Source organism: Arachis ipaensis, chromosome B1 (assembly GCF_059453495.1).
Source record: "Arachis ipaensis isolate K30076 ecotype BB chromosome B1, ASM5945349v1, whole genome shotgun sequence".
NCBI lineage: Eukaryota > Viridiplantae > Streptophyta > Magnoliopsida > Fabales > Fabaceae > Arachis > Arachis ipaensis.
Window position 1 is genome coordinate 58,081,791 of NC_142436.1, and position 72,089 is coordinate 58,153,879.

At 37.4% G+C, this 72,089-nt stretch overlaps 1 non-coding gene across 1 annotated transcript; it reads left to right on the forward strand.

The window, feature by feature from the left end:
* The first annotated feature begins 36,508 nt into the window (after nt 1–36,508).
* LOC148576697 (small nucleolar RNA R71) lies at nt 36,509–36,612 on the forward strand. Its single transcript, XR_015904232.1, has one exon. It is a non-coding gene; the product is annotated as a small nucleolar RNA R71 (small nucleolar RNA).
* The last annotated feature ends 35,477 nt before the right edge of the window (nt 36,613–72,089 follow it).

Sequence of the window (72,089 nt, forward strand, 5' to 3'; positions counted from 1 at the left end):
TAACACTATATGAATTCTAAGTTCCTATAGATGCCAATCATTCTGAACTTCAATGGATAAAGTGAGATGCCAAAACTATTCAAGAGGCAAAAAGCTACAAGTCCCGCTCATCTGATTGGAGCTAAGTTTCATTGATATTTTGGAATTTATAGTATATTTTCTTCTTTTTATCTTATTTGATTTTCAGTTGCTTAGGGATAAGCAACAATTTAAGTTTGGTGTTGTGATGAGCGGATAATTTATACGCTTTTTGGCATTGTTTTTACATAGTTTTCAGTATAATTTAATTAGTTTTTAGTATATTTTTATTAGTTTTTAATTAAAATCTATATTTCTGGACTTTACTAGGAGTTTGTGTGTTTTTCTGTGATTTTAGATATTTTCTGGCTGAAATTGAGAGACTTGAGCAAAAATCAGATTCAGAGGTTGAAGAAGGACTGCAGATGCGGTTGGATTCTGACCTCCCTGCACTCAAAGTAGATTTTCTGGAGCTACAGAACTCCAAATGGCACGCTCTCAATTGCGTTGGAAAGTAGACATCCAGGGCTTTCCAGCAATATATAATAGTTCATACTTTGCCCGAGTTTAGATGACGCAAACTGGCGTTCAACGCCAGTTCCATGCTGCATTCTGGAGTTAAACGCCAGAAACAGGTTGCAAAGTGGAGTTAAATGCCAGAAACAGGTTACAAACTGGCGTTCAACTCCAAGAGAAGCCTCTACACGTGTAAAGCTCAATACTCAGCCCAAGCACACACCAAGTGGGCCCCAGAAGTGGATTTCTTCATCATTTACTCATTTTTGTAAACCCTAGTAACTTGTTTAGTATAAATAGGACTTTTTACTATTGTATTTACATCTTCAGATCAGATCTTTATCAGCTTTTATACTATCTTAGACCTTTATGGGGGCTGGCCATTCGGCCATGCTTGGACCTTCATCACTTATGTATTTTCAACGGTAGAGTTTCTACACACCATAGATTAAGGTGTGGGAGCTCTACTGTTCCTCATGAATTAATGCAAAGTACTATTGTTTTTCTATTCAATTCAAGCTTATTCCTATTCTAAGATATCCATTCGCACCTAAGAACATGATGAATGTGATGATTATGTGACGCTCATCATCATTCTCACTTATGAACGCGTGCCTGACAAACACTTCCGTTCTACATGCAAACAAGCTAAAATGAATATCTCTTAGATATCTAATACAGAGGACCGAGTCCGAGATATTAGAATCTTCGTGGTATAAGTTAGAACCCATGGATGGCCATTCCTGAGATCCAAAAACTCTAAACCTTGTCTGTGGTATTCTGAGTAGGATCTGGGAGGGGATGACTGTGACGAGCTTCAAACTCGCGAGTGCTGGGCATAGTGACAGACACAAAAGGATCAATGGATCCTATTCCGACATGATCGAGAACCGACAGATGATTAGTCGTGCGGTGACAGCACATTTGGAATATTTTCACTGAGAGGACGGGAAGTAGCCATTGAAAAGGTGATGCCCAACATAAAGCTTGCCATGGAAGGGGCCTTGCGTGCATGAAGAAGAAGACAGTAGGAAAGCAGAGATTTAGAGGACAAAGCATCTCCAAAACCTCAACCTTTTCTTCATTACTGCATAACAAGTATTTATTTCATGTTCTTTTACTTTTTACAATTAAATCTAAGAATTATTGATATCCTGACTAAGAGTTACAAGATAACCATAGCTTGCTTCAAGCCGACAATCTCCGTGGGATCGACCCTTACTCACGTAAGGTATTACTTGGACAACCCAGTGCACTTGCTGGTTAGTTGTGCGAAATTATAAAAGTGTGATTGTGATTTCGTGCACCAAGCAGTATACTCACTCCAAATGTCCATGCCAACAACTTTGAGTTGAAACCTCAATTTATCACTTTGGTGCAGAACAATTGCTCTTATGGAGGGGGTCCTCTTGAAGACCCAAATCAACACTTATTTGTCTTCCTGAGGATATGTGAAACAGTCAAGACAAATGGTGTGCATCCAGATATCTACAAGTTGCTATTTTTTTCCTTTTTTCTTTATAGAGGAATCTCCAACTTTGGGTGCCATGAATGGTAATGGAAAGAACAAAGCTATGCTTTTCCCACACCAAACTTAAAACTTTGCTCCTCCTTGAGCAAAAATAAGGAAAAGAGAAGAAAAGAGTAGAAGAAGAAGAAAATAGAAGGATATAAAGGGAGAAAGTGCTTTCGGCCTTGTGGCTATAGTAGTGTATGAGAGGTGTGTGTATGAAGGGTTATGAAGAGGGTTATTTATAGGAGTGGAGAAGGGTATAGGTTCGGCCATAGGGTTTATAGGGAAGTGTGTAAGGGGAAGTGTGAAAGTAAGTGGGGTAGGTAGGGTAGGTGAAAGATGTTGTGGGACCCACAGGTCCTGAGAGGCTAGGGAATCCAGATTCCCTACTTCTCTGCATTGGCATTTGAACACCCAGTGGCTGCTCCCTGGCTGGCGTTCAACGCAAGCAACGCTACCCATGATGGGCGTTGAACGCCCAACAGGGATACCCTGGCTGGCGTTCAACTTTAACACTCCATCCAGAGTGTTTTGTTTACACTGCTGTGAAATTCTGTCTCTATTCTGAATGTTGCATATGATCATGACCCTAAAAGAAAAACAAAACAAAATAAATAATTAATTAATGTTGGGTTTCCTCCCAACAAGCGCTCTTTTAACGTCATTAGCTTGACGGTTAGCTCCTTACGGAGGTGAGTATGGGCTCAAATTTTTGCCCCTTACAGTGAACTTTCTTCCTGTCCTCTTTTGAATGAGCTCTACATGCTTTAGAGATAGGACACGACTCACTGTATGTGGTAAGGCTGGCTTCTTAGTGAAGACAACTCTCATGCCAGGTGAGAAGCCTTCAGTTGGAACTTTCTTATCCCTCTAGCCTTTAGGTACTTTCTTCTTAGTACCTTTGTGCTTAGAGCTTGTTGATGGCTGCCCAACACCAAACTTAGAATTGATGTTTGGGGGCTCTACCTTGCTCTGCACAGAAAGAGAGTGTTGGAAGACTAGGTGTTGCACAGTTATCTCTCTTTTAGAGGAAGAATTGGGATGAGGCATCTTGAATAAGATGTGGTCCTCCCCTAATTGTAGGGTCAATTCTCCCTTAGCCACATCAATGATAGCATTGGCCGTGTTTTAGGTTCGATTCTCTCAATTCTCTACTAACCTTGCTTTCTAAGGCTTGCTCTTCATCTAACAATCAACATAAATTTAATGCACAGATACACATATCAAGAGGTCTTTTAAGGGTTGTAATGGGGTTAGGGTCGAGGTAGGATTGTATTTGGCCAAGTGGACTAAAATCTGAATCCTTAATTAACTTAAACTTTCCACCTAACTTTAGACAATCCATGTAATCATAATACCACATCTAACTATCCATTAACCATGTTTTCCACATATTCATGCATTCTAATTTCAAGTACAGTACATATGCATTGCTTTCACCACTTACTTTGGGGCATTTTGTCCCCTTTTTGCTTAATTGCCCTTTTTTCTTTTCTTTTTCTCACTTCTTTATATATATATATATATATATATATTTTTTTTTTTCTTTTATTTTTCTCAATGCATATGATTAAATTATTGGATGCATGAATCATGTCCTAAACATTTCTTTCACATTTTTAGAAAATTCTAACATACTCAACTCTCAAACCAAATGTTTCCAAATTCACTTCCCCACACTTAATTCATGAGCACTCTCACTAGTCTAAGCTAACCAAGGATTCAAATTAAGGACATTATTATTTTTTCGCTTAGAGTTAATGATGTGCTAAAGTAAAGAAGAAATGGGTATAATAGGCTCAACATTGGTTTGCAAAGAATAATGAAAGGGTAAGGCCATATGGGTATGTAAGCTCAGTGAAACAAAGGCCTCAATCATATAAGTGTATGCATACATCAAATAATGGAAATATAGAATTAAGCAAGACAAAGATCACAACAAATATGCAATCAAACATGTAAATGCAACAACTAACAAGGAAAATAAACCAATGGTGTTGAGATAGAAGAGTAACTAACCCATGGAGATCGATATCGACCTCCCCACACTTAAAGATTGCACCGTCCTCGGTGCATGCTAAGATGTGCAAGTGGATGGGGGTTGTGGTTCCTCAGCTGGGGCTCTTTTTGTTCTTTTCCTTGCCGGTGGTTTGAGAGTAGCTTTCTCTTTATCCTTCTTGGTGGCCATCTTGAAAAGGAAAAAAGAAAGTAACTTTCAAAGCTAAGGATTAGAGCAAGGAAGAGAGCGGGAAAGGTGGTAATCAATGCACAATAAAGAAGAATGACGTTAACACATGGTCATGACTACACGTGAAAAGTTCATCAATGAAAATATAGCAAGTGCATGTAATGATAATTAAATGCAAGATGTTTATTGGCATGCTGGCCAAGGCATGAGTAGCATAGATCAAGTATTCAATGTCCAAGTTAGATTACCAAGTCTTTCAAACTAATAACCTGTCTGTAATAAAAGTATATTTAAGTAATAAAATATAAAAAGGGTTTTGTGAAAAGCAAGCATTTAGAGTAGTAGAATAAAAGAAATCTAAAGATAGTGCACAATGCCATACGGGCTTTTTCACAAACACAAAGCATGCATGGTAAATAAGTTATTGAATGTATTAAATTGAACATGCAAGCAACCCTTTAAAAAGTAATATATAATTGTCAAACCATTTTAATAATCCACAAAAATATAGAAAATAATGACCTAAATAAATTTCTAACACCAATGAAAATAATGCAATGAATGAAAGTATGCAAATAAATTAAATGAAATAGAATGGAAGTGAAGAGGGATGAGAAGTTAAAGAGATGAAGAAGAAGAAAGTAAGAAAAGGAAGAAGAAAGAAGAAAAGATAGAAGAAATTAGGATTAGAAAAGAAAAGATAAGATAATTGGCGCTGATCTGGATAAGTTGTGCGGCGCAGGCATTGCAGACGCGTGAGTGACGCGGTCGCGTGGTGTGCGATAAGGTCAGGTGACGCGGACGCGTAGGTCACGCGATCGCGTGGCCTGATTTGTGCGATTGGCACGAGTGCAGCCTCGCGTTCGCGCAACTCTCTGTTCGAAACTCTTTTTGCCAAATTTTTTTGGGTGACGCGGTCGCGTGGTTGACGCGATCGCGTAAATGGCCATATTTGCAAAACGACGCGGACGTGTGGGAAACGCGTTCGCGTGGTAAGGCTTGTGCTGCTAGCACCGTTCCAGCCCCATTTCAGCCTAACTTGCTGTCAAACACCCGTTTACGTCGATTTTACAGGGCCACGCGTTCGCGTGGGTGACTGAAAGAATGGTAGATTGACGGTTTAGAATTCAGAATAAATTGCTGTTGCAAGTATAGTTTCTAAACCAAGCAATCATATTTTCTTACAAACGTTTTGGTTGTCACAAGTAACAAACCCCTTTAAAATTGATAACCGAAGTATTCAAACATCGGGTCATCTTCTCAAGGAATTGCAGGGAGGTATGACTTATTATTAGCTATGAGTTTTGTAAATTGGGGGTTTTGAAAGTAAGGAATAAGTAATTTAAAAGACAAGTAAAATAAATAAATAACTATAAAATAAACTCTTGGCAAGGTATGAAAATTCGGAATTCCTATCCTAGTTATTCTTATGAGAATTGAAGTTAATCCCACTTAGTTAACCTTTATGAAAGCAAGGAAAAGTCAAGTGGACTAATTAGTTAGATCCCCAAGTCCTAGCCAACTCCTAAGGAAAGACTAGAGTTAGTAGAATTCAATTCAATTAGCAGACATAACAATCAATCACGATAAGTTTGATAACTCAAAAGCCTCCAGTTAATCAATTAAAGCCAAGAATATAGAAAGCTAAATAAGAATCATAAACTGAAATACCTCAAATTGCATTAAATAGAAATTATAATCTAACATGAAGAGTTCATAAGCTAATTTGGCTAAAAAGAGAATCAACAAGAAAAATAGAATAAACTAGTAAGCTAGAATAAAAGTAGAACAGAAGTCAAATAAAAGGAACATTGAACCTGGAACTCGGAAGAAATTGTAAGTTGAAATAATAAAGTTGAAATCCTAATTCCTTTAAGAGGAATCCTAATCCTAAATTCTAAGAGAGAGGAGAAAACCTCTCTCTCTAAAAACTACATCTAAATTATGAAAAGTGAATAATGGAAGGCCTGTTAATGAAGTGATGCATTCCCCCACTTTATAGACTCTAATCTGTATTTTCTGGACCGAAAACTGGGTGAAAAACAGCCCAGAAATCGCCCCCAGTGATTTTTGTTACGTTCAGGTCGCGGCAAATTGACGCGGAGGTGTCGTCCACGCGTTTGCATGGATTGCATTTTTGCCAGGTCACGCATCCACGTGATCAATGCGTTCGCGTCGCCTGGCATCAGGGCAGCTATAGAAAATTATATATTGTTGCGAAGCCCTGGAAGTTAGCTTTCCAATGCAACTGGAACCGTCTCATTTGGACCTCTGTAGCTTAAGTTATGACTATTTTAGTGCGAGAGGGTCAGGCTGACAGCTTTGCAGTTCCTTCAACTTCTTGTATTCCTTCCACTTTTGCATGCTTCCTTTCTATCCTCCAAGCCATTCCTGCCCTGTAATCTCTGAAAACACTTAACACACATATCAAGGCATCTAATGGTAATAAGAAAGGATTAATATTAGCAAATATAAGATCAAAGAAGCATGTTTTCAATCATAGCACAAAATCAGGAAGGAAAACGTAAAACCATGCAAATAGTATGAATAAGTGGGTAAAGAGTTAATAAAATCCACTAAATTGAGCACAAGATAAACCATAAAATAGTGGTTTATCAACTTCCCCACATTTGAACAATAGCATGTCCTCATGCTAAGCTCAGGAGAAGCTATAAAGGAGTGAAGAGGAATGGTAAAATGTATGAAATGCAATCCTATCTATATGAATGCAACTAAATGTGAAATGCTTCTACCTACTTGGTGAAAAGTAAATAAACCTTTCAAGAACAAACATGAACTGAATTTCACTAATTCAAATCATAAAAATGAAGTACAAATAGACTTGCAGAAGAAAATAGCTCATGAAAGCCGGAAACAAAGAATCGAGCGTCGAACCCTCACTGGAAGCGTATGCACTCTAATCGCTCACGTGTTTAAGGTTCGATCTCTCAATTCTCTACTAATCTTGCTTTCTAAGGCTTGCTCTTCATCTAACAATCAACAAAAATTTAATGCACAAATATACATATCAAGAGGTCTTTTAAGGGTTGTAATGGGGTTAGGGTCAAGGTAGGATTGTATTTGGCCAAGTGGACTAAAATCTGAATCCTTAATTAACTTAAACTTTTTCACCTAACTTAGACAATCCATGTAATCATAATACAACATCTAACTATCCATTAACCATGTTTTCCACATATTCATGCATCCGATTTTGAGTACAGTACATATGCATTGCTTTCACCATTTAACTTGGGGCATTTTGTCCCCTTTTACTTATTTTCTCTTTTTCTTTTCTTTTTCTCACTTATTTCTTTTTTTATATATATATTTTTTCTTTTCTTTTATTTTTCTCAATGCATATGATTAAATTATTGGATGCATGAAGCATGTCCTAAACACTTCTTTCACATTTTCAAAAAATTCTAACATACTTAATTCTCAAACCAAATGTTTCCAAACCCAATTTTTCCACACTTAAATCATAAGCACTCTCACTAGTCTAAGCTAACCAATGATTCAAATTAAGGACATTATTGTTTTTCACTTAGAGTTAATGATGTGCTAAAGTAAAGAACAAAGGGGTAAAACAGGCTCAAAATTGGTTTGCAAAGAATAATGAAAAGGGTAAGGCCATATGGGTATGTAAGCTCAGTGAAATAAAGGCCTCAATCATGTAAGTGTATGCATACATCAAATAATGGATTTATATAATTAAGCAAGACAAAAATCACAATTTTAGAGAGAACAACACACACCAAAAATAAAATTTTGGTTGATAAAATGCAACCAATCAAATAGGCTCAAAATCTCACTGGTTTTGTGTGTTCAAGCTCTAAACCATGTTCCAGTATAATATTTCTTCAAACAAGTTTAACATTAAATTTTTTTCAAATTAGTGAAATACTCTAAAAGGTTTCTTGAAAAAGAAAATATTACTTCAACCAAGTGGTAAAATATGCACAAAATCAAATAATCATGCAATCAAGAGAGAAAGAAAGAAAAGAGAAAGTATGTTAAAATGTCAAGGGTTAGGGCAAGGAAGAGAACAGAAAAGGTGGTAATTAATGCACATTAAAAGATGAATGATGTTAACAAATGATCATGACTACATGTGAAAAATTATCAATGGAAATATAGCAGGTGCATATGATGACAATTAAATGCAAGGTGTTTATTGGCATGCAGGCAAAGGCATGAGTAGCATAGATCAAGCATTGAATGTCCATGTTAGATTACCAAGTCTTTCAAACTAACATGTTTGAATAATAATTATATTTAATTAATAAAATATAAAAAGGGTTTTGTGAAAAGCAAGCATTTAGAGTAGTAGAATAAAAGAAATCTAAAAATAGTGCACAATGCCATACGGGAGTTTTTACAAACACATAGCATGCATGGTAAATAAGTTATTGAATGTATTAAATTAAACATGCAAGCAACCCTTTAAAAAGTAATATATAATTGTCAAACCATTTTAATAATCCACAAAAATAAAGAAAATAATGACCCAAATAAATTTCTAACACCAATAAAAATAATGCAATGAATGAAAGTATGCAAATAAATTAAAAGAAATAGAATGGAAGTGAAGAGGGATGAGAAGTTAAAGAGATGAAGAAGAAGAAAGTAAGAAAAGGAAGAAGAAAGAAGAAAAGATAGAAGAAATTAGGATTAGAAAAGAAAAGATAAGATAATTGGCGCTGATCTGGATAAGTTGTGCGACGCAGGCGACGCAGACACGTGAATGACGCGGTCGCGTGGTGCACGGTAAGGTCAGGTGACACGGATGCGTGGGTCACGCGATCGCGTGACCTGATTTGTGCAATTGGCGCGAGTGCAACCTCGCGTTCGCGCAACTCTCTGTTCGAAACTCTTTTTGCCAAATTTTTGGGTGACGCGGTCGCGTGGTTGACGCGATCGCGTGAATGGCCATACTTTCAAAAACGACGCGGACGCGTGGGGCACGCGTTCGCGTGGTGGGGCTTGTGCTTCTAGCGCGGTTCTAGCCCCACTCCATCATAACTTGCTGCCATACACCTTTTTTACGTCGATTTTTAAGGCACGCGTTCGCGTGGGTGACGTGGACGCGTGGGAGGCATTTTTGGCAAATGTCGCGAACGCGTCAGCGATGCGGTCGCGTGGATTAATTTGTGCCAAAGGCACACCTCCAGCCACGCTTTCGCATGACTCTCTATTCAATCCTCTTTTCTTCCCAATGCACTGGTGACGCGGACGCGTCAGCGACGCTGTCGCATCGCATGCGATTTTTTTTTATGCAAAATGCAGAATGCGGTATGCAGATGCTGATGCAGATGTTATGAATAATTCCAGGTTCAGTATAATAAAATAAAACTCAAAAACAAACAAAACTAAATAAGATTGAAAATGGAACGATCATACCACGGTGGGATGTCTCCCACCTAGCACTTTTAGTTAAAGTCCTTAAGTTGGACATGTGCTGAGCTCCTTGTCATGGCGGCTTGTGCTTGAACTCGTCTTGAAATTTTCACCAATGCTTGAACTTCCAATAAGCTCTATTGATACTAAGTAAATTCCTCAAGCTTTGATGGGGTTCTTCACAAGATTTGAGCTCCCAAAGTTGATCCTCATATATTCTTGGATCCCAAATCTTGTTTTTACACCCGTCTTCAAGTTGATTATCATGATTCCATCTGGGTGGTTCAACTTTAGAATTTTCACTGAAGCGTCCAAACAACTTCCTAGACCCATTTAATTGAGCTCTGCGCCAACACTTGTACTCCAGTGCGGAATGTGGAACCTTAATGAACCTTGCCTGACAACTCCGACCACTAACCATCTTCCTCTTATTCTTAATGCCACAAAGAGCTCTAAGTTGACCATCCGTCTCCAGTAGCCCATATTCAAGTGGAATTAGAAAGCTAAGGGATATGAATTTTACCCACTTGAATGTTGTGAAGGATGATGGCAACTTAGGGGGAGGTATTTCTAACGAATTTGCAAGCTCCACTCCCTTGTGCTCTTCTCTGACAACTTCCACCTCTTTGCAAGTTTCTTCAATATCAACCTCTTCCTCTTGGTAGCTTTCTTCCAATTCAATCTCTTCTTCATTGCTCACCTAGTGCATGGGAGGCTGTGCTTCTTCTTTTTTAATCTCCATCTCTTGACCAACCTCTTCCAAGTCTTCAACCATGATATGCCTTGGAGGTTGTACACCCTCCTCAGCATCAATTTCAAGTGCCTTGGAAGGAGGTTCTATAACCTGACTTTCTCTTAGAGTTTCAGCATCTCCTAAGTCTGCAACCACTTCTTCCTCTGCAACTATTATGGCTTCCTCCACTTGTTCCAATACAAAACCATGCTCCTCATTGTCCACCGAAGTTTCTAGTGTCTCCTTCATGCTTTGCTCTTCTTTTGATTCTCCACATGTAGCCATGGGAGTTCTTTGAGTGCTCAGATGTCGGGAAGCTATTCGATTTATTAACTCGCCTAAGGCGGTCGCAAAATTTAGCACACTTTTATTCATCCTTTCTTGCCCTTGAAGATTAGCACTAAGGGCGTTGTTATTCAATGGAGGTTTGGGTGGATAGGAGGGTTCATTATTTTGGAGAAAGGGTTCATAATAGGAAGGTGGTTCTTCTTGATAAGGATATGGAAATGGTGAATATTGAGGTGGTGGTTCTGGGTGTGGTTCATATGGTGGTTGGTGTAGTGGATAAGGATTAGGGCCATATGGATGTGAATGGTTGTAGGTGGCTTGTGAGTATGGTGGTTCAAAGCTATGTCGAGGAAGCGGTTCATAAGCATATGGTGGGGCTTGTTGGTAACTGCAAGGGGGTGGTTGTTGCCATGAGGGTTGATCAAATCCTTGTGGCTCCTCCCATCTTTGATTGTTCCAACCTTGATACTTGTTCTTATTGTAATTTCCTCTTCCTGCAACATAATTGTAACCAGACTCATAGCCAAAGGGGTGAGAGTTCATAGTAGCAAATAAAAATTAAAACGAAAATAAAAACAAATTTAAATTAAAAGGTTATTGAAATTTAAATTTTGAAAATTAAATTTTGAATTTTAAATTTTGAAATTTGAATTTTGAATTTTGAAATTTTAAATTTGAAAATTTTTTAAATTTGAATTTTTAAATCTTGAAATTTGAATTTTGAAAAAGTCAACAATATAAGATAAAAATTTGAAAAAGATTTAAATTTTGAAAAGATTTGATTTTTAAAATTTTAAATTTAAAATTTTAAACTTGGATTTTGAATTTTTGAATTTAAATATTGAAATTTGAAATTTGATTTTTGAAATAAGATAAGGTTTTGAAAAAGATATGATTTTTGAAAAAGATTTGAATTTTGAAATTTAAAACTAAGATAAGATAAGATAAAAATTTTAAAATAGAAATCTGAATTTTTTTTTATGCAAGTTTTGAAAATTCAATTAAAATCAAGAGAAAAGATATTTTTGAATTAAATGAGGAAAGAGAAAAACAATAAAATGACACCAACTTAAAATTTTTTAGATCAAAACGAAGAAAACAACTAAGAACAACTTGAAGGTCAAGATGAACACGAAGAACAACTTGAAGATTAAGATGAACACCAAGAACAAATTTTTGAAATTTTTTTTAAATAACTAACTAAAAACCAATAACCTCTTAATTTACGAAAAAGCAAAAAAAAAAACAAAAATAAAAACAAATAAACAAGCAAAAAGCAAATATTTACAATAACCAATAATAAGGCACACGTTTGCAATTCACCGGCAATGGCGCCATTTTTTGAAAGAACGGTAGATTGACGGTTTAGAATTCAGAATAAATTCCTGTTGCAAGTACAGTTTCTAAACCAAGCAATCATCCTTTCTTACAAACGTTTTGGTTATCACAAGTAACAAACCCCTTTAAAATTGATAACCGAAGTATTCAAACCTCGAGTCGTCTTCTCAAGGAATTGCAGGGAGGTATGACTTATTATTAGCTATGAGTTTTGTAAATTGGGGGTTTTAAAAGTTAGGAACAAGTAATTTAAATGACAAGTAAAATAAATAAATAACTATAAAATAAACTCTTGGTAAGGTATGAAAATTTGGAAGTCCTATCCTAGTTATTCTTATGAGAATTGAAGTTAATCCCACTTAGTTAACCTTTACGAAAGCAAGGAAAAGTCAAGTGGACTAATTAGTTAGATCCCCAAGTCCTAGCCAACTCCTAAGGAAAGACTAGAGTTAGTAGAATTCAATTCAATTAGCAGACATAACAATCAATCACGATAAGTTTGATAACTCATGAGCCTCCAATTAATCAATTAATGCCAAGAATATAAAAAGCTAAATAAGAATCATAAACTGAAATACCTCAAATTGCATTAAATAGAAATTATAATCTAACATGAAGAGTTCATAAGCCAATTTGGCTAAAAAGAGAATCAACAAGAAAAATAGAATAAACTAGTAAGCTAGAATAAAAGTAGAACAGAAGTCAAATAAAAGTAACATTGAACCTGGAACTCGGAAGAAATTGTAAGTTGAAATAATAAAGTTGAAATCCTAATTCCTTTAAGAGGAATCCTAATCCTAAATCCTAAGAGAGAGGAGGGAACCTCTCTCTCTAAAAACTACATCTAAATTATGAAAAGTGAATAATGGAAGGCCTGTTAATGAATGGATGCATTCCCCCACTTTATAGCCTCTAATCTGTGTTTTCTGGACCGAAAACTGGGTCAAAAACAGTCTAGAAATTGCCCCCCAGTGATTTCTGTTACGTTCAGGTCGCGGCAAAGTGACGCGGAGGCGTCGTCCACGCGTTTGCATGGATTGCATTTTTGCCAGGTCACGCGTCCGCGTGATCAACGCATTCGCGTCGCCTGGCATCAAGGCAGCTATGGCAAATTATATATCGTTGTGAAGCTCCGAACGTTAGCTTTCCAACGCAACTGGAACCATCTCATTTGGACCTCTGTAGCTCAAGTTATGACTATTTTAGTGCGAGAGGGTCAGGCTGACAGCTTTGCAGTTCCTTCAACTTCTTGTATTCCTTCCACTTTTGCATGCTTCCTTTCTATCCTCCAAACCATTCCTGCCCTGTAATGTCTGAAAACACTTTCTTGGTGGCCATCCTGATAGAAAGAAAAGAGAAAGTATGTTAAAATGTCAAGGGTTAGGGCAAGGAAGAGAACAGAAAAGGTGGTAATCAATGCACATTAAAAGATGAATGATGTTAACACATGGTCATGACTACATATGAAAAATCATCAATGGAAATATAGCAGGTGCATATGATGACAATTAAATGCAAGGTGTTTATTGGCATGCAGGCAAAGGCACGAGTAGCATAGATCAAGCATTCAATGTCCATGTTAGATTACCAAGTCTTTCAAACTAACATGTTTGAATAACAATTATATTTAATTAATAAAATATAAAAAGGGTTTTGTGAAAAGCAAGCATTTAGAGTAGTAGAATAAAAGAAATCTAAAAATAGTGCACAATGCCATACGGGCGTTTTCACAAACACATAGCATGCATGGTAAATAAGTTATTGAATGTATTAAATTGAACATGCAAGCAACCCTTTAAAAAGTAATATATAACTGTCAAACCATTTTAATAATCCACAAAAATATAGAAAATAATGACCCAAATAAATTTCTAACACCAATAAAAATAATGCAATGAATGAAAGTATGCAAATAAATTAAAAGAAATAGAATGGAAGCGAAGAGGGATGAGAAGTTAAAGAGATGAAGAAGAAGAAAGTAAGAAAAGGAAGAAGAAAGAAGAAAAGATTGAAGAAATTAGGATTAGAAAAGAAAAGATAAGATAATTGGCGCTGATCTGGATAAGTTGTGCGACGCAGGTGACGCAGACACGTGAGTGACGCGGTCGCGTGGTGCGTGATAAGGTCAGGTGACGCGGACGCATGGGTCACGCGATTGCGTGACCTGATTTGTGCGATTGGCGCGAGTGCAGCATCGCGTTCGCGCAACTCTCTGTTCGAAAATCTTTTTGCCAAATTTTTGGGTGACGCGGTCGCGTGGTTGACGCGATCGCGTGAATGGCCATACTTTCAAAAACGACGCGGACGCGTGGGGCATGCGTTCGAGTGGTGGGGCTTATGCTTCTAGCGCGGTTCCAGCCCCACTCCATCATAACTTGCTGCCATACACCTTTTTACGTCGATTTTTAGGGCACGCGTTCGCGTGGGAGGCATTTTTTGCAAATGACGCAAACGCGTCAGCGATGCGATCTTGTGGATCAAATTGTGCCAAAGGCACGCCTCCAGCCATGCTTTCGTGTGACTCTTTATTCAATCCTCTTTTCTTCCCAATGCACTGGTGACGCGGACGCGTCGGCGACGCTGTCGCGTTGCCTGTGATTTTTTTTATGCAAAATGCAGAATGCAGTATGCAGATGCTGATGCAGATGTTATGAATAATTCCAGGTTCAATAAAATAAAATAAAACTCAAAAACAAACAAAACTAAATAAGATTGAAAATGGAACGATCATACCACGGTGGGTTGTCTCCCACCTAGTACTTTTAGTTAAAGTCCTTAAGTTGGACATGTGCTGAGCTCCTTGTCATGGTGGCTTGTGCTTGAACTCGTCTTGAAATTTCCACCAATGCTTGGACTTCCAATAAGCTCTATTGATACTAAGTAAATTCCTCAAGCTTTAATGGGGTTCTTCACAAGATTTGAGCTCCCAAAGTTGATCCTCATATATTCCTGGATCCCAAATCTTGTTTCTACACCCGTCTTCAAGTTAATTATCATGATTCCATCCGGGTGGTTCAGATTTAGAATTCTCACTGAAGCGTCCAAACAACTTCCTAGACCCATTTAATTGAGCTATGCGCCAACACTTGTACTCCAGTGCGGAATGTGGAACCTTAATGAACCTTGCCTGACAACTTCGACCACTAACCATCTTCTTCTTACACTTAATGCCACAAAGAGCTCTAAGTTGACCATCTGTCTCCAGTAGCCCATATTCAAGTGGAATTAGAAAGCTAAGGGATATGAATTTTACCCACTCGAATGTTGTGAAGGATGATGGCAACTTAGGGGGAGGAATTTCTAACGAATTTGCAAGCTCCACTCCCTTGTGCTCTTCTCTGACAGCTTCCACCTCTTTGCAAGTTTCTTCAATATCAACCTCTTCCTCTTGGTAGCTTTCTTCCAATTCAATCTCTTCTTCATTGCTCACCAAGGGCATGGGAGGCTGTGCTTCTTCTTCTTTAATCTCCATCTCTTGACCAACCTCTTCCAAGTCTTCAACCATGATATGCCTTGGAGGTTGTACACCCTCCTCAGCATCAATTTCAAGTGCCTTGGAAGGAGGTTCTATAACCTGACTTTCCCATGGAGGTTCAGTATCTCCTAAGTCTTCAACCACTTCTTCCTCTGCAACTATTATGGCTTCCTCCACTTGTTCCAATACAAAGCCATGCTCCTCATTGTCCACTGAAGTTTCTACTATCTCCTTCATGCTTTGCTCTTCTTTTGATTCTCCACATGTAGCCATGGAAGTTCTTTGAGTGCTCAGATGTTGGGAAGCTATTCGATTTATTAACTCGCCTAAGGCGGCCGCGAAATTTAGCACACTCTTATTCATCCTTTCTTGCCTTTGAAGAATAGCACTACGGGCGTTGTTATCCAATGGAGGTTGGGGTGGATAGGAGGGTTCATTATTTTGGAGAAAGGGTTCATAATAGGAAGGTGGTTCTTCTTGATAAGGATATGGAAATGGTGAATATTGAGGTGGTGGTTCTGGGTGTGGTTCATATGGTGGTTGGTGTGGTGGATAAGGATTAGGGCCATATGGAGGTGAATGGTTGTAGGTGGCTTGTGAGTATGGTGGTTCAAAGCTATGTTGCGGAGGCGATTCATAAGCATATGATGGGGCTTGTTGGTAACTGCAAGGGGGTGGTTGTTGCCATGAGGGTTGATCAAATCCTTGTGGCTCCTCCCATCTTTGATTGTTCCAACCTTGATGCTTGTTCTCATTGTAATTTCCTCTTCCTGCAACATAATTGTAACCAGACTCATAGCCAAAGGGGTGAGAGTTCATAGTAGCAAATAAAAATTAAAAACGAAAATAAAACAAATTTAAATTAAAAGGTTATTGAAATTTAAATTTTGAATTTTAAATTTTGAAATTTGAATTTTCAATTTTGAAATTTGAAATTTGAAAATTTTTTAAATTTGAATTTTTAAATCTTGAAATTTGAATTTTAAAAAAGTCAACAATATAAGATAAAAATTTGAAAAAGATTTAAATTTTGAAAAGGTGTGATTTTTAAAATTTTAAATTTAAAATTTTAAATTGAATTTTTAATTTTTGAATTTAAATATTTAAATTTGAAATTTAATTTTTGAAATAAGATAAGGTTTTGAAAAAGATATGATTTTTGAAAAAGATTTGAATTTTGAAATTTAAAACTAAGATAAGATAAGATAAAAATTTTAAAATAGAAATCTAAAATTTTTTTTATGCAAGTTTTGAAAATTCAATTAAAATCAAGAGAAAAGATATTTTTGAATTAAATGAGGAAAGAAAAAAACAATAAAATGACACCAACTTAAAATTTTTTAGATCAAAACGAAGAAAACAACTAAGAACAACTTGAAGGTCAAGATGAACACGAAGAATAACTTGAAGATCAAGATGAACACCAAGAACAAATTATTGAATTTTTTTTAAATAACTAAATAAAAACCAATAACCTCTTAATTTACGAAAAAGAAAAAATAAAAAACAAAAATAAAAACAAATAAACAAGCAAAAAGCAAATATTTACAATAAGCAATAATAAGGCACACGTTTGCAATTCCCCGGCAACAGCGCCATTTTTTGAAAGAACGGTAGATTGACGGTTTAGAATTCAGAATAAATTCCCGTTGCAAGTACAGTTTCTAAACCAAGCAATCATCCTTTCTTACAAACGTTTTGGTTGTCACAAGTAACAAACCCCTTTAAAATTGATAACCGAAGTATTCAAACCTCGGGTCGTCTTCTCAAGGAATTTCAGGGAGGTATGACTTATTATTAGCTATGAGTTTTGTAAATTGGGGGTTTTGAAAGTTAGGAACAAGTAACTTAAATGACAAGTAAAATAAATAAATAACTATAAAATAAACTCTTGGTAAGGTATGAAAATTTGGAAGTCCTATCCTAGTTATTCTTATGAGAATTGAAGTTAATCCCACTTAGTTAACCTTTACAAAAGCAAGGGAAAGTCAAGTGGACTAATTAGTTAGATCCCCAAGTCCTAGCCAACTCCTAAGGAAAGACTAGAGTTAGTAGAATTCAATTCAATTAGCAGACATAACAATCAATCACGATAAGTTTGATAACCCATGAGCCTCCAGTTAATCAATTAATGCCAAGAATATAAAAAGCTAAATAAGAATCATAAACTGAAATACCTCAAATTGCATTAAATAGAAATTATAATCTAACATGAAGAGTTCATAAGCCAATTTGGCTAAAAAGAGAATCAACAAGAAAAATAGAATAAACTAGTAAGCTAGAATAAAAGTAGAACAGAAGTCAAATAAAAGGAACATTGAACCTGGAACTCGGAAAAAATTGTAAGTTGAAATAATAAAGTTGAAATCCTAATTCCTTTAAGAGGAATCTTAATCCTAAATCCTAAGTGAGAGGAGAGAACCTCTCTCTCTAAAAACTACATCTAAATTATGAAAAGTGAATAATGGAAGCCCTGTTAATGAATGGATGCATTCTCCCACTTTATAGCCTCTAATTTGTGTTTTCTGGACTGAAAACTAGGTCAAAAACAGTCCAGAAATTGCCCCCCAGTGATTTCTGTTACGTTCAGGTCGCGGCAAAGTGACGCGGAGGTGTCGTCCACGCGTTTGCATGGATTGCATTTTTGCCAGGTCACGCGTCCGCGTGATCAACGCGTTCGCGTCACCTGGCATTGAGGCAGCTATGGCAAATTTTATATCGTTGTGAAGCTCCGAACGTTAGCTTTCCAACGCAACTGGAACCATCTCATTTGGACCTCTGTAGCTCAAGTTATGACTATTTTAGTGCGAGAGGGTCAGGCTGACAGCTTTGCAGTTCCTTCAACTTCTTGTATTCCTTCCACTTTTGCATGCTTCCTTTCTATCCTCCAAGCCATTCCTGCCCTGTAATCTCTGAAAACACTTAACATGTAACAACCCTGATTTTCGAGTATGCAAGATCTTTTTCGAAGGCACGGAATCCTCCGAAAGATCAGTAAGGGGAGAACCTCTGATATATCATCAAGTATCTCAATCCTCATTGTCATTATATCATCTTTAAGATAGAACCTTTTCTGAGGCACGCTCGATAACGTAGTCACAAAAAACCCAGTTTTTGAACCGTATCGGTTAAGAGTTTTAATTCTGTTTTTTTGTAAATAGTCTCAGTTTGACGAACCGGACTCGATTCATGAGAGAAGAGAGATAATAGGATAATATTATCATTATATTAGTATTAGAAGCTTCTTGAATGATATTATAAGGTTACCTAGTTTGTTTTAGTTAAAAATAGGAAATCGGTTTAACCGGGTTCACAGTTTACTGGTGCAGCTTAGCACCGGCACTCTCTGATGACTTTAGCAATGCTAAGGCCTCATTATACATGTTTTATTCTCATATTAAATATGTTACTAGTGTCTTTTATGCTAGTAGCTCAGAAAAGAATTTTTAGAGATGTTTTTACGTGTGTTTCGATACACCTAGTTTTAGTAGTTATACACATGAGATATTTTAATATTATTTTAATCCACCTTCAAGCCAACCAATCAAAACTCACCCTACACCCCCAAGACACTCCAAGACTGTCTCATTTCTTCATTTTGGCCGAAAATAACAAGAGAGAAAAGAGAGAAACTTTCATGAACACTTAATCTTCAAAGCTTGATTTCTTCTGAACTAAAACTCAAATCAAAACTTCGATTTCACCAAAATGATCCTTTCTTCTTTCTTTACATGATCATATGACTTATCAAGGGTGGAAATAAGGTGAGATGGCTGTCTCCCTCCCTCTTCAATTCAGTTTTCAAGGAAAACCATGCAAAACATGTGTTTTTTTGATGTTTTTCCTTAGAAATCATGCTTAACTTGACTTGAGGGCCAAGAAACGTGAATTTACAGCAAGTCAAAGGTTAGAAATCACTTCTTAACATGCTGAGTGAGATTTGGTTAGTTGAGGGTTTTTGGATTTAAAGTTGTTCTTGATGTGATTTAGGAGGAAAAAGTGCTTAAGGACCACCTGAAAGTCTAACCGAATTAGGAGCAGCAAAACCAGGTAGGGTGTGACGACTTTAATCTTGATTGATTTTTTTTGAGATGTGTGATTATGATATGGTTTGGTTATGCTTGAAATTGATTGCTTATATGAGTTATTCTTGGTGAAAGTTTGTTGAAATTTTGATGAAATTTGATGATATTCAAGCTATGAATGTTGTTCTTGAGGGCTGCTGGAAAAACAAACCCTAGGCCTTAAATTGGAGTTCGATTTGTGTTAAAATCATGTAGAAAAGATGGAGTTTTAGTGGCTGCTAATTTATTATGAATTTTGGTCACAATCGGTTGCTGAAAAGACTGAAAAACGGGTAAAAACAGAGAAAGAATCTGAAGAATTTATGAAGAACACAAAGAACACTTTGAGTGTGGTAAAGAACATGGAAGAACAGGCCTTAGATCTTAAAAAGGGCAAGGTTGTAATTATTTTGGTGTTTGAGGGGTTATTTTGTAATTTCTGAAAGTTAGGGTGGTTAAAGTAGAAATATTAAAAGCTACCGGGGTAAAAAGTTAATTTTAAAGGTTAAAAGGTAAAGGCAAGGTAATTTTCGAAAATTTAGTAATAAAATAATAAATAATAATAAAATATTAAATAATAATATTTAATTAAAAATATTATTTTAATAAAAATAATAAAATATGCGGAAAAGGCAGTTTTCTGTAAAAGCTTTAGAAAGACAACTTTAAGTGCAGAATCTCATAATCACCTTCATAAAACACTTAGGGAGTGGTAATAACATGTTAGTGAGGCAAAGATAAAAGAAAGATAAAAAGTTGAAGAAAAGATAAAAGTCAAAGAAAAAGTCTGTAAAGTTTTAATGACAGAAAAACAGACAGAGATTAGTGAACGAACTAGGGCAACATAGTTAGTTCTTGAGTTCCGACTAGGGTTAGGTATAATATGAAAAGTTAAACTGTTTCAGTATAGACTTAATGAACCTATACTTGGAACAGACTAACTATTCATACCGAAATTCACATAAGCTTTAAATACATATGTTAAGCAGAGAAATCAAAGCAGAGTAAAGAAACACAGAGAACAGAGTAACCAAAAAAGAATAAAGGGATACAGAGAAAAGAGTAATCAGAGCAAAGTAAAAAGACAAAGAGAAAAGAGTAATGTGATAAAGAGAAATGGTTTGAGTAAAGATGTTGTAAAAGTAAAAGCTGTAGAGTTTGTATAGCATGATTGAACAAAGAAAGAAAGAGGTACTGCATAAGAATGTGAAAGTGATGATGAATAATGAGAATGTTAATGAATGATGATAATGAGAATGATTATGTAAGAATCTGTTGCAGAGAGGCAGTCAGATAGATGGTGGTACGACCACTGAGAACGCTTTCCTGGGATACCTTGCTATAATGCTTTGCTGTAAGACAGAGGTTGCTTACAGAGGTATCGAGATGAGTGTGCTCCTGTAAGATAGAGGTTGCTTACAGTGAGTGTGTTATTGCTCATGTAAGACAGAGGTTGCTTACAGTGAGTATGTTGTTGCTCCTGTAAGACAGAGGTTGCTTACAGTGAGTCTGTTGGGCGTATATCGGCTAATAAGTGCTGCCCTGCAAGACAAAGGTTGCTTGCAGTGGATACCCTGCAAGACAAAGGTTGCTTACAGTGGATATTGCCAACAAGAAAGCCTTATCCAGACAGAGGTTGCTGGGTAACGTCGGGAGCGGGTATGTAACCGATAGATGAGCTCATTACCTGCACTAGGGCTAGACATGCATCATATTTGGTTGCGCATTTCCTCTGTTATGATTGTTGTTTGAATGTATGCCTTCTTTGTTTTCATTCTATTTTCTGTGTCTGTGTTTTATTTTTTTGTATTCTTTTGTTTGTGTTTTGCTTTTTGATTTCTCTATTTTCTCTATTTATCTGTTTCTTCTGTCTACTGCTTCTCGGTATTCTACTATTTATCTGCTAAACAACACAGAATTAATGAACGTAACTAATAACCCCGGCCCTACTAAGAACTCCCCAGTTCTTACCCCTTCTCTCTCCATTCCCCCTTCAGATGGAAGCATGAGTAACCTTCCATAGTTTGCTGATGACTGTTCTGCAAAGAGGATTCCGCTCTAGGTAGTCTTCTGAGTCAATAGTGAACTCCGTTACCTGTTTATATGTATATACTGTGAGGCCAGCCAATGTCTACACCCTGCTTATCTACAAACTTTAACCTAAGTCCTTCGTACGATGTTGCTATTATGTGGCCACTCGATGAAGTACTTGAGAGACGCTCTTTGATGGCAATATTGATCGCAGAGGAGTAGTAGTAATGTTCCATCTTTTGATGACGATCCACCTGACTTGAGTTTTGAAGACCTAGAACGTACTTTCCCTCGTTTTAGTAGTTTAGAGGGACTAGGTGAGTATAGAGTCTAGGCTAGCCTGGGTGCCAGCTTAGGGACTTCTTGAATAGGTCAGGACCTGGGATGTTGTATGTATATATATGTATATAGTTATTATCTAGCTATGTCAAGGGGTGTTCTAACTAAAAGGCTATACTCTAATAAATGCTAGATCACGGAATGATATCAACTGCTTGTGATATATGTATGTATGGTAGTTTATAAATGTTTTATCTGTTACTATTTGTGGACTGATTATAAATGATTCTGTTTTTAATCCAAACATTTTTTAAAAAAAAAGGTACCTCGCAAAATAGCTACGCTTTTAACAACGAATCAGGCTCATATAATAAATAATAGATAATAACTAGGTAGACAAGTTGGTAGCGCTCAGTTTCTAGTATGATCATGACGTACCAGAAATTGGGTCATTACAGAACACATATATCAAGGCATCTAATGGTAATAAGAGAGGATTAATATTAGCAAATATAAGATCAAAGAAGCATGTTTTCAATCATAGCACAAAATCAGGAAGGAAAAAGTAAAACCATGCAAATAGTATGAATAAGTGGGTAAAGAGTTGATAAAATCCACTCAATTGAGCACAAGTTAAACCATAAAATAGTGGTTTATCAACCTCCCCACACTTAAACAATAGCATGTCCTCATGCTAAGCTTAAAAGAAGCTATAAAGGAGTGAAGAGGAATGGTAAAATGTATGAAATGCAATCCTATCTATATGAATGCAACAAAATGTGAAATGCTTCTACCTACTTGGTGAAAAGTAAATAAACCTTTCAAGAACAAACTTGAACCAGATTTCACTAATTCAAATCATAAAAATGAAGTACAAATAGACTTGCAGAAGAAAATAGCTCATGAAAGCTGGGAACAAAGAATCGAGCGTCGAACCCTCACTGGAAGTGTATGCACTCTAATCGCTCACGTGTTTAAGGTTCGATCTCTCAATTCTCTACTAATCTTGCTTTCTAAGGCTTGCTCTTCATCTAACAATCAACAAAAATTTAATGCACAGATATACATATCAAGAGGTCTTTTAAGGGTTCTAATGGGGTTAGGGTCAAGGTAGGATTGTATTTGGCCAAGTGGACTAAAATCTGAATCCTTAATTAACTTAAACTTTTTCACCTAACTTAGACAATCCATGTAATCATAATACAACATCTAACTATCCATTAACCATGTTTTTCACATATTCATGCATCCGATTTTGAGTACAGTACATATGCATTGCTTTCACCATTTAACTTGGGGCATTTTGTCCCCTTTTACTTATTTGCTCTTTTTCTTTTCTTTTTCTCATTTCTTTCTTTTTTATATATATATATTTTTTTCTTTTCTTTTATTTTTCTCAATGCATATGATTAAATTATTGGATGCATGAATCATGTCCTAAACATTTTTTCACATTTTCAAAAAATTCTAACATACTCAATTCTCAAACCAAATGTTTCCAAACCCAATTTTTCCACACTTAAATCATAAGCACTCTCACTAGTCTAAGCTAACCAATGATTCAAATTAAGGACATTATTGTTTTTCGCTTAGAGTTAATGATGTGCTAAAGTAAAGAACAAAGGGGTAAAACAGGCTCAAAATTGGTTTGCAAAGAATAATGAAAAGGGTAAGGCCATATGGGTATGTAAGCTCAGTGAAATAAAGGCCTCAATCATGTAAGTGTATGCATACATCAAATAATGGATTTATAGAATTAAGCAAGACAAAAATAACAATTTTAGAGAGAACAACACACACCAAAAATAAAATTTTGGTTGATAAAATGCAACCAATCAAATAGGCTCAAAATCTCACTGGTTTTGTGTGTTCAAGCTCTAAACCATGTTCTAGTATAATATTTCTTCAAATAAGTTTAACATTAAATTTTTTTCAAATTAGTGAAATGCTATAAAAGGTTTCTTGAAAAAGAAAATATTACTTCAACCAAGTGGTAAAATATGCACAAAATCAAATAATCATGCAATCAAACATGCAAATGCAACAACTAATTTAACAAAGAAAATTAAACATTGGTGTTAAAATATGAAGTAACTAACCCATGGAAGTCGGTATCGACCTCCCCACACTTAAAAATTGCACCGTCCTCGGTGCATGCTAAGATGTGCAAGTGGATGGGGGTTGTGGTTTCTCAGCTGGGACTCTTTTTGTTCCTTTTCTCGCTGTTGATTTGGGAGTCGCTTTCTCCTTGCCTTTCTTGGTGGCCATCCTGATAGAAAGAAAAGAGAAAGTATGTTAAAATGTCAAGGGTTAGGGCAAGGAAGAGAACAGAAAAGGTGGTAATCAATGCACATTAAAAGATGAATGATGTTAACACATGGTCATGACTACATATGAAAAATCATCAATGGAAATATAGCAGGTGCATATGATGACAATTAAATGCAAGATGTTTATTGGCATGCAGGCAAAGGCATGAGTAGCATAGATCAAGCATTCAATGTCCATGTTAGATTACCAAGTCTTTCAAACTAACATGTTTGAATAACAATTATATTTAATTAATAAAATATAAAAAGGGTTTTGTGAAAAGCAAGCATTTAGAGTAGTAGAATAAAAGAAATCTAAAAATAGTGCACAATGCCATACGGGCGTTTTCACAAACACATAGCATGCATGGTAAATAAGTTATTGAATGTATTAAATTGAACATACAAGCAACCCTTTAAAAAGTAATATATAATTGTCAAACCATTTTAATAATCCACAAAAATATAGAAAATAATGACCCAAATAAAATTCTAAAACCAATAAAAATAATGCAATGAATGAAAGTATGCAAATAAATTAAAAGAAATAGAATGGAAGTGAAGAGGGATGAGAAGTTAAAGAGATGAAGAAGAAAAAAGTAAGAAAAGGAAGAAGAAAGAAGAAAAGATAGAAGAAATTAGGATTAGAAAAGAAAAGATAAGATAATTGGCGCTGATCTGGATAAGTTGTGCGACGCAGGTGACGCAGACACGTGAGTGACGTGGTCGCGTGGTGCGCGATAAGGTCAGTTGACGTGGACGCGTGGGTCACGCGATCGCGTGACCTGATTTGTGCGATTGGCGCGAGTGCAGCCTCGCGTTCGCGCAACTTTCTGTTCGAAACTCTTTTTGCCAAATTTTTGGGTGATGCGGTCGCGTGGTTGACGCGATCGTGTGAATGGCCATACTTTCAAAAACGACGCGGACGCGTGGGGCATGCGATTTCGTGGTGGGGCTTGTGCTTCTAGCGCGGTTCCAGCCCCACTCCATCATAACTTGCTGCCATACACCTTTTTTACGTCGATTTTTAGGGCACGCGTTCGCGTGGATCAAATTGTGCCAAAGGCACGCCTCCAGCCATGCTTTCGTGTGACTCTCTATTCAATCCTCTTTTCTTCCCAATGCACTGGTGACGCGGACGCGTCGGCGACGCTGTCGCGTCGCATGGCGATTTTTTTATGCAAAATGCAGAATGCAGTATGCAGATACTGATGCAGATGTTATGAATAATTCCAGGTTCAATAAAATAAAATAAAACTCAAAAAGAAACAAAACTAAATAAGATTGAAAATGGAACGATCATACCACGGTGGGTTGTCTCCCACCTAGCACTTTTAGTTAAAGTCCTTAAGTTGGACATGTGCTGAGCTCCTTGTCATGGTGGCTTGTGCTTGAACTCGTCTTGAAATTTCCACCAATGCTTGGACTTCCAATAAGCTCTATTGATACTAAGTAAATTCCTTAAGCTTTGATGGGGTTCTTCACAAGATTTGAGCTCCCAAAGTTGATCTTCATATATTCCTGGATCCCAAATCTTGTTTCTACACCCGTCTTCAAGTTTATTATCATGATTCCATGCGGGTGGTTCAGATTTAGAATTCTCACTGAAGCGTCCAAACAACTTCCTAGACCCATTTAATTGAGCTCTGCACCAACACTTGTACTCCAGTGCGGAATGTGGAACCTTAATGAACCTTGCCTGACAACTCTGACCACTAACCATCTTCCTCTTACTCTTAATGCCACAAAGAGCTCTAAGTTGACCATCTGTCTCCAGTAGCCCATTTTCAAGTGGAATTAGAAAGCTAAGGGATATGAATTTTACCCACTCGAATGTTGTGAAGGATGATGTCAACTTAGGGGGAGAAATTTCTAACGAATTTGCAAGCTCCACTCCCTTGTGCTCTTCTCTGACAGCTTCCACCTCTTTGCAAGTTTCTTCAATATCAACCTCTTCCTCTTGGTAGCTTTCTTCCAATTCAATCTCTTCTTCATTGCTCACCAAGGGCATGGGAGGCTGTGCTTCTTCTTCTTTAATCTCCATCTCTTGACCAACCTCTTCCAAGTCTTCAACCATGATATGCCTTGGAGGTTGTACACCCTCCTCAGCATCAATTTCAAGTGCCTTGGAAGGAGGTTCTATAACCTGACTTTCCCATGGAGGTTCAGCATCTCCTAAGTCTTCAACCACTTCTTCCTCTGCAACTATTATGGCCTCCTCTACTTGTTCCAATACAAAGCCATGCTCCTCATTGTCCACCGAAGTTTCTACTGTCTCCTTCATGCTTTGCTCTTCTTTTGATTCTCCACATGTAGCCATGGGAGTTCTTTGAGTGCTTAGATGTTGGGAAGCTATTCGATTTATTAACTCGCCTAAGGCGGCCGCAAAATTTAGCACACTCTTATTCATCCTTTCTTGCCCTTGAAGAATAGCACTAAGGGCGTTGTTATCCAATGGAGGTTGGGGTGGATAGGAGGGTTCATTATTTTGGAGAAAGGGTTCATAATAGGAAGGTGGTTCTTCTTGATAAGGATATAGAGATGGTGAATATTGAGGTGGTGGTTCTGGGTGTGGTTCATATGGTGGTTCGTGTGGTAGATAAGGATTAGGGCCATATGGAGGTGAATGGTTGTAGGTGGCTTGTGAGTATGGTGGTTCAAAGCTATGTCGAGGAAGCGATTCATAAGCATATGGTGGGGCTTGTTGGTAACTGCAAGGGGGTGGTTGTTGCCATAAGGGTTGATCAAATCCTTGTGGCACCTCCCATCTTTGATTGTTCCAACCTTGATGCTTGTTTTCATTATAATTTCCTCTTCCTGCAACATAATTGTAACCAGACACATAGCCAAAGGGGTGAGAGTTCATAGTAGCAAATAAAAATTAAAAACGAAAATAAAACAAATTTAAATTAAAAGGTTATTGAAATTTAAATTTTGAATTTTAAATTTTGAAATTTGAATTTTCAATTTTGAAATTTGAAATTTGAAAATTTTTTAAATTTGAATTTTTAAATCTTGAAATTTGAATTTTGAAAAAGTCAACAATATAAGATAAAAATTTGAAAAAGATTTAAATTTTGAAAAGGTGTGATTTTTAAAATATTAAATTTAAAATTTTAAACTTGGACTTTGAATTTTTGAATTTAAATATTGAAATTTGAAATTTGATTTTTGAAATAAGATAAGGTTTTGAAAAAGATATGATTTTTGAAAAAGATTTGAATTTTGAAATTTAAAACTAAGATACGATAAGATAAAAATTTTAAAATAGAAATCTAAAATTTTTTTTATGCAAGTTTTGAAAATTCAATTAAAATCAAGAGAAAAGATATTTTTGAATTAAATGAGGAAAGAAAAAAAACATTAAAATGACACCAACTTAAAATTTTTTAGATCAAAACGAAGAAAACAACTAAGAACAACTTGAAGGTCAAGATGAACACGAAGAACAACTTGAAGATCAAGATGAACACCAAGAACAAATTTTTGAATTTTTTTTAAATAACTAAATAAAAACCAATAACCTCTTAATTTACGAAAAAGCAAAAATAAAAAACAAAAATAAAAACAAATAAACAAGCAAAAAGAAAATATTTACAATAAGCAATAATAAGGCACACGTTTGCAATTCCCCGGCAATGGCGCCATTTTTTGAAAGAACGGTAGATTGACGGTTTAGAATTTAGAATAAATTCCCGTTGCAAGTATAGTTTTGAAACCAAGCAATCATCCTTTTTTACAAACGTTTTGGTTGTCACAAGTAACAAACCCCTTTAAAATTGATAACCGAAGTATTCAAACCTCGGGTCGTCTTCTCAAGGAATTGCAGGGAGGTATGACTTATTATTAGCTATGAGTTTTGTAAATTGGGGGTTTTGAAAGTTAGGAACATGTAATTTAAATGACAAGTAAAATAAATAAATAACTATAAAATAAACTCTTGGTAAGGTATGAAAATTTGGAAGTCCTATCCTAGTTATTCTTATGAGAATTGAAGTTAATCCCACTTAGTTAACCTTTACGAAAGCAAGGGAAAGTCAAGTGGACTAATTAGTTAGATCCCCAAGTCCTAGCCAACTCCTAAGGAAAGACTAGAGTTAGTAGAATTCAATTCAATTAGCAGACATAATGATGCGCATAAACGTGTTATGCTACGATTTAGGAAATTGCACGATCGGCAAAATTCCTTCCGGCAAGTGCACCGGTTATCGTCGTCAAGTAAAAACTCACAATAGAGTGAGGTCGAATCCCACAAGGATTGGTTGAGTGAGCAATTCGGATTAGAAGTGTGTTCTAGTTGAGCGGAATCAAGATTTGAGATGAGAATTGCGGAATGTAAAATTGGCGGGAAAAGTAAATGACAAGAAAATTAAATGGCTGAATCTTAAATTGCATGAATTAAAGAGCAGAATGTAAATTGCTGAAATTAAAAGGGAATGGGGATGATTGCAAGAATTGAATTGCAGAATGTAAAGAGAAAGTGGAAATCAGAAATGGGGAATTCATTGGGTTTAGGAGATATTGAAATCTCCGAATCAAAACATGTATATCTCTTCCTCAACCAATGCATTCATTGAATTTTGCTTGGCAATCTTATATGATTGGATCCCAATTCCTTGGCTCACCAATGCTCTCTAAAAACAAACAAATGCCCAATCCCTTGGTTTAAATGTTCATAAGAAGAGATGATGCTTGATCACTGATTATACCACACAATTTCATGAACCACAATTTGGTAGGATTACATGTCACAATATCCATCCAAACCCCAATCCAATCCACTGTGAGAAAGCTTCTCTAGCATGAATCCTCCATTCCTTTCCCAAGGCTCCGAAGGATTCCAAGTATGAGTAGTTTCTTTCCCAAGACAACTACTCAATGGAATTAGATCGAGAAACTTTCTAACAAAATTCAAGAGAAAAGATTGAAGAAGAAGATAAACTATTATTGATTCATTGAATTACAATAGAGCTCCCTAACCCAATGAAAGGGGGTTTAGTGAATCATAGCTCTGAATTCAATTACAAAGAAAAGGAAAACTTCGCTAAAAGTCCAAGTCCAGGTCCCTCTAACTTAACTTCTATCCTATTTATACACTTTCTATATTGAGCTTCAGTTGTGCTTCTTGGGCTTTTGAGGCCTCTCCTTGCTTTCCTTTTGCCTTGGGTTTATGATCCATAATCTTGATGAGGTTGTTGATCCAAATCCTGTAACATTTATTGAGCCAACTTAGTGATAATCAAATAATGACACATGACTCAATAAATTGAGATTTCAAACTCATCAATCCTTCAGGCCCAATCCCATAAACCATGATATTCAATTGGGTTTCATACCAAAGTAAGTTTAAGTTAATAATTGTGCTCAAAGACTAACTTAAATCACAATATTTTTGGCCTAGAAACCTTTTTCAAGAGTGGCGTTTAAGTTGTAGTTTAAGCTTAAACTGCAACTTAAACGCCAGACACTTCCAGTGAGGCCATTTGTAGAAGCACGTTTAAGCTTCAGTTAAGGTTAAACTGAAGCTTAAACGTGGAAATGGAAGAAGGTAGCCCTGGAGGGTCATGTAGTCGAACACATTTAAGCTTCAGTTTAAGGTTAAACTGAAGCTTAAACGTGGAGATAGGAAGGGCAGCCCTGGAGGTCGAACACGTTTAACCTCCAGTTTGAGGTCAAACTGGAGGTTAAACGTGGAAAAGGGTGGAGGCATACTGGAGGTCGAACACGTTTAACCTCCAGTTTGAGGTCAAACTGGAGGTTAAACGTGGAAGCTTAGAATGGTGGCCCTGGAGGTGTCGAACACGTTTAACCTCCAGTTTGGGGTCAAACTGGAGGTTAAACGTGGAGATGGAGAGAGCAACCCTGGAGTAATAAAACTATCGAACACGTTTAAGCTCCAGTATGAGTCAAACTGGAGCTTAAACGTGGAATGGCTCCCTGGTACTCTTCCTGGTTCTGGCGTTTAACCTCCAGTTTGAGGTCAAACTGGAGGTTAAACGTGGAACTCCTCCCTGGTGGCATACTCATTCTGGCGTTTAACCTCCAGTTTGAGGTCAAACTGGAGGTTAAACGTGGAATGCTCCTTAAGTGAGGCTTTTCATTCTGGCGTTTAACCTCCAGTTTGAGGTCAAACTGGAGGTTAAACTTCAATCCCAGCATTTCTTATCCTTCATGATTTTGGCGTTTAAGCTCCAGTTTAGGCTTAAACTGGAACTTAAACTCCACATGTGATATTCAAGCTTCCTTTATTGATTTTGTTGCTTCCTTGCTTAGCCTCTTCTTCCCTGAAATCATCCAAACAATTGCATCAAAGTCTTGCAAAATTTCATGAGAAATCTTTCATTCATAGTATTTAAGTAATAGAACTAAAACTCATGGAATTTGCATCAAAATCATATTGTTTGGATGGTTCATTACTTTGTTCTTCATTTAACCATTTTTGGTTACTTTAAGCTCAAGAAAATGCATAAAACAACTAAAACTAACAGAAAAATGTTAGTGAAACTAGCCTATGATGCCTTGGCATCACAACACCAAACTTAATACTTGCTTGTCCCTAAGCAAGTCCTGAGTTATTTGAGAAGAAAGTATGAAACAGAAAGCAATTACATTGGCTATATTAGCAAGCATTTGAAGTTCATCAGAAGGGTTTTATGCAGAAAGTTGCAGCATCACTTTTTCATACTTATCAGGTAGGATTATCACTTTTTCATTGCATCCATCAAAAATTGCTATGGCCTCTTGTTATTCTTATGTCTTTGGCACTTTTCTCTTCTTTGTTTTTCTTTTCTTTTTCTTAGAGCTTCTTTTGCTCCTTGTTTGCTTAGTGTCATGTGTTGCACAAGCCTTTGGCATTTTCTTTTTCTTATCAGTGCACTACACATATCCACTTTAGGCATTTTAGTTCACATGTCTTCTTGAGACATTGGTGCCCAGCACCTCTTTGTGTGACTAAATGTTTTGTATTTAGGTTGCTCTTGATAATGGACTTTTGGTTGATAATCCCGGGTTAGTTAACCCAAGTTACCAAGTGTTGAAACACTCCTCAGAACCTATTCATCCAAGCATATCCTTAATACATAAACACCACAGGCATTTGTCTCAGAAGTTCAAACCATTGGTACCTAGCTTATTTTCTCAATTTTTTTTGCTTTTTGGTTGTCTTTTTCCGTGGCTTTTTCTTTTTCTTTTTCTTTCTTTTTCATGGCCAAAGACATTTATTCATCAAGATCCATAGACAATTTTTACTTTCTACATAAAAAATGATAATTCTACACTCTAATTTTAGTGATCTGACTAAACAATCAAGCATGCATACCACCACTTAATTCTACTTGATTTGTCACTAATTTAGCCAAGTTACTTTTGTTCAAACTTTTCTTTTATTTTCGGAAACAGAACAAGCATGGCACGCACTTGTTTAAGAAGGTGAAGTTATATCCAAACATCTAGGCATTCACTTTATTCAAAGCAATTAACACACAGACATACTAAAAAAAAACAACTCATAAAACAAAACTCCACATAACACCTAAATGACTTATGATGAAAACACATTCATAAAGACAATTCACCAATTATCATTTGATTATTAAGGAACGAGACCACCTCTTATTTATTGCTTGGTTCTTCTTAATTCTTGGGATCCTGCTTCTTCTTGCTTCCTGCCTCTTTTTGACCACTTGTGCTTCCTTTGTCTTTTCTTATGAGCTTTTTCCAGAATCCAGCCTTTTTCATCGTTTCTTCCACTCCTTTTTCAAGGATCATTGCCTTGTTTATTTCTCCTTCTTTCCTCCCTTTGAAATACTCATCATAAGCTGGGAATGCTGGGTCCATCTTGTGTAGATGTTCCCCTATGTAGTTAAGCTTGATTTGCGAACTGATGTTGTAGTCAGCTTGGACTGAGTATCTTGCATTCTGTAAAGTGGTGGCTTCCTTGATTGCCAAGACATTGGCATCTTGGTGTTGGCATATGTGGCTGAAGGATTCCTGTAAGTGTAGATTTTGTTCCCTTTGCAGATCAAAGAATCTTGATTCAAAGTTCCTTTGCATATCCATCATTTTTAGATGAAAGTCTTCTTGTCTCTCCTGAGACCTCATGTATTGTTGAGACATTCCTTCCATGATTTCCTGCATTCTGCTCATATCTATGGGGTCTCTGGGAATTCGTTGTCTTCTTTCAGGAGTTGCTTGCTCTTCTTGCTCTTCTTCTCTATCTTCTCCTTCTTGTCTTTCTTGTTCTGCTTCTTGCTCGGCTTCCACTTGTTGCCCTTCTTCATTTCTTCTTCTTGTATGTCTTGGAGGAGTTGGGCCAAGAGTCATTCTGTGTGCAGTTATGGCCAGTCCAGGATATAGCCAATTAGGTCTTTCATCCTCAAGTGGTACTTGGGCATCGATGCATAGTCTAATGATAGTGCTAGGGAAGTGAAGCCAGGATTCAGGGTCACTTTTCTCACTAAACTCTTGTATCTGTTCAGCAATGAGTTTATGAACTTTGATCTCCCCTCCAACCATAATGCAATGTAGCAAGATGGCTCTTTTAGGGACTATTTCTGAAGAGTTTGCAGTGGGTAGGATGGATCTCCTAACTATTGCATACCACCCTTTAGCTTCAGGTGTTAGGTCTCCCCTTCTCAAGACTCTTGGAGCCCCTCTTGTTTTTCTCACCCATTCAGCTCTGATGGCACAAAGGTCTTCAGCAATAGTTGTATAGTCAGGTTCTCCTATCATCCTTTCTTCATAACTTGCTTGGCTGAAATGTATGTTTTTCAGGCCAAGAGTTTTCATGATTGCTTTGGGACTGAAGTCAACTTCCACCCCTCTCACATAGCTTTTGTATGTGGGGTTCTTGGTTTGATCCTCCCTTACTGCATTTGCATAAAACTCTTTCACCAAGTTGATGTTGATTCTAGTGATTGGCTTAGTTAGGAGCTCCCACTTCCTCTTTTTGATCTTTTCCCAAACACCTGGGAACTCATCCTTTTCAAGGTCAAAGGGAACCTCAGCTAGTACCGTTTTAGGTCTCATCCATTCGGCTTGAATCTCATGGAATACTGATCTGTATCTCCATGCATCGAATTCCCTGTTTTCCTCCATTGGCTGCTTGTCTTTTCTTCTTTTGTGGCTAGATGAAGCTGCCATTGGTTTTTTTTTTTTTTTTTTAGTTTTGGTAAGTGACAACTGAAGTTGACAAGGTGAAGCAAGAAGTGTTGTTGGAGGTGTGGTGAGGTTGTTTTCGGCAAGAGATGGTTATGCTATGATGAAGGAAAATGTGTATGAAGGAGAATTGGTGGTGTGGGACTCGTTCCCCAAGTGGTTCTTTATAGTGCCCATGAGTGAAAAATGAACGGCTAGGGTGGTTTGTGAAGGGTGGCTTGATGGTAAATATATGAATTGTAGATAAGGACGATTGGCTTTTCATTTTCTTGGAAGTATTCTGGATGCATTAGGTTGTACATGTAGCTTTCTTTTCTTGCAGAACTTCCTTTTCCCATGTGTTAGTTTCAAAGATTTGTGAATTTTCTTTTTGACCAAGCACGTACCTCCCTTTGTCTTTTTCCTCCATTTTTGTCTTTTCTTTTGTACCTGCACAAACAAACAAATTTGCTATCATTTTTCGGTCCATGTGAATCATGAATAGTATTTGCACATGTAAATCAATGCTTGTCTTTATGAGCTTATAGCCGTGACTTCTACATGTATGCACACTTATTATTTGGACACCAAACTTAGTGTTTGGTTAAGTCTCCTGATGACATGAAATCCACATTGGTTGTCCTTAATGAGTGTGCATAATTCTAATAAATCATAGTCACCTTGGCTCTTTGATTCTAAATAAAGTTACTACCCTAAGTAATTGAAAACAAAGTATTAAAACATGTGAATGGTATACTTGTCATGAATTTTGAAATCCAGAGGAACTTCTTGCTTTTCATAAACTGTGTTCAAAAAGAACACCAAACTTAATGTTTGGTTGTGCACCTTGAATGAAAGATGGAATTCAATTTGAGTAAGATTTGGGAGTGCCATCAGGCACACCAAACTTAGAGACCAATTGTAGTTTACATGCACGGTTTAGTGCACTTAATCAATAGTTGTCCTGAGGATTCAAGTTCATGCATAAGAAACCATGTTTTATTAGACGTAAGCAAAGCACTAAAGATTAAGGATACTAAAAACATGGGTTGCCTCCCATGAAGCGCTTCTTTAACGTCACTAGCTTGACGGTTGTCCCTTGTTAGGGTGGATTGTAGTGCTTGACGTCATCTCCTCTCACTATGAAAACGTCCCCACTTGATTCATTCATGACCTCTAAATGTTCCATAGAAAGAACTTTCCTGATTGTGAACACTTGAGGAAGCTGGGAAGGAATGGTTTTGAGGCTAGGTGGGATTTGCAGATAATGACTTGATATCACGTTATCTCCCGGAGAAAAACCTTCAGTGGGAATTTTCTTGTTTCTCCATCCTCTTGGCAATCTCCCTATTACTCTTCCCTTTCTCTTGAGGATTTCTTCATTGACCTTTATGTTAAGAGGATCCTTCTGATCTGTTTCCACTGACTCTTGTGGCTCTAACTCTTGCAACTCTTGTTTGCCTTCCAATGACTGTTTTAGAGTCTCAGCTGCTGGATTACTTTCCTCCAAACACGGATGGCTACTATCATCTTTAGGCTTTTCAGGTTCTGGTTCAGGCTCAGATGCAGGTTTGAAGACTTTGAAAATGAGCTGTTCCTCATGTATTCTCAGAATTAGCTCTCCTTGTTCTACATCTATGAGCGCTCTAGTAGTGGCTAGAAATGGTCTGCCCAGAATGATAGGGTGTAAGTAGCTTTCCTCCATGTCCACAATGACAAAGTATGTGGGGAAATAATAATCCCCCACTTTCACCAGCACATTTTCAACTACCCCTTCAGCTTGCTTCTGAGTTTTGTCAGCCAGTTGTATGATTACATCAGTGGATCTCACCTCATTCAGTTGTAGCCTCTTCATAAGAGTTAGAGGCATCACGTTTATGCTAGCTCCTAGATCACAGAATCCTCTGTCAATTTTTGTTTCCCCTATGATGCAAGGGATATGAAAACTTCCTGGGTCCGTTTTCTTAGAGAGTGTGTCCTTCTTGATGAGAGCACTGCATTCTTTGTTCATTGTTACCGTTTGTCCTCCCTTCAAAACTCTTTTCTTGCTTAACAATTCCTTTAAATACTTGATGTGTGTGGGAATTTGATGAAGAATCTCAAGAAAGGGAATATTGACATGCAGAGAGTTAAATGTCTCTAGAAACCTTGAATAGGTTTTCTTTTTTTCACCTCCTCCTAACCTCTCAGGAAATGGTGCTTTTGGTTGGTATACTTCCATCATGCCTTTTTGCAGATCCTTGGCTTGCTCAGTTCCACCTTCCTGCTTAACTTCTTCCACACCTTCCTTCAAGATTTCTGGTTCCTGCTCTGAGGACCTGATTCCTTCTTCTCCTGAGACTTCCTTCATTATGGTGATGGCTTTGCATTCTTCCCATCTTACTCTCTTTTGTTCCCCTTTAGGATTCTTTTCTGTGTCACTAGGGAACACTGCAGTTGATTTGGGTGCCTGTTGAGATAGCTCTCCTACTTGAGATTCCATCCTTTTGAGTTTTTCACCATGGTTTCTTAAGGTAGTTCTCACATCATCCCTGAAGCTCTTCAGTTCAATGATGTCTTGACTCATGGTTGCCATAATTCCTTCTATCCGGTTTAATTGATCTTGAAATTGTTGGTTCGGATTAGGTTGGGTATGTTGATTATTTTGGCCATGATATGATGATTGGGGGTAAGTGTTTTGTGTGGCTTGGTATGATCTTTGGTTGGAGTTTTGGTATGTGGAATTGTTTTGTTGGTTGTGGTTGTAAGGTTTGTGGTTTTGTGGTTGGGTTTGTTGGTTTCCCCACCCAAAGTTTGGGTGGTTTCTCCAGCCTGGGTTGTAAGTGTTGGAGTGTGGATCATATGATTGCCTTTGTTGGTTTCCCACATAGTTAACCTCATCCCAATCACCTCCTTCAATGCCTGCTTCCTCTTGATCTTGTGTGTGTATTGCAGCCACTTGCTTTGTTTCTAATTGCCTGGTAAGCTCTGCTAGTTGCTTGGCAAACACCTTGTTTTGGGCTAGAATTGTATCAACATGGTTCAGCTCCATGACTCCCTTAGTGTTGTGCCTTTCTGATGCATAATAGTACTCATTCTCAGCCACTGTCTCGATCACTTCAATGGCTTCTTCCACAGTCTTTTTCTTGTTCAATGAACCTCCTGATGAATGGTCTACAGCCTTCCTTGATTCATAAGAGAGACCATCATAGAAGATGTGCAATTGCACCCAATCATGGAACATGTTTGGTGGGCATTTCCTTGTCAAGTCCTTGAATCTCTCCCATGCCTCGTAGAGAGTTTCACCATCTTGTTGTCTAAAAGTCTGAACCTCAGATCGAAGCCTATTGACCTTTTGTGGAGGGTAGAAACGTGCCAGAAACTTGCTTTCCACCTCATCCCATGTTGTTAGACTCCCCCTTGGGAATGATTCCAGCCACTTAGCTGCTTTGTCCCTAAGTGAAAATGGGAACAAGAGCAGTTTATAGGCATCTTCCTGGACTCCATTGGACTTCACAGTGTCACAAATTCTCAGGAATTTTGTGAGATGTTGGTTTGGGTCTTCATTAGCACTTCCTCCAAAGGAACAATGATTTTCCACCAGTGATATTAGCTGTGGCTTGAGCTCAAAATTGTTGGCCTGAATGGGTGGTTTCTGGATGCTACTACCACAATTCCCAGAGGTTGGGTTTATGTATGAACTAAGAACCCTCCTCTCAGGGATGGCATCGTTTCCATCAGCTCTCTCATGGTTGTGAACTTCTCTATCCATGTTGAGATCTAAAGCTTCCTCAAAATTGTCCTCAGATTCTCCTTCAGATTCCTCTTCTCCCACTACTCTCTTCCCTCTTGCTTCCCTTCTAAGTCTATGAAGGGTCCTTTCCGGTTCGGTATATGGAGGAGTTGATGTCTCTCCTCTCCTACCTGTCATACAAGAACACAGCTCAAACACAAACAAGTAAAATACTCTTGGTTAATGGAAGAGTATGGTTAGATCAATTGAGGAATTAAATCAAACAGTTAGTGAGTCAGTGAGTTAGTTGCATGAATTTAAAGGCATAAAGAAGGAAAGCATGTAACCAAGTGCAGAAATTAAAATTCAACAAGTATCTAAAGCAAGAGAAAATTGCTCAATCTAGTTAGCTTCCAATTTGAGAATTGTCAATCGAAAACCAATCCCCGGCAACGGCGCCATAAACTTGATGCGCATAAACGTGTTATGCTACGATTTAGGAAATTGCACGATCGGCAAAATTCCTTCCGGCAAGTGCACCGGTTATCGTCGTCAAGTAAAAACTCACAATAGAGTGAGGTCGAATCCCACAAGGATTGGTTGAGTGAGCAATTCGGATTAGAAGTGTGTTCTAGTTGAGCGGAATCAAGATTTGAGATGAGAATTGCGGAATGTAAAATTGGCGGGAAAAGTAAATGACAAGAAAATTAAATGGCTGAATCTTAAATTGCATGAATTAAAGAGCAGAATGTAAATTGCTGAAATTAAAAGGGAATGGGGATGATTGCAAGAATTGAATTGCAGAATGTAAAGAGAAAGTGGAAATCAGAAATGGGGAATTCATTGGGTTTAGGAGATATTGAAATCTCCGAATCAAAACATGTATATCTCTTCCTCAACCAATGCATTCATTGAATTTTGCTTGGCAATCTTATATGATTGGATCCCAATTCCTTGGCTCACCAATGCTCTCTAAAAACAAACAAATTCCCAATCCCTTGGTTTAAATGTTCATAAGAAGAGATGATGCTTGATCACTGATTATACCACACAATTTTATGAACCACAATTTGGTAGGATTACATGTCACAATATCCATCCAAACCCCAATCCAATCCACTGTGAGAAAGCTTCTCTAGCATGAATCCTCCATTCCTTTCCCAAGGCTCCGAAGGATTCCAAGTATGAGTAGTTTCTTTCCCAAGACAACTACTCAATGGAATTAGATCGAGAAACTTTCTAACAAAATTCAAGAGAAAAGATTGAAGAAGAAGATAAACTATTATTGATTCATTGAATTACAATAGAGCTCCCTAACCCAATGAAAGGGGGTTTAGTGAATCATAGCTCTGAATTCAATTACAAAGAAAAGGAAAACTTCGCTAAAAGTCCAAGTCCAGGTCCCTCTAACTTAACTTCTATCCTATTTATACACTTTCTATATTGAGCTTCAGTTGTGCTTCTTGGGCTTTTGAGGCCTCTCCTTGCTTTCCTTTTGCCTTGGGTTTATGATCCATAATCTTGATGAGGTTGTTGATCCAAATCCTGTAACATTTATTGAGCCAACTTAGTGATAATCAAATAATGACACATGACTCAATAAATTGAGATTTCAAACTCATCAATCCTTCAGGCCCAATCCCATAAACCATGATATTCAATTGGGTTTCATACCAAAGTAAGTTTAAGTTAATAATTGTGCTCAAAGACTAACTTAAATCACAATATTTTTGGCCCAGAAACCTTTTTCAAGAGTGGCGTTTAAGTTGTAGTTTAAGCTTAAACTGCAACTTAAACGCCAGACACTTCCAGTGAGGCCATTTGTAGAAGCACGTTTAAGCTTCAGTTAAGGTTAAACTGAAGCTTAAACGTGGAAATGGAAGAAGGTAGCCCTGGAGGGTCATGTAGTCGAACACGTTTAAGCTTCAGTTTAAGGTTAAACTGAAGCTTAAACGTGGAGATAGGAAGGGCAGCCCTGGAGGTCGAACACGTTTAACCTCCAGTTTGAGGTCAAACTGGAGGTTAAACGTGGAAAAGGGTGGAGGCATACTGGAGGTCGAACACGTTTAACCTCCAGTTTGAGGTCAAACTGGAGGTTAAACGTGGAAGCTTAGAATGGTGGCCCTGGAGGTGTCGAACACGTTTAACCTCCAGTTTGGGGTCAAACTGGAGGTTAAACGTGGAGATGGAGAGAGCAACCCTGGAGTATAAAAACTATCGAACACGTTTAAGCTCCAGTATGAGTCAAACTGGAGCTTAAACGTGGAATGGCTCCCTGGTACTCTTCCTGGTTCTGGCGTTTAACCTCCAGTTTGAGGTCAAACTGGAGGTTAAACGTGGAACTCCTCCCTGGTGGCATACTCATTCTGGCGTTTAACCTCCAGTTTGAGGTCAAACTGGAGGTTAAACGTGGAATGCTCCTTAAGTGAGGCTTTTCATTCTGGCGTTTAACCTCCAGTTTGAGGTCAAACTGGAGGTTAAACTTCAATCCCAGCATTTCTTATCCTTCATGATTTTGGCGTTTAAGCTCCAGTTTAGGCTTAAACTGGAACTTAAACTCCACATGTAATATTCAAGCTTCCTTTATTGATTTTGTTGCTTCCTTGCTTAGCCTCTTCTTCCCTGAAATCATCCAAACAATTGCATCAAAGTCTTGCAAAATTTCATGAGAAATCTTTCATTCATAGTATTTAAGTAATAGAACTAAAACTCATGGAATTTGCATCAAAATCATATTGTTTGGATGGTTCATTACTTTGTTCTTCATTTAACCATTTTTGGTTACTTTAAGCTCAAGAAAATGCATAAAACAACTAAAACTAACAGAAAAATGTTAGTGAAACTAGCCTATGATGCCTTGGCATCACATAACAATCAATCACGATAAGTTTGATAACTCATGAGTCTCTAGTTAATCAATTAATGCTAAGAATATAAAAAGCTAAATAAGAATCATAAACTGAAATACCTCAAATTGCATTAAATAGAAATTATAATCTAACATGAAGAGTTCATAAGCCAATTTGGCTAAAAAGAGAATCAATAAGAAAAATAGAATAAACTAGTAAGCTAGAATAAAAGTAGAACAGAAGTCAAATAAAAGGAACATTGAACCTGGAACTCGGAAGAAATTGTAAGTTGAAATAATAAAGTTGAAATCCTAATTCCTTTAAGAGGAATCCTAATCCTAAATCCTAAGAGGGAGGAGAGAACCTCTCTCTCTAAAAACTACAGCTAAATTATGAAAAGTGAATAATGGAAGCCCTGTTAATGAATGGATGCATTCCCCCACTTTATAGCCTCTAATCTGTGTTTTTCGACTGAAAACTGGGTCAAAAACAGTCCAGAAATTGCCTCGCAGTGATTTCTGTTACGTTCAGGTTGCGGCAAAGTGACGCGGAGGTGTCGTCCACGCGTTTGCATGGATTGCATTTTTCCCAGGTCACGCGTCCGCGTGATCAACGCGTTCGCGTCGCCTGGCATCGAGGCAGCTATGGCAAATTTTATATCATTGTGAAGCTCCAAATGTTAGCTTTCCAACGCAACTGGAACCATCTCATTTGGACCTCTGTAGCTCAAGTTATGACTGTTTTAGTGCGAGAGGGTCAGGCTGACAGCTTTGCAGTTCCTTCAACTTCTTGTATTCCTTCCACTTTTTCATGCTTCCTTTCTATCCTCCAAGCCATTCCTGCCCTATTATCTCTGAAAACACTTAACACACATATAAAGGCACCTAATGGTAATAAGAGAGGATTAATATTAGCAAATATAAGATCAAAGAAGCATGTTTTCAATCATAGCACAAAATCCGGAAGGAAAAAGTAAAACCCTGCAAATAGTATGAATAAGTGGGTAAAGGGTTGATAAAATCCACTCAATTGAGCATAAGAAAAACCATAAAATAGTGGTTTATCAATCTCCCCACACTTAAACAATAGCATGTCCTCATGCTAAGCTCAAGAGAAGCTATAAAGGAGTAAAGAGGAATGGTAAAATGTATGAAATGCAATCCTATCTATATGAATGCAACTAAATGTGAAATGCTTCTACCTACTTGGTGAAAAGTAAATAAACCTTTCAAGAACAAACATGAACTGGATTTCACTAATTCAAATCATAAAAATGAAGTACAAATAGACTTGCAGAAGAAAATAGCTCATGAAAGCCGGGAACAAAGAATCGAGCGTCGAACCCTCACTGGAAGTGTATGCACTCTAATCCCTCAATTGTTTAAGGTTCGATCTCTCAATTCTCTACTAATCTTGCGTTCTAAGGCTTGCTCTTCATCTAACAATCAACAAAAATTTAATGCACAGATATACATATCAAGAGGTCTTTTAAGGGTTGTAATGGGGTTAGGGTCAAGGTAGGATTGTATTTGGCCAAGTGGACTAAAATTTGAATCCTTAATTAACTTAAACTTTTCCACCTAACTTAGACAATCCATGTAATCATAATACAACATCTAATTATCCATTAACCATGTTTTCCACATATTCATGCATCCGATTTTGAGTACAGTACATATGCATTGCTTTCAACATTTAACTTGGGGCATTTTGTCCCCTTTTACTTATTTGCTCTTTTTCTTTTCTTTTTCTCACTTCTTTCTTTTTTATATATATATATATATTTTTTTCTTTTCTTTTATTTTTCTCAATGCATATGATTAAATTATTGGATGCATGAATCATGTCCTAAACATTTCTTTAACATTTTCAAAAAATTCTAACATACTCAATTCTCAAACCAAATGTTTCCAAACCCAATTTTCCCACACTTAAATCATAAGCACTCTCACTAGTCTAAGCTTACCAATGATTCAAATTAAGGACATTATTATTTTTCGCTTAGAGTTAATGATGTGCTAAAGTAAAGATCAAAGGGGTAAAATAGGCTCAAAATTGGTTTGCAAAGAATAATGAAAAGGGTAAGGCCATATGGGTATGTAAGCTCAGTGAAATAAAGGCCTCAATCATGTAAGTGTATGCATAAATCAAATAATGGATTTATAGAATTAAGCAAGACAAAAATCACAATTTTAGAGAGAACAACACACACCAAAAATAATATTTTGGTTGATAAAATGCAACCAATCAAATAGGCTAAAAATCTCACTGGTTTTGTGTGTTCAAGCTTTAAACCATGTTCCAGTATAATATTTCTTCAAACAAGTTTAACATTAAATTTTATTCAAATTAGTGAAATGCTCTAAAAGGTTTCTTGAAAAAGAAAATATTACTTCAACCAAGTGGTAAAATATGCACAAAATCAAATAATCATGCAATCAAACATGCAAATGCAACAACTAATTTAACAAAGAAAATTAAACATTGGTGTTAAAATATGAAGTAACTAACCCATGGAAGTCAGTAACGACCTCCCCACACCTAAAAATTGCACCATCCTCGGTGCATGCTAAGATGTGCAAGTGGATGGGGGTTGTGGTTTCTCCGCTGGAGTTCTTTTTGTTCCTTTCCTCGCTGTTGATTTGGGAGTCGCTTTCTCCTTGCCTTTCTTGGTGGCCTTCCTGAAAGAAAGAAAAGAGAAAGTATGTTAAAATGTCAAGGGTTAGGGCAAGGAAGAGAACAGAAAAAGGTGGTAATCAATGCACATTAAATGCAAGGTGCATATGATGTTAACACATGGTCATGACTACATGTGAAAAATCATCAATGGAAATATAGCAGGTGCATATGATGACAATTAAATGCAAGGTGTTTATTGGCATGCAGGCAAAGGCATGAGTAGCATACATCAAGCATTCAATGTCCAAGTTAGATTACCAAGTCTTTCAAACTAACATGTTTGAATAACAATTATATTTAATTAATAAAATATAAAAAAGGTTTTGTGAAAAGCAAGCATTTAGAGTAGTAGAATAAAAGAAATCTAAAAATAGTGCACAATGCCATACGGGCGTTTTCACAAACACATAGCATGCATGGTAAATAAGTTATTGAATGTATTAAATTGAACATGCAAGCAACCCTTTAAAAAGTAATATATAATTATCAAACCATTTTAATAATCCACAAAAATATAGAAAATAATGACCTAAATAAATTTCTAACACCAATAAAAATAATGCAATGAATGAGAGTATGCAAATAAATTGAAAGAAATAGAATGGAAGTGAAGAGGGATGATAAGTTAAAGAGATGAAGAAGAAGAAAGTAAGAAAAGGAAGAAGAAAGAAGAAAAGATAGAAGAAATTAGGATTAGAAAAGAAAAGATAAGATAATTGGCGCTGATCTGGATAAGTTGTGCGACGCAGGCAACGCAGACGCGTGAGTGACGTGGTTGCGTGGTGCACGATAAGGTCAGGTGACGCGGACGCGTGGGTCACGCGATCGCATGACCTGATTTGTGCGATTGGCGCGAGTGCAGCCTCGCATTCGTGCAACTCTCTGTTCGAAACCCTTTTTGTCAAATTTTTGGGTGACACGGTCGCGTGGTTGACGCGATCGCGTGAATGACCATACTTTGAAAAACGACGCGGACGTGTGGGGCATGCGTTCGCATGGTGGGGCTTGTGCTTCTAGCGCGGTTCCAGCCCCACTCCATCATAACTTGCTGCCATACACCTTTTTTACGTCGATTTTTAGGACATGCGTTCGCGTGGGTGACGCGGACGCGTGGGAGGCATTTTTCGCAAATGATGCGAACGCTTCAGCGATGCGGTCGCGTGGATCAATTTGTGCCAAAGGCACGCCTCTATCCATGCTTTCGTGTGACTCTCTATTCAATCCTCTTTTCTTCCCAATGCACTGGTGACGCGGACGCGTCAGCGACGCTGTCGCGTCGCATGCGATTTTTTTTATGCAAAATGCAGAATGCAGTATGCAGATGCTGATGCAGATGTTATGAATAATTCCAGGTTCAATAAAATAAAATAAAACTCAAAAACAAACAAAACTAAATAAGATTGAGAATGGAACGATCATACCATGGTGGGTTGTCTCCCACCTAGCACTTTTAGTTAAAGTCCTTAAGTTGGACAAGTGCTGAGCTCCTTGTCATGGCGGCTTGTGCTTGAACTCGTCTTGAAATTTCCACCAATGCTTGAACTTCCAATAAGCACTATTGATACTAAGTAAATTCCTCAAGCTTTGATGCGGTTCTTCACAAGACTTGAGCTCCCAAAGTTGATCCTCATATATTCCAGGATCCCAAATCTTATTTCTACACCCGTCTTTAAGTTGATTATCATGATTCCATCCAGATGGTTCAGCTTTAGAATTCTCACTGAAACGTCCAAACAACTTACTAGACCCATTTAATTGAGCTCTGCACCAACACTTGTACTCCAGTGCGGAATGTGGAACCTTAATGAACCTTGCCTGATAATTCCGACCACTAACCATCTTCCTCTTACTCTTAATGCCACAAAGAGCTCTAAGTTGACCATCCGTCTCCAGTAGCTCATATTCAAGTGGAATTTGAAAGCTAAGGGATACGAATTTTACCCACTTGAATGTTGTGAAGGATGATGGCAACTTAGGGGGAGGTATTTCTAACGAATTTGCAAGCTCCACTCCCTTGTGCTCTTCTCTGACAACTTCCACCTCTTTGCAAGTTTCTTCAATATCAACCTCTTCCTCTTGGTAGCTTTCTTCCAATTCAATCTCTTCTTCATTGCTCACCAAGGGCATGGGAGGTTGTGCTTCTTCTTCTTTAATCTCCATCTCTTGACCAACCTCTTCCAAGTCTTCAACCATGATATGCCTTGGAGGTTGTACACCCTCCTCAGCATCAATTTCAAGTTCCTTGGAAGGAGGTTCTATAACCTGACTTTCCCATGGAGGTTCAGCATCTCCTAAGTCTGCAACCACTTCTTCCTCTGCAACTATTATGGCTTCCTCCACTTGTTCCAATACAAAGCCATGCTCCTCATTGTCCACCGAAGTTTCTAGTGTCTCCTTCATGCTTTGCTCTTCTTTTGATTCTCCACATGTAGCCATGAAAGTTCTTTGAGTGCTCAGATGTTGGGAAGCTATTCGATTTATTAACTCACCTAAGGCGGCCGCGAAATTTAGCACACTCTTATTCATCCTTTCTTGCCCTTGAAGAATAGCACTAAGGGCGTTGTTATCTAATGGAGGTTGGGGTGGATAGGAGGGTTCATTATTTTGGAGAAAGGGTTCATAATAGGAAGGTGGTTCTTCTTGATAAGGATATGGAGATGGTGAATATTGAGGTGGTGGTTCTGGGTGTGGTTCATACGGTGGTTGGTGTGGTGGATAAGGATTAGGGCCATATGGAGGTGAATGGTTGTAGGTGGCTTGTGAGTATGGTGGTTCAAAGCTATGTCGAGGAGGCGGTTCATAAGCATATGGTGGGGCTTGTTGGTAACTGCAAGAGGGTGGTTGTTACCATGAGGGTTGATCAAATCCTTGTGGCTCCTCCCATCTTTAATTGTTCCAACCTTGATGCTTGTTCTCATTGTAATTTCCTCTTCCTGCAACATAATTGTAACCAGACTCATAGCCAAAGGGGTGAGAGTTCATAGTAGCAAATAAAAATTAAAAACAAAAATAAAAACAAATTTAAATTAAAAGGTTATTGAAATTTAAATTTTGAAAATTAAATTTTGAATTTTAAATTTTGAAATTTGAATTTTGAATTTTGAAATTTGAAATTTGAAAATTTTTTAAATTTGAATTTTTAAATCTTGAAATTTGAATTTTGAAAAAGTCAACAATATAAGATAAAAATTTGAAAAAGATTTAAATTTTGAAAAGGTTTGATTTTTAAAATTTTAAATTTTAAATTTTAAATTTGGATTTTGAATTTTTGAATTTAAATATTGAAATTTTGAAATTTGATTTTTGAAATAAGATAAGGTTTTGAAAAAGATATGATTTTTGAAAAAGCTTTGAATTTTGAAATTTAAAACTAAGATAAGATAAGATAAAAATTTTAAAATAGAAATCTGAAATTTTTTTTATGCAAGTTTCGAAAATTCAATTAAAATCAAGAGAAAAGATATTTTTGAATTAAATGAGGAAAGAGAAAAATAATAAAATGACACCAAGTTAAAATTTTTTAGATCAAAACGAAGAAAACAAATAAGAATAACTTGAAGGTCAAGATGAACACGAAGAACAACTTGAAGATCAAGATGAATACCAAGAACAAATTTTTGAAATTTTTTTTAAATAACTAAATAAAAACCAATAACATCTTAATTTACGAAAAAGCAAAAATAAAAAACAAAAATAAAAACAAATAAACAAGCAAAAAGCAAATATTTACAATAACCAATAATAAGGCACATGTTTGCAATTTCCTGGCAACGGCCCCATTTTTTGAAAGAACGGTAGATTGATGGTTTAGAATTCAGAATAAATTCCTATTGCAAGTATAGTTTCTAAACCAAGCAATCATCCTTTCTTACAAACGTTTTGGTTGTCACAAGTAACAAACCCCTTTAAAATTGATAACCGAAGTATTCAAACCTCGGGTCGTCTTCTCAAGGAATTGCAGGGAGGTATGACTTATTATTAGCTATGAGTTTTATAAATTGGGGGTTTTGAAAGTTAGGAACAAGTAATTTAAATGACAAGTAAAATAAATAAATAACTATAAAATAAACTCTTGGCAAGGTATGAAAATTCGGAAGTCCAATCCTAGTTATTCTTATGAGAATTGAAGTTAATCCCACTTAGTTAACCTTTGCAAAAGCAAGGGAAAGTCAAGCGGACTAATTAGTTAGATCCCCAAGTCCTAGCCAACTCCTAAGGAAAGACTAGAGTTAGTAGAATTCAATTTAATTAGCAGACATAACAATCAATCACGATAAGTTTGATAACTATAGAGCCTCCAGTTAATCAATTAAAGCCAAGAATATAAAAAGCTAAATAAGAATCATAAACTAAAATACCTCAAATTGCATTAAATATAAATTATAATCTAACATGAAGAGTTCGTAAGCCAATTTGGCTAAAAAGAGAATCAACAAGAAAAATAGAATAAACTAGTAAGCTAGAATAAAAGTAGAATAGAAGTCAAATAAAAGGAACATTGAACCTAGAACTCAGAAGAAATTGTAAGTTGAAACAATAAAGTTGAAATCCTAATTCCTTTAAGAGGAATCCTAATCCTAAATCCTAAGAGAGAGGAGAGAACCTCTCTCTCTAAAAACTACATCTAAATTATGAAAAGTGAATAATGGAAGGCCTGTTAATGAATGGATGCATTCCCCCACTTTATAGCCTCTAATCTGTGTTTTCTGGACCGAAAACTGGGTCAAAAACAGCCCAGAAATCACCCCCAGCGATTTTTGTTACGTTCAGGTCGCGGCAAAGTGACGCGGAGGCGTCGTCCACGCGTTTGCGTGGATTGCATTTTTGCGAGGTCATGCGTCCGTGTGATCCACCCGTTCGTGTCGCTTGGCATCAGGGCAGCCATGTTAAATTACATATCGTTGCGAAGCCTCAGACGTTAGCTTTCCAACGCAACTGGAACCATCTCATTTGGACCACTGTAGCTCAAGTTATGACCGTTTTAGTGCGAGAGGGTCAGGCTGACAGCTTTGCAGTTCCTTCAACTTCTTGTATTCCTTCCACTTTTGCATGCTTCCTTTCTATCCTCCAAGCCATTCCTGCCCTGTAATCTCTGAAAACACTTAACACATATATCAAGGTATCTAATGGTAATAAGAGAGGATTAATATTAGCAAATATAAGATCAAAGAAGCATGTTTTTAATCATAGCACAAAATCAGGAAGGAAAAAGTAAAACCATGCAAATAGTATGAATAAGTGGGTAAAGAGTTGATAAAATCCACTCAATTGAGCACAAGATAAACCATAAAATAGTGGTTTATCAGTGACGTGGACGCGTCAGCGAAGCGGTCGCGTGGTTGAATTTGTGCCGAAAGCACGCCTCCATCCACGCTCTCGCGTGACTCTCTGATCAATTCTTTTTTCTTTAAAATGCACTGGTGACGCGGACGCGTCAACGACGCTGCCGCGTCACGTGCGTGTTTTTTTTTTTATAATGCAGTATGTAGAATGCAATGCTAATATGAGTGTTATGCATGGTTCCAGGTCCAATCAAAACTCAAAAACAAACAAAACAGACTAGAATTAAAACTAAAAAAGGAACGATCATACCATGGTGGGTTGTCTCCCACCTACCACTTTTAGTTAAAGTCCTTAAGTTGGACATTTGGTGAGCTCCCTGTTATGGTGGCTTGTGCTTGAACTCGTCTTGAAACTTCTACCAATGCTTGGACTTCCAATAAGCTCTATCAATACCAAGTAAATTCCTCAAGCTTTGATGGAGTTCTTCACAAGCTTTGAGCTCCCAAAATTGATCCTCATATATTCCTGGATCCCAAATCTTGCTTCTACACCCGTCTTCAAGTTGATTATCATGATTCCATCCAGGTGGTTCAGCCTTAGAATTCTCACTGAAGCGTCTAAACAACTTCCCAGACCCATTCAATTGAGCTCTATACCAACCTTTGCGTTTAAACTTAAAGCTTCCAACCATAATGAACCTTGCAGGACAATTCTTACTACTGACCATCTTCCTCTTACTCTTAATGCCACAAAGAGCTCTAAGTTGACCATCCTTCTCCAGTAGCCCATATTCAAGTGGGAAGGTAAAAGTCAAGGATAAGAATTTTACCCACTTGAACGTTGTGTTGGACGGTAATGGCCTTGGGAGAGGTGTTTCAAATGAACTTGCAAGCTCCACTCCCTTGTGCTCTTCTCTGATAACTTCCACCTCCTTTAAGCTTCTTCAATTTCAACCTCTTCCTCTTCGTAGCTTTCTTCCAATTCAATATCTTCTTCATTGCTCACCAAGGGCATGGGAGGTTGTGCCTCTTTTTCTTGAATCTCTATCTCTTGATCAACCTCTTCCAAGTCTTCAACCAGGGTATGCCTTGGAGGTTGTACACCCTCCTCAACATCAAATGTAACCGTCTTGGAAGGAGGCTCTATGTCTTGACTTCCCCATGGAGGATCAGCATCTTGCAAGTCTTCAACCACTTCTTCCTCTTCAATAATTACTGCTTTGTCCAGTAGTTTTAATATAAAATCGTACTCATCCTTGATGATTTTTTTTCTTGACAACTCCTTTCAACTATTCTTTCATCTTCAAGGGTCTCTCCTATCTCCACATTTTGGGCCTCCTCTTGCTCTAAGACAAAATTAGACTCCTCCTTGATGTCTTCCTTGACTAATTCTTCAACCACTCCTTCGACTTCAAGGGTCTTTACTACCTTCACCTTTAGGGCCTCCTCTAGCTCCTTATGAAGTATGGATTCGCGAAGATGATCCCTTCTCTCTTGTTCCATGTCAATAGCATCATTGGGATTATGTTACTCTTGGATTGATTGATGTGGGTGCTCTTCCATGGATGGTGGTGATAGGATGGAGAGATCATTCTGTGGTTGAAAAGGAAGTGCACTAGAGCTTGAGGGTTGATTATTGAAGGTATTTGGTGGTCCGATTTGGGCGACGAGAGCTTGTATAGTAGAGTTTAGATCGGCAAGTACTTTCTCCATGGAGGTTTGTGGTGGATAGGAGGGTTCATTTGTTGGGAGAAAGGGTTCATGGTAGGAAGGTGGTTCATCTTGATAATGATAAGGTGATGGTGTATATTGAGGTGGTGGTTCATGAGAGTAGTTGTGTTAGAATGAGGGTGGTTCTGTGTATGGTTCATTTGGCTCATAAGGTGGTTGGTATGGTGGATGTAGGTTAGGGTCATATGGAGGTGAATGGTGGAAAGGGGCTTGTTGGTGAGTATGGTGGTCCAGAGTTGTGTTGAGGAGATGGTTCATAAGCATATGGCGGGACTTGTTGGTAACTACAAGGGGGTCTACCATAGTCATCATTTTGGTATGCATCACAGAATGGTTGTTGGTTATAGTGCATTGGAGGGGGTTGTTGCCAAAAGGGTTGATCAAATCCTTGTGGCTTCTCCCATCTTTGATTCTTCCAACCTTGATGCCTATTTTCATTATAGTTTCCATTCCTTACAACAACATTGGAACCAAACTTAAAGCGATGGGGGTGAGAACTCATAATAGCAAATAAAAATTAAAAACGAAAATAAAAATAAATTTAAATTAAAAGGTTATTTAAATTTTAAATTTGAAAATTAAATTTTGAATTTTAAATTTTGAAATTTTAATTTTTGAATTTTTAAATTTGAAATTTGAATTTTAAATATTTGAAATTTAAAATTTGATTTTGAAATAAGATAAGGTTTTGAAAAAGATATGATTTTTTGAAAAAGATTTGAATTTTGAAATTTAAAACTAAGATAAGATAAGATAAAAAATTTTAAAATTAAAAATCTGAATTTTTTTCGAAAATAAATCAATTTAAAAGCAAATATTTACAATAACCAATAATAAGGCACACGTTTGCAATTCCCTGGTAACGGCGCCATTTTGAAGAACGAATGATTGACGGTTTAGAATTCAGAATAAATTCCCATTGCAAGTATAGTTTCTAAACAAAGCAATCATCCTTTCTTACAAACGTTTTAGTTGTCACAAGTAACAAACCCAATAAAATTTATAAACCGAAGTATTCAAACCTCGGGTCGTCTTCTCAAGGAATTGCAGGGAGGTGTTCTTATTATTAGTTATGGAAAACAGTGGTTTTGGGTTTTGAAAGGTTTGAACAAGGAAAATAAGTTGCAGGAATTAATAAATTAATATCTAATAAAACTCTTGGCAAGGTATGAAAATTCAGAAGTCCTATCCTAGTTATCCTTATGAGAATTGAGTTTAATCCCACTTAGTTAACCTTTACGAAAGCAGGGAAAAGTCAAATGGACTAATTAGTTAGATCCTCAAGTCCTAGCCAACTCCTAAGGAAAGACTAGAGTTAGTGGAATTCAATTCAATTAGCAAAAATAACAATTAACAATCACGATAAGTTCAATAACTCAAGAACCTCCAGTTAATCAATTAAAGCCAAGAATATAAAAAGCTAAATAAGAATCATAAATCTGAAATACCTCAATTTATATCAAATAAAGAAAATCCTAACATGAATGGTTCATAAGCCAATTTGGCAACATAAGTAATTAAATAAAAGCATTAAAGTATCTAAAAGTAAAAGAGAAATATAAAGTAAAAGGAATATTGAACCTGGAACTCAGAAGAAATTGTAAGTTGAAATAATAAAAAATCCTAAATCCTTTAAGAGGAATCCTAATCCTAAATCCTAAGAGAGAGGAGAGAGCCTCTCTCTCTAAAAACTACATCTAAATCCTAAAAATTGTGTATTATGAAAGCATGATTATGAATGAATGGATTTTCCCACTTTATAGCCTCTAATCTGGGTTTTCTGGGCCGCAAACTGGGTCGAAAACAGCCCAGAAATCGCTGGAGAAGAAATCTGCCACGCTGATTTTCGTCACTACGACGCGTCCGTGTGGAGCACGCGTTCGCGCTACCTAGCATCAGAGCAACTATGACATATTATATATCAAATCGAAGCCCCAGATGTTAGCTTTCCAATGCAACTAGAACCGCGTTGTTTGGACCTCTGTAGCTCAAGTTATGACAGTTTTAGTGTGAGAGGGTCAGGCTGACAGCTTTGCAGTTCCTTCAACTTCTTGTATTCCTTCCACTTTTGTATGCTTCCTTTCCATCCTCCAAGCCATTCCTGCCCTGTAATCTCTGAAAACACTTAATACACATATCACGGCATCGAATGGTATAAAGGGAGAATTAATATTAATGAAATTAAGGTCAAAGGAGCATGTTTTCAATCATAGCACAAAATCAGGAAGAAAAATATAAAACATGCAAATAGTATGAATAAGTGGGTAAAGATTGATAAAATCTACTCAATTGAGCACAAGATAAACCATAAAATAGTGGTTTATCACCGTGGCTAGGAAAGGTCTTCCAAGGATGATTGCATCAAATCAAAAATAAAAGTGACACACCAAGATTCTAAGTTTGGTGTGCCACTTATTTTCTATGCAATTCATTCAAGCAACACTACTTGTCTGCATAGTCATAATGCCTCTGCAGTTTTATTTTTCTCTTTTAATTTGACACTTTTTCATTCTACTTTCTTTAGTCATTTTTCTGTTTTTAAATGCTTTCATTTTAGTTTCCTTATTTATTGTGTTTGTTAATACATCACCAAGAGAGCTTTATTCATGACAGGTTCTTGACTTGGTGATTGTACTTAACAAATAACAGTTTCACTTACTTAGTTTTAATTCAAATAAATTGACATATGATTGCATTTTAAGTTTGGTGTTGCTGTGCAACAAAATTTGGTTCCAATTCTTACAAGATACTTGCATTAATTTCAAGTGAAAGTGTCACACTAAGTTTGGTGTGCCACTTATCTTTTATGCAATGTATTGTGCACACCTTCTTATCTATGCAATCAAAATATCTCTGTCTCTTGTGCCTTGATTGTTATCTTTAATTTTGCTTGCTTAAAACACATGTGCTACTAACATTTCATTGTATAAGACATTCATGATCCATCTTAGCCCCATAGCCATTGTTCTAATTGTTGCTTGAGGATGAGCAAGCATTCTGAGTTTGGCAAGGGAAAGGGAAGAATAAGAGGAAAATGACAACAATAGAGAAGATGGACTACAAGGTTGTAAAGTTCATTTTCCTCTCCTTTGTTTCCATCACTTTATTTTGCATGATTGTCTTTATATTCTCTGTATGCATGTGTGGTATGAATAAGCATAGCTTGAATATTGATTTGTAACATGTTGCCATGCCATTATGACTACCAACTTGAGTTTTGTAAAGCTTAAAGCAGTAAAGTATCATGATCATAAACAAACAAGGCATTAAAGAAGAGTTTAGCATGTGCATATAAGTTTTGGAAAGCTAGTATGATTAATTGTCGCTCAATTGCATTGGATTTTATTTAATTGAAGTTTTTATCTAGGACATTTTGTGAAATCTTTTGAAATCATGAAAATCTTGAAAAAGCAATTGCAAATAAAGCAAGAAAAGAAAAAGGGAAAGAATGAGAAAGCTGAAGGCTATGAGTACCAATGGCAATTTATTTGTTAAGTACTTGTGGTGTTTATGTATCAAGCCAAATGCTTGAAAACAAAACACTTAGAAGTCAAGGCTAGGCTCAAGTGCAAAAGCACTCCCTCAAAGCTCAAGGTTTTGAGCATCAATAATTAGAGAGTCAAGAAAAGAAAAAAAAAATGAGCTTAATGAAGTCCTCTATTTCAAATGCTTGTGGTGCTTATGTATCAAGTGGTAATACTTGAAAACAAAGCATTTAGAATCGTAGCTTTGTTATCAACTCATGGGACAAAGCACCCAAAAGGAGAAGCTAATAAGAAAATCAAAAGCTTGTTTCAAGGAAGAAATATAAGAAAAAGATTTCATAAATTGAGCTAGATAGAAACATCAATCATTTACATTTCTTTTGTGATTGTAGCATGCATAGAAAACTAGCTAACCATGAATAATTGAGTTGCTATCCTTCTTACCTTGGATTGTCAATCTTAATTGCATGATTCTTTTCTTGCTTGGGGACAAGCAAGGTTTAAGTTTGGTGTTGTGATGACATGTCATCATGTCATGTTTTTCTATGCTTTTTCATACAAGAAATTGATGATTAGTGCTTAAATATTGCATTCTTTTGTGCTTAAATGGTATATTTCTTTGATCTTTTGATTTCATAAACTTTGTAGGAAATAAGAAGAAAAAGAAGCAAAGAATCACAAAATAAGCTAAAAAGGAGAAAAAAAAAAGAGTTTTGGGGCACACTTTGAAGTTGGAGCACACTTTGGAGCCTTAGGCCACGCTTTTAAAAGCGTGGCCCATGACCAAATCAAAGAAAATTGGTAACCAGCAGTCAAAGCTCGGTTAACTTAGTGAACTTAGCTTTGCCGTACAAGAAACTTAGCTTGGAAGCAAGAATTTTCGCTAAGTTAAAACTTGGGCGTTTACAGCATGACCATGCCTCCTTCAAAAGGCTATAACTTGAGCTACAGACGTTCAATTGATGTGCTTCTAGTTACGTTGGAAAGCTGATATTCGAAGCTTTCCAACGATATATAATAGTCCATATTTGGCATGAAATTGAGGCACAAGTGAAATGCATCTTTAAGGGCCAAAAATAAGCAAAAAAAATCAGCCAATGCTTCCACCAAGGTTCGAAGCTGGAGCCTCACTCCAAAGCAAAATAGCACTCAGTTCACTTTCCCAACTGAGCTTTATCGGGCTCCCACTCAAGAAAATTCAAGGAAAAGGCTCACAAAAGTGCTTCCACCAAAGTTCGAACTCAAGACCTCACACTCAAGCCAAAGGCGCTACCAAGACACACAAAGGAAAGCTCAGTTCACTTTCCTAACTGAGCACTACTCCCCCATGCACTCCAACAACGTGATACGAGCAAGGATCAAAGGGGGCAGCAACAAAGAAGGCTTGGTGCGCACAACTTGGCACACCAAGTGCAAATAGAGAGCTCAGTTTGATATTTGAACTGAGCCGTGCCCTGGGAGTGTCACCCATGGGCCAAAATCAACCAAAATTCCAATTAAATTCAATTCTTCACCAAATTGAATCAAGGCCAACCAAACCCATCTCTCTTCAAATCCAAAGCAAGCAAAGCCCACATCATCACTCAAAGGCACAAGAACAAGCTAGAATTAGGATTTTCATTTAATTTGTTTTTCATTTCAATTTCATTTTATTTTCATTTTGTAAAAAGCCTATATAAAGGCATCATTCTCATTTTCAAAGGAGGTCAATTCCATTAGAGAGTATAGGGGCTGGCTCCATTTGAGAGCTCTCTCTCTTAGTTTTCATTTCTATTTTAAATCTTGGATTGAGATTGGAAGGAATTCTGTTTTCATTCTCTATCTACAACTTCTCTTGTTCTTCTTCTGCAACTTTCAAGTGAATTGTGATTTGAATCAAAGTTCTCTTCATTGCTTCAATCTTTAATTTCCTGCATCTTATTTTCTGTTGGATCAAGGAAGGGGTTGAGATCTAGACTTCTTTTCTAGTCTCTTTGATCCCCTGAGATCTTCACTTGTCTTTCTAGATTTCACAATTGAATTGAGTTTTCTTGCTGGTTTACTTTTCTGCTACAATTTCCTTCTCTGCAATTTTTACTTTCTGTTCCTAATGCTCTCAATTTATTTTCCTGCACTTTTGTTCATCTACACTTTACATTTGAGTTGCTGTGATTTGAATTTACTTTTCCTGCACTTTAAATTTCCTGTTACTTGTTCTCAAGATATCTTCAATTGCTTGCTTTACTTCTCTCTTTAATTTCCAGCACCCCAACCCCCTTTACATTTCATGCAATTTACATTTCTTGTTATTTAAATTTCTGCAATTTACTTTTCTTGTTCTTTAAGTTTTTGCACATTTACTTTCTGTAACTTTAAATTTTCTGTCATTTAAAATTCTGTTGGTCACTTTACACCTCAAATCATCAATGTTAGCTTGACTAAACTAATCACCCACTAAAGTTGCTTGATCCATCAATCCCTGTGCGATCGACCTCACTCTAAGTGATTTTTACTACTTGATGTGACCCGGTATACTTGCCGGTAAGTTTTAGGTGTTTTGGAATTCGTTTTCCAAAGTATCCCATCAATGGCCTTGCACTCTTCTCTAGGATTAACCTCAGTATTACTGGGAAGAGTTTCAGGAGGAATCTCAGGGATCCTCTTTCTCAGTTGACTAACTTGTACCTCCAACTTTCTAATGGAGGACTTTGTTTCATTAATGAAACTATGAGTGGTCTTAGAGAGGCTAAAAACTAGAGTAACTAAGTTAGAAAGGCTCTACTTAGAGGTTTCCATATTCCCTTAAGAAGATGGGAATGGTGGTCTATTATTGAACCTATTCTTGTTCCTACCACCTTGATTGTTATTGAAACCTTGCTGAGGTTTCTATTGATCTTTCCATGAAAGATTAGGATGGTTCCTCCATAAAGGCTTGTAGGTGTTTCCATAGGGTTCTCCCATGTAGTTTCCCTCCTCCGTGGTGGGTTAATCAGGATCATAAGCTTCTATGTCAGGAGAAGCTTCCTGAGCACTGCCAACTGTAGTTTGCATTCTAATCAGATGCTGGGAAATCAGGTTGACCTGTTGGGTCAAGATCCTGTTCTGAGCCAATATGGCATTCAGAGTATCAACTTCATGAACTCTTTTCTTCTGAGTTGTCCCATGGTTTACAGGATTCCTTTTAGAAGTGTACATAAACTGGTTATTTGCAACCATTTCAATGAGTTCTCTTGCTTCTGCAGGTGTTTTCTTCAAGTGGATTGATCCACCTGCAGAGCTGTCCAATGAAATTTTGGACATCTCAGACGAGCCATCATAGAACATGCCTATGATAGACCATTCTAAGAGCATGTCAGGAGGACATCTCCTAATTAGTTGCTTGTTTCTTTCCCAAGCTTCATAGAGGGATTCACCTTCTCTTTGTTTGAAGGTTTGAACTTCCACTCTAATCTTGCTCATCCTTTGAGGGGGAAAGAGTTTAGCCAGAAAAGCATTAACCAACTTTTCCCAAGAGTCAAGACTCTCTCTTGGTTGGGCATCCAACCATATCTTAGCTTTGTCTCTTACAGTAAAGGGAAAGAGCATAAGCTTATAGACTTCAGGATCTACTCCATTGGTCTTTACAGTATCACAGATCTGTAAGAATTCAGCTAAGAACTGATGTGGATCTTCCAATGAAAGTCCACAGAATTTGCAGTTCTGTGCAGAAGAGAGACTAACTGAGGCTTAAGCTCAAAATTGTTAGCTCCAATGGCAGGTACAGAGATACTTTTGCAATAAAAGTCAGAGGTAGGCATGGTGAAGTCACCAAGAACCTTTCTCAAAACTTTTTGGAAGATCTTTTCCGGAGTGTTGTGCTTTAGCTTGTTGTAAATGCCTCCTTAGAGTCTTTTCAGGTTCAGGATCAGGAGTCAAGAGGGGTTCTTTATCCCTGTTCCTGGTCATAAACAAGAAGAAAAGAAAAAAGAAAGAAAGGAAAGCACAAGAATGCTTTTTGTGCCAATTGGCAAGAAGCTCCTCCTTAGAGTCAGATGTAAAGAAAGAAGAGAGAAATAAAAGAGAGGATGGAAGATGAGAAGGAAGAATACAGAGGGGGGAAGAAGAAGAATAATATGAGTAGAGATGAGAAGAGAAGAAGTATAAATAAAAAAGAATTAAAAATATTTTTGTAGAAAATATTTTAATTTAAAATAAGATAGAAGATAAGATAAGAAAAGATTTGAAATTAAAATTTGAAATTAGAAAAAGATAAGATAAGAAATTTAATTTTGAAATAGATTTAATTTTGAAAATTGAAATTTGAAAAAGATAAGATTTTTAATTTTGAAATTTGAAATTTGAATTCTTAAAATTTGAAAATTAAAAAAGATAAGATTTTATTTTTGAAATTTTGAAAACCAAGATAAGATAAGATAAAAATTTGAAATTGAAATATGAATTTTTATTAAGAATTTTCGAAAATTAAATTAATTTTTAGATAAAAAAGATATTTTTTTTTTTGAATTTACTGAGGATAGAGAAAAACAAGTAAAAGACAAAATACTTAAAATTTTTAGATATAATGCTCCTTATTTTCGAAAATTTTTGAGGAAAACACAAAGGAACACCAAACTTAAAAATTTTAAAATCAAAACACAAAAAAGACTCAAGAACACTTTGAAGACTGATGAATCCATATTTGATGATGATATTTGGTTAAAATTGAATGGATTTCATCATATAAACTTGCACTTATTCCCTTAAACAACATGCTTTTGAACTTTCCTCCTAATTTGTGCTTGATTATGAAAACATGCTCTTTTGTGCCTAATTTGATTAATTTTATCCCATTTGCCTTTCATTCGATGCCTTGATGTTGTTTGTGAGTGATTTCAGATGTATAGGGTAGAAATGGCTTGGAGAAAATGGAAGAGGAGCATGCAAAGTGGAGGAAGCATGAAGAATCAAAGGAGAAGAGCATAGCGATGTGTGCGTACGCACAGACCTGCATGCGTACGCACAGCCATTAGAGCAAAGCCATGCGTGCGCGTGAGCCGTATCGTGTGCACCGTGAATCCATCTAAACATCGCCTAGTGTATGTGCGCACAACCACTTGTGGTACGCACAGGATGAGATTTCGGCAGAGTGTGCGTGTGCATACGTCTGTGCGTACGCACAGGTTGCTGGACATGCCTTCATTAAATGGCGTGTGACACGTGAATTTAGTGGATTGGAGGCCCATTTCTGAAGCCATTTAGCTCATAATGAAGGAAGAATGAGAAGAATACCATAGCATATCATTAGGGTAGTTTAGGAGTAGTAGTAGGAAGCTTTAGTATAGTTTTTCTTTAAGTTTTTCATCATTTCCATTAGGGTTTAGACTAGGGTTTTTATATTCAAGTGCCATTTCCATTTTTTATCTTGGATTTTGCTAGCCTCCATTGTAAGTATCTCTTTGTTACTACTCTTTATAGCTACATTGTTCTTACTCTTTCTTATACTTCAAGTTATAGTTCAATTTTACTTCTCTTTTGCAATTTCAATTTCTTGTTGATAAATTTGATAGTTGATGATTGTTATATGTTTTCTTGAGTTGTTATTGTTGATTGAGATCATTTGTTGCTTCTAGCTTCAAGCATTTTCTCATTTTTCCCATGTTTAATGTTTTTTCCCACCAAGTGTTTGACAAAATGTCAATCATCATTTTGGGCTAGTTTTCTATCTCTTGGCTTGGAAAAAGTGAGCAATTGGGTTCCTAGAGTTAGAATGTCCAACATTTAGTGTCAATTCTTGGATTGTTAATTGTTCTTGTTCCCACTAACGCTAATTTGTTGCTAAGGCAATTAGCAAGCAATTTAGGACTTGTGGGTTAATAACACTTATGCTCACTTAACTTACTCTCCGATGTGAAGGTTAGTCAAGTGAGTTGAATCCATTCTAATTGTCATAGTTGTGGTTCCAACAAGGAAAGGACCCTTAGCTCATTTCAAGCCAAGATACCTTTTATGCTTTACATTGTTCATACACATTTACATTAATTCCTTTTATACCTTACTTGTCTATATTACATAGTTAATTCGCTAATTCCTTTATTAGTTCATTTATCACAATTTTGCATGTTCTTTTATTGCTTTATATGTTTATCTCTTCATTGAAAATCCCATGAGCATCACAACTGGAATTGTACACTCGTTGGTCTCAAGTGTCCATGGGAGACGACCCTAGAACTAAATACTCCCAGAATTGAATTGGTTTTTAATTATGACATATCTTTGAATTCAAACTTTGATTGTGAGAGTTCATTGTTGGTTTGGACTATGCTACTGATGAACTTGAATTCAAACTTTGATTAATTCTTGATGAGCGGATATTTTATACGCTTTTTGGGGTTAATTTCATATAGTTTTTAGTGTGTTTTAGTTAGTTTTTAGTTTATTTTCAGTAGCTTTTAGGCAAAATTCATATTTCTAGACTTTACTATGAGTTTGTGTGTTTTTCTGTGATTTCAGGTATTTTCTGGCTGAAATCGAGGGAGCTGAGCAAAAATCTGATTCAGGCTGAAAAAGGACTGCTGATGCTGTCGGATTCTGACCTCTCTGCACTCAAAGTGGATTTTCTGGAGCTACCGAACTCCAAATGGCGCGCTTCCAATTGCTTTGGAAAGTAGACATCCAGGGCTTTCCAGCAATATATAATAGTCCATACTTTGCTCAAGGATAGACGACGTAAACTGGCGTTCAACGCCAGTTCCATGCTGCTGTCTGGCGTCCAGCGCCAGAAACAAGTTAGGAGTTGGAGTTCAACGCCAGAATTGGATCCAAAGCTGGCGTTGAACGCCCAAAACAGCCCTATGCACGTGAGAAGCTTTAGTCTCAGCCCCAGCACACACCAAATGGACCCCAGAAGTGGATTTCTGCACCATCTATCATAGTTTACTTATTTTCTGTAAACCTAGGTTACTAGTTTAGTATTTAAACAACTTTTAGAGATTTATTTTGCATCTCATGAAATTTTAGATCTAAACTTTGTACCTTTTGACGGCATGAGTCTCTAAACTCCATTGTTGGGGATGAGGAGCTCTGCTGTGCCTCGATGAGTTAATGCCAGTATTTCTGTTTTCTATTCAATCATGTTTGTTCCTATCTAAGATATTCATTTGTGCCTTATTATGATGAATGTGATGATCCGTGACACTCATCACCATTCTCAACCTATGAACGTGTGCCTGACAACCACCTCCGTTCTACATTAGATTGAATGTGTATCCCTTAGATTCCTTAATTGAAATCTTCGTAGTATAAGCTAGAATCCATTGGCAGCATCCTTGAGAATCCAGAAAGTCTAAACCTTGTCTGTGGTATTCCTAGTAGGATTCTGGGATTGGATGACTGTGACGAGCTTCAAACTCGCGAGTGATGGGCGTAGTGACAGACGCAAAAGGATAGCGAATCCTATTCCAGTATGATCGAGAACCTACAGATGATTAGCCGTGCGGTGACAGAGCACCTGGACCATTTTCACTGAAAGGAAGGATGGTAGCCATTGACAACGGTGATCCTCCAATACACAGCTTGCCATAGGAGGGATGTGCGTCTGTGAAGAAGAAGATAGAGAGAAAGCAGAGATTCAAAAGGCAAAGCATCTCTAAAACTCCAACATATTCTCATTTACTGCATAACAAGTAACCTTTAATTCATGCTCTCTTGTTCATTTGCAAGTCAATTGATAGCCACTAATTAATATCCTGACTAAGAGTTGCAAGATAACCATAGCTTGCTTCAAGCCAACAATCTCCGTGGGATCGACCCTTACTCACGTAAGGTATTACTTGGACGACCCAGTGCACTTGCTGGTTAGTTGTGCGGAATTACATAGTGTGAAGTAATTTTTGTGCGCCAAGTTTTTGGCGCTGTTGCCGGGGATTGTTTGAGTTTGGACAACTGACGGTTTATTTTGTTGCTTAGATTAGGAAAAATTTTTCTTTTTGGTTTAGAGTCTCTTATTATTTATACATTGTTAAAACACTTTAAATTTATAGCTCAATTAGTTAAAGCGTAGTGCTTATGTTCTTGGTAATTGGCTATCCTATTTTTAGAATCTTTTTCAAAAATAATTTTTCTTTGAATAAATCTTGTGCCAAACTCTAAGTTTGGTGTTTTCTTGTTGATTTTTCTTTGTTTTTCGAAAATTTTAGTTTGGTTTTCTAAAAATTTTAAGTTTGGTGTTCTTTCTTCATGTTCTTGTGTTCTTGTGAGTCTTCAAAGTGTTCTTAAGTTTTCCTTGTGTCTTGATCTTAAAATTTTTAAGTTTGGTGTTCCTTGGTGTTTTCCCTCCAAAATTTTCAAAAACAAGGAGCATTAGATCTAAAAATTTTAAAATCTTGTGCTGTTTTATTGTTTTTCTCTTTCCGCACTAAATTCAAAAATATCTTTTCTCTCTATTTTTAAAACAAATTTCGAAAATTATTTTTAAAAAATTCAGATTTTTTTTTTCAAAATTTAAAATCTTTTCCAAATCATATCTTTTTCAAAACTTCCTAACCACTTCCTCTCTCCTCATTTTTTTTTTCGAAAATCTTCACCTATTTTTATTTATTTTATTTTAATTTATTTTTTTCGAAATAATTAAATAAATAAATAAATAAGAATAAATATTTTTTTTATCATCTCCCTTTCTCCATCATGGATCTAAGTGGAAATGAACAGTCCAGGAGGACTCTAGGGTCATATGCTAACCCCTCTACTGCTTCATATGGGAGTAGTATCTGCATACCTTCCATTGGAGTCAGTAGCTTTGAGTTGAATCCTCAGCTCATTATCATGGTGTAGCAAAGCTGCCAGTATTCTGGTCTTCCACAGGAAAAACCTACAGAGTTTCTGGCACAATTTTTACAAATTGCTGACACAGTACATGATAAGGAAGTAGATCAGGATGTCTACAGATTATTACTGTTTCCATTTGCTGTAAAAGACCAAGCCAAGAGGTGGTTAAATAACCAACCTAAGGCTAGCATAAGGACATGAAAACAGCTGACAGAAAAAATCCTGAATCAATACTTTCCTCCAAAACGGATGACACAGCTAAAGCTGGACATCCAAGGCTTTAAACAAGGAGATAATGAATCTCTTTATGATCCTGGGAGAGATACAAAGAGATGCTAAGAAAATGCCCCTCTAAAATGTTTTCAGAGTGGGTTCAGTTAGACATCTTCTATTATGGGCTTATAGAAAGAGCTCAGATCTCTTTAGATTGCTCAGTTGGTGGATCTATCCACATGAGAAAGACAATTGAAGAAGCTCAAGAGCTCATTGATACAGTTGCCAGAAATCAGCATCTGTACCTAAGCAGTGACTCTTCCATGAAAGAAGAGGCTAAAACAGTAACTGCTGAACTCAGTCCTGCAGAGCAAGCTGCTGAATTCAATCAATAATTGGATTTTCTAACAAAGCAGTTAGCTGAATTCAAGGATAAACTACAAGAGACAAGAATGGCTAATATAAACATGGAAGAACAATTGAAGCAAACAAAGCAGCAGCTGTCAAGACAAATAACAGAAGAATGCCAAGCAGTCCAATTAAGAAGTGGGAAAACATTAAATACCCCACCTCAAGGCAGCAAGAAGCCAAGAAATGAGCAAACCATCCAAAATCCACCAGAGGACAGTAAGAGCCCAGGGAAAAATAATTCTGGCGCTAAAACTCCAGAAATTTGGTGGAAGGCTGGCGCTGAACGCCCAGACCATGCTCAGGACTGGCGTTCAGATGCCAGGAAGAACTGGGAAGCTGGCGTCAAACGCCACTCCAACTCCTAACTCTGGCATTCAATTGCCAGTGAGGGATCAGACACACACAAGTGCTGATGACAACCCATCTAAAAAGGCTTCCTCAACCACTTCTGTAGGAAATAAACTTACAGCAACTAAGGTTGAGAAATATAAAGCCAAGATACCTTATCCTCAAAAACTCCACCAAGAGGAGCAGGATAAGCAATTTGCTCGCTTTGCAGATTATCTCAGGACTCTTGAAATAAAGATTCCATTTGCAGAGGCACTTGAGCAAATACCTTCTTATGCCAAGTTCATGAAAGAGATCTTGAGTCATAAGAAGGATTGGAGAGAAACTGAAAGAGTTCTCCTCACTGAAGAATGCAGTACAGTCATTCTAAAAAGCTTTCCTGAAAAGCTTAAAGACCCTGGGAGTTTTCTGATACCATGCACATTAGAAGGTAATTGCACCAAGACAGCTTTATGTGATCTTGGGGCAAGCATCAACCTAATACCTGCATCCACTATCAGAAAGCTTGGTTTAACTGAAGAAGTTAAACCAACCCGGATATGTCTCCAACTTGCTGATGGCTCCATTAAATACCCATCAGGCGTGATTGAAGACATGATTGTCAGAGTTGGGCCATTCGCCTTTCCCACTGACTTTGTAGTGCTGGAAATGGAGGAGCACATGAGTGCTACTCTCATTCTAGGAAGACCCTTCCTAGCAACTGGACGAACTCTCATTGATGTCCAACAGGGGGAAATAACCCTAAGAGTCAATGAGGATGAGTTTAAGTTGAATGCTGTCAAAGCCATGCAGTATCCAGACACATCAAAAGACTGCATGAAAGTTGATCTTATTGACTCTTTGGTAGAAGAGATCAACATGGCTGAGAGTCTCGAATCAGAGTTGGAAGACATCTTTAAAGATGTTCAGCCTGATTTGGAGGATTCAGAGGAAATGAAAGAGCCTCTGAAATTTCCTCTAGAAGAGGAGAAACCTCCTAAACCCGAGCTCAAACCATTACCACCATCCCTGAAATATGCATTTCTGGGAGAAGGTGACACTTTTCCAGTGATCATAAGCTCTGCTTTAAATCCACAGGAAGAGGAAGCACTTATTCAAGTGCTAAGGACACACAAGACAGCTCTTGGGTGGTCCATAGGTGACCTTAAGGGCATAAGCCCAGCCAGATGCATGCACAAAATCTTATTGGAGGATAATGCTAAACCAGTGGTTCAACCACAGAGGCGGCTAAATCCAGCCATGAAGGAAGTGGTGCAGAAAGAGGTCACCAAATTACTGGAGGCTGAGATTATTTATCCTATTTTTGACAGCCCCTGGGTGAGCCCTGTCCAAGTTGTCCCCAAAAAGGGAGGCATGACAGTGGTTCATAATGAAAAGAATGAACTGGTTCCTACAAGAACAGTTACAGGGTGGCGCATGTGTATTGACTACAGAAGGCTCAATACAGCCACTAGAAAGGATCATTTTCCTTTACCATTCATAGACCAGATGCTAGAAAGACTGGCAGGTCATGATTATTACTGCTTTTTGGATGGCTACTCAGGCTATAACCAGATTGCAGTAGATCCCCAGGATCAAGAGAAAACAGCATTCACATGTCCATCTGGAGTGTTTGCTTATAGAAGGATGCCATTTGGGCTGTGTAATGCGCCTGCAACCTTCCAGAGATGCATGCTCTCTATTTTCTCTGATATGGTGGAAAAATTTTCTGGAAGTCTTCATGGATGACTTCTCAGTATATGGAGACTCATTCAGCTCCTGTCTTGATCACCTGAAACTAGTTCTGAAAAGATGCCAAGAGACCAACCTGGTTTTAAACTGGGAAAAATGTCACTTTATGGTGACTGAAGGGATTGTCCTTGGGCATAAAATTTCAAACAAGGGAATAGAGGTGGATCAAGCAAAAAGAGAGGTAATTGAAAAATTACCACCACCTGCCAATGTTAAGGCAATCAGAAGCTTTCTTGGGCATGCAGGATTCTATAGGAGGTTTATAAAGGATTTTTCAAAAATCGCAAAACCTCTGAGCAATCTGCTAGCTGCTGACACGCTATTTGTGTTTGACACAGAGTGTCTGCAGGCATTTGAAACGCTGAAAGCCAAGCTGGTCACAGCACCAGTTATTTCTGCACCAGACTGGACATTACCATTTGAGCTAATGTGTGATTCCAGTGATCACGCCATTGGTGCAGTGCTGGGGCAGAGGCATGACAAGCTTCTGCACGTCATTTATTATGCTAGCCACGTTTTAAATGATGCCCAGAAGAACTACACAACCACAGAAAAAGAATTACTTGCAGTGGTTTATGCCATTGACAAGTTTAGATCATACTTGGTAGGATCAAAGGTGATTGTGTATACTAACCATGATGCTCTCAAATATCTACTCACAAAGCAGGATTCAAAACCCAGGCTCATAAGATGGGTGTTGCTTCTGCAAGAGTTTGATATAGAAATAAGAGACAAAAAAGGGACAGAGAACCAAGTGGCTGATCATCTATCCCGGATAGAGCCAGAAGAAGGGATGTCCCTCCCCTCTCCTGAGATCTCTGAGACTTTTCCGGATGAGCATTTATTTGCCATTCAGGAAACACCATGGTTTGCAGACATTGCAAACTATAAAGCTGCAAGATTCATACCCAAAGATTACAATAGGAAACAAAAGAAAAAATTAGTTACTGATGCAAAGTACTACTTGTGAGATGAACCCTATATCTTTAAGAGATGTGCAGATGGAATAATCTGGAGATGTGTGCCTAGAGAAAAAGCACAGAGGATCCTATGGCATTGCCATAGATCACAATATGGAGGCCATTTCGGGGGTGAGCGAACAGCCACCAAGGTCCTCCAATGTGGCTTCTATTGGCCCACACTATATAAAGATTCCCGAGAGTTCGTACGTAACTGTGACAGTTGCCAAAGAGCTGGTAATCTGCCTCATGGTTACGCCATGCCTCAACAAGGAATCTTGAAGATTGAGTTGTTTGACGTTTGGGGAATTGACTTCATGGGACCTTTTCCACCATCATACTCAAACACTTATATTCTGGTGGCCGTTGACTACGTATCAAAATGTGTACAGGCCGTTGCCACACCCACCAATGATACTAAAACATTGCTGAAGTTCCTCTAGAAATATATCTTTAGCAGGTTTGGGGTCCCTAGAGTACTAATCAGTGATGGGGGCACTCACTTCTGTAACAAACAACTTTACTCTGCCATGGTCCGGTATGGGATTCGCCACAAGGTGGCGACTCCATATCATCCACAGACTAATGGACAAGTTGAAGTCTCTAACAGAGAGCTAAAAAGAATCCTAGAACGGACTGTAAGTACCCGTAGAAAGGATTGGGCAAGAAGCTTGGATGATGCTTTGTGGGCATACAGAACAGCATTCAAGACTCCTATAGGGACCTCTCCATACCAACTTGTGTATGGTAAGGCATGTCACCTGCCCGTGGAACTGGAACATAAAGCCTACTGGACAACCAGATTCCTAAACTTTGATGCCAAATTAGCTGGAGAAAAAAGATTGCTCCAGCTAAATGAACTAGAGGAATTCAGATGCAATGCTTTCGAAAATGCCAAGCTTTATAAAGAAAAATAAAAAAAATGGCATGACAGGAAGCTGTTATCTAGAATCTTTAAACCAGGACAAAAAGGTTCTGTTGTTTAACTCTAGGCTCAGGCTATTCCCCGGGAAACTGAAGTCCCGGTGGAGGGGACCATATGTGATTACAAGTGTATCACCATATGGTTATGTGGAGCTTCAAGATATTGATTCTGATAAGAAGTTCATTGTTAATGGACAGAGAATCAAGCACTATCTTGAAGGCAATGTTGAGCAAGAGTGCTCAAGGCTGAAGCTAGATTAAAAGCTCAGCAAAGTCCAGCTAAAGACAATAAAGAAGTGCTTGCTGGGAGGCAACCCAGCCATGGGGCATCACTTCCTCTAAGTATTTTGCCCTATTCTTGATTTTATTTGTTTATATAAAGTTCATTGATCCTAAGGTAAAGAGTCAATTGTATAAATTCACAGGCTTACAGAAGGATTCTGCACGCAAAACAGAGAAAAAGAGCTCACTGGCAAGAAAACGCCAGTAAAAGTCTGTTTTGGGCGTTCAACGCCCAACAGAAGCATCCACTGGGCGTTGAACGCCAGTAAGGATAGCCATCTAGGCGTTGAATGCCAGAAAGAAGCTCTTTCTGGGCGTTTAACGCCAGATTTACAGCGTTCTGGGCGTTCAGAAAAACGCCCAATAACAAAGGACTTCCTGGCGTTCAACGCCAGAAATAAGCAGCAGCTGGGCGTTGAACGCCCAGGAGAAGCAGCATTTGGGCGTTGAACGCCCAAATCATGTAGCGTTTGGGCGTTCAAACGCCAGGATGGTGGGGAGGAGGTAAATTCGTTTTTTCTTCATATTTTTCATTTTAATCCTAATTTTCATGTTCCAATTCATGATTTCTTGCATAAACATGTTAAGAACCCTGGTTTCTAAAATCCCTAATTTCTAAAAACCCTTCTTTAAAAATATTAAATGTATCTTAATCCATAAGCACAAATCCTTTTTTCTTTAAATCCAACTCAACTCTTTTTCAAAATGTTTCATTCAAAAATCTTTTCAACTAAGCAATATCTTTTTCAAATCTCCATACTATCTTTTTCAAAATTTCAAATCTATCTTTTTCAAATATCTTTCATATCTTTCCAATTTTAAATCATATCTTTTATTATCATATTTTTTTCTAAAAATCATATCTTCTATCTTATCTTTCTCCCTATTTTTCGAAAATCCACCCCCTCTCCCTTTAAATATGGGTTCGGCCTCCCTCCCCTCCCATCCACCATTGCACCTAGCTCTCCTTCTCTCCCTCTCCTTTCTTTTCTTTTGCTTGAGGACAAGCAAACCTCTAAGTTTGGTGTGCTTATCCGTGATCACTAAGATCATGGCTCCTAAAGGAAAACAACCAACTCCAAGAGGCAAGAAAGAGAGTGTTCCAAAACCACTTTGGAATCAAGGGAAGTTCTTAACTAAAGAACATTCAGACCATTATTACAAAATAATGGGTCTAAGATCAGTGATCCCAGAAGTTAGATTTGATCTGAAAGAAGACGAATATCCGGAGATCCAGGAGCAAATCCGAATCAGGAACTGGGAGATCCTAGCCAATCCTGAAATGAAAGTGGGAAGGAATATGGTCCATGAGTTCTATGCTAATATGTGGCACACAGACAAGCAAAGACTATCTGGATCTGCTATCTATGACTATCGGACCTTGGTCAGAGGAAAGATTGTTCACACCCACCCTGACAGGATCAGGGAGATCTTAAAGCTACCTCAGCTGAAAGATGATCCAGACTCCTTCAATAGGAGAATGATGAGAACAGACAAGGGCCTGAATAAGTTTCTAGAAGACATATGCATCCCTGGAGCCAGGTGGACCACCAGCACGAAGGGTGTTCCTAATCAACTCAAAAGAGAAGATCTCAAACCAGTCGCCAGAGGATGGCTGGACTTTATTGGGCATTCTCTGCTGCCCACTAGCAACCGTTCTGAAGTCACTATTAGAAGAGCAGTGATGATCCATTACATCATGATGGGAAAAGAAGTGGAAGTTCATCAACTGATTTCAACTGAATTTTACAAAATTGCAAACAAAAATTCCAAACATGCCAGGTTGGCTTATCCAAGCTTGATTTCTATGCTCTACAAGGACGTTGGAGTAAGGATGGGAATAACTGAGTATATCTCAATTGAGCGACCAATCTCCAAGGCATCAATGGAAAAACAACAAGCACAGGATGACCCCATCAAGAAGAAAACACAGGAATTTCTCCCAGAAATCCCTCAATCTGAATACTGGGAGTATCTTGAAACATCAGTAACCAAGATGCGAGAAGCTATAGAACAAATAATGAAAGAACAGAAGGAACAAAGTAGCATTCTTTGCTATTTGATTAAAGAACAGGAGGAGCAAGGGCGTGACTTAAGGGAATTGAAGCGCCAGAAATTATCTCTTGAAGGACCAAGCACCCCGCAGATTAGAGGAACATCCATTCCCCAGAACAAAGGTTGTTAAATTCCAATCTTAGCCTTAACTCTGTGATAACTGTTCTTATTCTAGTTTTACCTTAGGAGTCATATAGTAGTAATTAGTATCTATATTTTTTTGATTTTATCTCCAATTAAGCTATAATTTAATTTTTTTCATCATCATCAAACATGAATAAAATAGAAGAATTTCTTTAGAATAAGAGGCAATAATTTTCGAGTTTTTAATAAGAAAATTCTAATTATTTACATGTGGTGGCAATGCTTTCTGTCTTCTGAATGAATGCTTGAACAGTGCATATGTCTTTTGAATTTGATGTTTAAGACTGTTAAATATGTTGGCTCTTGAAAGAATGATGAATATGAGACATGTTATTGAGAATCTGAAAAATCATAAGAATGATTCTTGAAGCAAGAAAAATCAGCAAAGAACAAAGCTTGCAAAATATATATATATATATATATATAGAAAGAAAAAGAAAAAGCAAGCAGAAAAAGCCAATAACCCTTAAAACCAAAAGGCAAGGGTAAATAAAAAGGATCCCAAGGCTTTGAGCATCAGTGGATAGGATGGCCTAAAGGAATAAAATCCCGGCCTAAGTGGCTAAACTAAGCTGTCCCTAACCATGTGCTTGTGGCGTGAAGGTGTCAAGTGAAAACTTGAGACTGAGCGGTTAAAGTCAAGGTCCAAAGCAAAAAGAAGAGTGTGCTTAAGAACCCTGGACACCTCTAATTGGGGACTTTAGCAAAGCTGAGTCACAATCTGAAAAGGTTCACCCAATTATGTGTCTGTGGCATTTATGTATCCGGTGGTAATACTGGAAAACAAAGTGCTTAGGGCCACGGCCAAGACTCATAAAGTAGCTGTGTTCAAGAATCAACATACTAAACTAGGAGAATCAATATCACTATCTGAATTCTGAGTTCCTATAGATGCCAATCACTCTGAGCTTCAATGGATAAAGTGAGATGCCAAAACAGTTCAGAAGCAAAAAGCTACTAGTCCCGCTCATCTAATTAGAATCTGAGCTTCACTCAAAAACTCTGAGATATTATTGCTTCTTAAATTATTTGTATTCTATTTTATTTATCTAGTTGCTTGAGGAGAAGCAACAGTTTAAGTTTGGTGTTGTGATGAGCGGATATTTTATACGCTTTTTGGGGTTAATTTTATATAGTTTTTAGTGTGTTTTAGTTAGTTTTTAGTTTATTTTCAGTAGCTTTTAGGCAAAATTCATATTTTTGGACTTTACTATGAGTTTGTGTGTTTTTCTATGATTTCAGGTATTTTCTGGCTGAAATCGAGGGAGCTGAGCAAAAATCTGATTCAGGCTGAAAAAGGACTACTGATGCTGTTGGATTCTGACCTCCCTGCACTCAAAGTGGATTTTCTGGAGCTACAGAACTCCAAATGGCGCGCTTCCAATTGCGTTGGAAAGTATACATCATCTAGGGCTTTCCAGCAATATATAATAGTCCATACTTTGCTCAAGGATAGACGACGTAAACTGGCGTTCAACGCCAGTTCCATGCTGCTGTCTGGCGTCCAGCGCCAGAAAGAAGTTAGGAGTTGGAGTTCAACGCCAGAATTGGATCCAAAGCTGGCGTTGAATGCCCAAAACAGCCCTATACACGTGAGAAGCTTTAGTCTCAGCCCCAGCACACACCAAGTGAGCCCCAGAAGTGGATTTCTGCACCATCTATCATAGTTTACTCATTTTCTGTAAACCTAGGTTACTAGTTTAGTATTTAAACAACTTTTAGAGATTTATTTTGCATCTCATGAAATTTTAGATCTAAACTTTGTACCTTTTGACGGCATGAGTCTCTAAACTCCATTGTTGGGGGTGAGGAGCTCTGCTGTGCCTCGATGAGTTAATGCCAGTATTTCTGTTTTCTATTCAATCATGTTTGTTCCTATCTAAGATATTCATTTGTGCCTTATCATGATGAATGTGATGATCTGTGACACTCATCACCATTCTCAACCTATGAACGTGTGCCTGACAACCACCTCCGTTCTACATTAGATTGAATGAGTATCTCTTAGATTCCTTAATCGGAATCTCCGTGGTATAAGCTAGAATCCATTGGTAGCATCCTTGAGAATCCGGAAAGTCTAAACCTTGTCTATGGTATTCCTAGTAGGATTCTGGGATTGGATGACTGTGACGAGCTTCAAACTCGCGAGTGCTTGGCGTAGTGATAGACGCAAAAGGATAGCGAATCCTATTCCGGTATGATCGAGAACCTACAGATGATTAGCCGTGCGGTGACAGAGCACCTGGACCATTTTCACTAAAAGGAAGGATGGTAGCCATTGACAACGGTGATCCTCCAACACACAGCTTGCCATAGGAGGGACGTGCGTGCGTGAAGAAGAAGATAGAGAGAAAGCAGAGATTCAAAAGGCAAAGCATCTCTAAAACTCAAACATATTCTCATTTACTGCATAACAAGTAACCTTTAATTCATGCTCTCTTGTTCATTTGCAAGTCAATTGATAGCCACTAATTAATATCCTGACTAAGAGTTGCAAGATAACCATAGCTTGCTTCAAGCCAACAATCTCCGTGGGATCGACCCTTACTCACGTAAGGTATTACTTGGACGACCCAGTGCACTTGCTGGTTAGTTGTGTGGAATTACATAGTGTGAAGTAATTTTCGTGCACCAATTCTAAACAATGCAATAATTCTCCCGTCAAGTTTTTGGCGCCGTTGCCAGGGACTCACTTTAAGTGCAATGAGTGCTATAATTTTGGTTGTTGTAAATATGTGAATAGTGTGAATACTTGGTTTTTATTTGCTACTTGGTACTAACTGGTAGATGGCACCTCTATCTAAGTAGTGGTAGTAACTAACATTCTTGTTTGTTTAGTTCTAGGTAATTGGATATAATTGGAGTATATATTCATTTTTCTATTACTTCTATTAGTATTGTTGCATTTTATCTTTTTTTCATCATGAGTTATCACCCTTTTGACATGGAGTCTAGTTGTTATCATGTTGTAGGGGGTAGAAACCCCAACATGGTAGAAATTTTTAAGAATGTTGAAGTCACCGTCCCTCTCTTTCAAGCCATTCAACAAGTGCCCAAGTATGCCAAGTTCCTCAAAGATGTTTGCACACATAAGGACAAGATTGGCGAATTCAATAAAAGGCCGGTAGATGAGTCTATTTCTTCTCTAATTCCTGAAAAGTGCAATGATCCCGATCCATGTTTGGTTACTTGTTTGATTGGTGGGATTAAGTTCAT